Genomic DNA, 58,606 nt, shown 5'->3' on the forward strand with positions numbered 1-58,606 from the left:
GGGAGGTTAATGGAGTGAAGATGATGGCTATGGGGGTGAGCGGTTTAGGGAAGAAGGTAGGTGGGTGAGGGGATAGCGTCGGTCACATGAGCTGAGGGGGGAGTACGAGTTGGGAGCTGGTGTGCATGGGTTCAGCTGGTGGCCTCCGGGATGTCGCTAGAGAGAGAGAGAGAGGAAGCAAATTAGGGAAATCTTTTCTAACCCTTGAGGTGCTCACCACACCACATCATAGTGGCTATCCTATACTAGGTTACTTGCTCTCCAAACAACCATAAACTAGACTCAAATGACTAGACCAACTCAAATTCGACTTGATTCGACTAGACTAACCCGACCGCTCAGCTCTAGGCTAGTTCACAACATATATCTTTGGTAATATCTCATGTGCACTTAAAGATAACTATCCTATATCCAAACTACTCAAAAGCATTTGTACTCCAATTAGAAATTTTGGTTTCTTCCAAACAAATAAAATCAAGTTGTTCTTGAAGAATAAAATCACTAATGAACCTCCTCTTCTCAGCTTTATCCATACCCGTAAGATTCCAAAGGATGCCTTTCATTGAATATCATTTGACCCCACGCTGGCATTTCCATCTCCTAGGGAGCTCAAGAAGGCCAAAAGCCCTTTCTCTCTCCAAAGTCAATCCCCACAAATATCCATGATTTGCAGTAATTCACCAAGATAACTTATAGAAAAATTGAAGTTACATGAGGCTTTAAGTCAAATTTGGAGAAAGTTCATTTGCCACTTTAAATCACAAAAATTAAATATGGGTTTCATTTCAATTTCATTATTTTCAAGTAGTAAAAATTCGATTCAAATAACACCAACCGAAATTTATTCAAATGAAATAAAATAAAGTCCCATCTAGAATTGATTCCATACATAGTATTACAAATTTAAGAGCAGCACAAGTAGAATTTCTCGTGTCAATAATAGGAGATTGAACCTCTCTTCGGGCACATCACAGGTTCGAAGACCCAAATGACCAGTCACAACAAGAACTACCATGTAGCCAAGTATAAAAGCCAAACAAAGAAACCAAGGATTTTCAGCATATGAGAATCGTATATTCTGGAAGAATTATAAATTCTTTTGATGATTTTGAACCGAATGAGATGTCATTAGTGAATACAAGCACAAAATCTAGCTGAAAGCTATCATTTATACAACATCACATTCAATCTTGCACCTTGTACCTGCCCCAAAATTGCCCCAGAATCACCCTGGTAAGACAACACTTGTCATCGCTCTCCTGTACAGTATTTCTACCCTCCAGATTCATCGACAATGGACAAAGCAAGATCAGGAGATTCAGATACCCGGATGGCATCAGCAATCCTAAGAGCCATGACAGATTTGTATGTTGCCAACTCAGCATTCGCTAAGAGCATCTGAGCTCTACTCCGCAGTTTAATGGCCAACTCGACAGCTCGACTTGCCGCACTTTCTGCTTCTTGGACCCTCTGCAAAGGGTCCTCCTTTGCTCCAGCTGCACAAGCACAAGATCAAATGAGTTACATAGCCTCATAATAGGTGACATGAGGAAACTATTGAATGACCCTCCTTTAGCATAAGTGACGAATAAGCAGGTCATACAGTAGATCAAGCAAGAAACAAGCTTTACAATGTCTACATGAGTAAAAGCAATATAATCAATCCCATTATAAATAAAGAATATCAACCTTGAAATATTAATTGCTAAGTACTGATACTTCATTGACTTGTTATAAAACAGATGTTCAAAGGCTGCTTATAGGATTATAACAACAAAAGAAGTAGTGAATCAGGGTTTCATTTAAAAAGCAAATATTGAGATGCTACTAAATGATCAACACAAATGAAGAGTAAGTCTGATTGATACATACCATAGGTTCAAGACTAAAATTCAAACTTTTATTTGAGGCCGAACTCAAACAGAGCTCGAAATAGTTTACCAAATCCAGATACTTGGTTTTACGACAATTGACTCTTGCGAGGAAATGCCTCGTCATACTCATGACATAACTTGCTAAGCATATTAAACACATTAATAAAGGCATTGTTTAGATTAACAGGAGTTCCATAAATGAAATTTTATCATATGTAACTCATTATGTCAGACCTATTATATCCAACATAAGCTCAATATTTAATGGACTAATAAACAATAACGAGCTAAAATATTCTAGCCTGGCCCAAATCGAGTGATTGGTGGGTCGGGCCGTGAATAAAAAATTTAAGCCCGATCGGCCTGAAAAGCCCGGCCCAACCAGCCTAATGATCACCTCTAGACGTGTGCTTCTCTCTCACACTCTCACCACCTCAACTATTCCTTCTCTCTATAATATCACAGAAGATTAGATGTTATTTTTATTTTTATTTTTAAATGTATGTTTGCTAATTGCTATTTTGCTAAGAGACAGAGCTATTACTATTTGTGAATGATTATTTGTTTTCTGCAAGTATGTGATTAGTATTTATAAATTAATGTTTGTCATTATCATAAGCTAGTTATGAATGTTCACTATTACGCTGATTATTTTTTATAATTGTGATTACTATTTGTGAATTAGTTGCTATTCCACTAGAGAAATTATTGTTAATTTTATATATAGTATATATCTATATCATATATAATTACTTTTATTTTTTATATATGAAAAATGTTAGACTGCCTTGGAGCCCACATATAGGTGCTATGCATTGGGGGACGGCCTCCAAACCACGATTACTTTTAAAAGCATTGAAGATAATTATTCTAAGGTATAACGATAAATATGTTTTGAAAGGTGGCCACGGATTACGGGTGACCACCCCACCGCATAGCGCCTAAGCGAAAGACAAGCGTCAATGTAGATGCCAAGGCAATCTAGTATTTTGATATATAAAAAATTAATAATAATTATATGTATATATGATATATACTAATGTAGAGTATATATAAATTTTCTATGATGCACTACACCAAAATACCAAATATAATGATCACAATTTATAACCATAATAAGTTCACAACCATAATGTGTAACAATATGATAATATACTAATATGCTCATCAAGGATATTAGAACAATAGTACAAGATTATCAAAAAATAAATAAAGACAGGTAATGAGGTGAAATTGAACAATAGTACAGGGTGTAAAATAAAAATTGTCCTTTCAGAAGATAACTTGCCCACTTGCTTATGTTCTATTGTATCTCATCACATTTTTCTTTTCACTAGTGATAGAGAGAGATAACACCTCTTCTCCCCACCTACCCGGTTCTCCATACTTACTCCCTTTCTCCATGCTTAACACCCCTCTCGAATATCCATTTCTTTCAGTTCAGTGCTTTACTCCATTTCCCAACCTCTCGTACCTCTCTCTTTTCTTCAATTACATCAAATTTCTCACTTCCTCTCCTTTACTTCCCTATTCCTCTTTCATCCACCTCAACCTCTCCCGAAATCTTTAGTGGGCAGCTCATCTGCCATTTCCCAGCCATGTTTTAGGTTTGCAGGGTGGCCGCCAAGACAGCCATCTCCGACACTTTTCAAAACACTGACAATCACAACCTAAAAGACACTAGTAATTTAAAGACACTAAAATAAATAACTTATCCTAGGAGACCTGAGCGTGTGTTCTTCCAATTACTATAGATTTTTCTTTTTGATTATTTGGCAAATCATAGCTGCTATCAAAAGTAAATTTCATAATAGTTCTTATGATTTATTTTCTCAAATAACTTCCGTTAAAATACCTTGTTGCACTTTCGTAATTTTAGGATTATTCAAAATCCTGTATCAATAGTTTTTAATTCAATTTTTTAGAGAAGTGGGAGCATAATGATGTCCCAATTAAACTGTTGTTGTTAGGATTCGAACCCAAAAATACTCATACAATATAAACCCCTCTAAGGCTCTAACCATCTGAGCACAATTCCAGTAGCTACTTTGTAGTTCTATCTGATTTAATTATACATCTATTATCATTTCTTATTCAATGCCCAGAATCCTTATATGACAACAAAGTTTATGTGACATCTGTTACCATTTCCAAAAATAAAAATAAAAAGTCCAACACCTAATGGAGAGTAAAAATACCTTGAAAGAAAATCTCTGGTTTACCAATTCCAGCTTGGCTCCTTTGTCTCTTAAAAGACCTTTTTTTCCTTAGAAACGGCTTATGTATCAATTGCGCTCTCCTCAACGGTGCACCCTGCTTGAAAAATTAGAGATTAGCATATATATGACTATCAAGGAAATTATAACATCAAGCTTGTTCCACAATTAGGGGAACAAGAGGTAAGATTTATATCTGAGTGTATATGATCCAAATCTGAATCCAGAGAACAATCTAGTCTACTACCAGGACCTGAATCTGAAACTAACTAGATTATCGGGTTAGTTTTTGGTGCATGGCCTGTGTTGCATACAAAATCCAAATCTTGATTCAAATTCAAAGACTGACACATCTTGCTTTAAGGATTAAAACCTGATATTTCTACTCAGATGCAAATCAAGTTAGAACGTTTCACTCAACATTAGATATAAAATAGCTAAACAAGAAAGCAGTATTACTTATGTAGATTGTTCCTTAACTTGCATGTAACGCTACTTAGGGGGAAAAAAAACCTACTCCAATGATATGAATAATGGGCACATGACAACATTTTGTGCACAATGTATTAGTACATACAGAAATGCAGATATGAAGGATTCTATACTCGGCAAATATGGGGACTGCAGTATCATGCACAGATACCTACTTGCATTTTAAAGCACTCCCATAGACTCATGATAGAGGTAATATAAACACCATAAAACCAAAGTAGGTAACCAGCAAAATAACATTCAGTGACACAGATGTCATGCACACCAATTCATCAAAACAAATAGAGAATTTCAACTGTCATGTTTTTATTGCCACAAATGAATTGATGAACTGGCAAATGGCCTTAAAGCATCTTGACAATATATTCCTTGAAGTGAGGAAGTACTAGAAATGAAACTCGGTGCTTTATAACTATGAAGAGAAAAACCAGAAGCAGTCATTACCTGAAAAACCCTAACCAGGGCTGCACCTTTCTTGTTCCTTTTCCTTATCCAATACTCATGGAGCGCCATCAACATGTCCCGCATCCCTAAATCTCGATAATGTTCAAGCAAACTATCAACATCAGGCATTTCATCTGGATTACTATAAGATTCCTTCTCCAAGATGGAAATAATCTTCTCAAAAATATCAACTGAAATATAATTTAGGCCAGTATTTCCCAGATTAGAAGAACTAGAATTCAGTTGGCGAAGCCATTCCTCATCTTCTGAGTCCATATCATAAAAGGAATACTCCTTAGTTAGAGCTAGCTCAACCTCATCAATCATTCGGATATAGGCATCAGGACGCACAAACGAACATGTGGTATTTTCCATGTAATCAGGAACCTCTTTGACTCCTGGCACTGGAATAATCTTTACAGCAACATCCTGAGAGTTACGTAAAAGGCATTCCATGTGCAATTCCTTAAACAAAAGCCAATCCCATTTGTCAACAAACTCGAGCTTCCACCCTTGCTCCACTCCCCACATATAAGCATGAGTGAATCGGTTCACTACACAAGGCTTCAAATCTTGTGGTTTGTGCAATAACCTGGTCATACCTTGCACCTTCACAGCGAGACACCACTCATTTGAATCTGAATTCTCCAACATAACCTCAGCCCCCTCTTCTCTCCAACACCTATCAGAGCCAATAACCAAGATATTTGCACTGCAATGTGCCGAACCTATGTTCTGCTTCACCTCAGCCAAAGCCGATCTCTGTTCCTTGACCCGCTCAACAGGACTCTTCAAGGCAGACCTCTTCCGCTTCCCATGAGATGACATAGGAGTGGAAACATCACTATCATCTACATTGCTCAATGAGTCGTCACTAAAGCACACATCAAGTTCTTTCACATGGACAGCCTCAACAAGGGAACTGAGTGGGGCCAACACTCGAGCTTCAGAATGAATTCCTCCAGTGATCGGATTAGGGTGTATAGCACCTGTAGGGGATCTTGTAGAGGAAGGATGACGACTTCGGGAATGCCTCAAGGAACTCCTCTTCCTCTGGTGCTTCCGCAATAATCTTGAATCATGCAGGATAACTGCATCTTGTGTGACCGAAGTATTGTGCAATTCGTTCCGCTTCACCGCAGGAATAAGAGAAACCTCAACCTCAGCTCCCACAAATCCTGTCTCCGCAGGAACAGAAGAATCATTTTCTTCAACACCACCCGTCACACAAGGATGCGTGCGTAACCCAATTAAGTATCTCGTAATAACAACAGGTATAAATTGACGGCGAAGGAGAATACCAACGTGCAAGCTCATAAAGTAGGAGGGAAGAGCAGAGAAATTAACAGACAACAGTGGAGTAAACCACCTGGATCCATAAATCTTGCAGAGTCCACAAGAAGAAGGAGAGCTTCTGAGCACAACATTCTGAGAAGAAGATCAAATCAACTTGTAATAAATAAAACAAAGTTCATCATATAGAAATAGGAGATAAGGATATATATAGGAATAGTGGAAGCTCACATATTCCGAGTATCGAACTTGCAAGAAGTGAATGCCATGCCGCGAAAAAACACTGGCAATCAATTCTGACGAGAGGAATGCAGCCAATTCCCGAATTCTCATTCTATGGACCCTCATCCATCTCAACACAGAGATAAGAAGGCGTGAGAACCCACCGTTACCACGAGACGACTCTATCAGCACGGCAAGAAACACCCGATAACCCGAATTGGTTGCGAAATCAGCAAGTCCGAGCACCTTTTCTATTACCTCTGCTTCTCTAGCGTTCTCTCCGTGCCTCTCATCGACTACTTGTTCGAGGAAAGGTGTCACCTTTAGCTTCTTCCCGGGTTGCTTCCTCGCGAATACGATCCCATACTTCCTGTCCTCCTCCTTCGACCCCTGCGGCCTTGATCTCTTCCTACTGTACACGTTCCGAAACATCTTCCTCTCCGCGGGATCTGCTGCGGGGGGCCTCGCATCGCAACCCTGCGTCCGGGGCGCCGGCACGTGCCAGCCATGGGCAAGGAGGTGCAGCCACGGATCGCCGTCGGATGGCTTCCCCAGGGGCTTCGATAGGGCAAGGCGCTTACCGGACCGGAGAACCCTCCCGGCCGCCGCCTCCTCGGGATCTACGCCGGACCTGGTGACGGCGGATTTGGATTTGGGAAGGAAAACCCTAGTGGAGCGCCGAGTTCCGAGTGAAGGCATCAGGCTGGAGCTCAAGGGAGGTCTCGGATCTCGCATGCCGCCGCCTCATCACGCCTCATCGGCTTCCCGTCACCGGCCATCCCGCAAATCCCATCACCGCCCTGTGGGCTTACCCCTCGTTATCCACACTTCCCTTTGTCCGATCATCAAATTTTGAATTCAAATATGAATAAGAAAAATATCGTCTTCCTCGTTGTCTTCGTTTCGATGCGATGTGGAGAGAGAGAGAGAGAGAGACGGCGGTAGCACGAACGATCTAGGGTTTCTTTTTTGACGAGTGTTCGCACCGAGTTGTCTGGGCTGTACGATGGAGATCAGACGGTTGATATCAGGTTGCCCGGTTAGCTGATCGTATGCAGCCACAACTGTAGGATTTTTGTGCAATTTTCAAACCTGCAAGTCTACCACTGCCTTCCAACGGACGCATCTAAAAGCAATAAATGATTAAACATTTCTCGACCACGGATTTTGTGCCAAGTATTCAGATGCAGTAAATTCCTGCCTAAGCCTGTAGTCTGTAGAGAACCTTGTCGCTGGGATGGGCACTGATGGGCGTATCGAGACGCCATCCCAACGGTCGAGGGGATTGGTTTCGTCATCTTCTACGGGCTCCGTGTTGAGATTTAATTGGTGGAATTCGGAGAGAAAGAATAGTACTGCGGAGCAGCGGAAGCGAGGGGTTGGATAATAGATAGTAGGGGTCTAGATATTTCGGTTATTGACGAACATGTCCCTATCACGGATGCCACGGGGACCACGGGTCGACAGGGACGTGCAGAGAAGGTAACTGATCCGGTATCAGTATAATTCCAGCAGACAGCAAAATTATCCTGTGCAAAAATACGTGGCATTTTTATATAAAAAATATTATTATTATTGTAAGGGCAAAATTATATGAGAAGCATACAAACTTGCATACCACTGAATCACCCAAGTAAAGTAACTGTCCTATGTGAGTTAATTAGTATAATAGCAAGTAGAGTTGGTTAGTTTTTTTTTTTTTTTCGTCAAAAAGGTTATGGGTTCAAACTCTAAATAATATTATAGAGAAATTATTTGGTGATTTGATGCTTTGGCTCAATTCGGTTATGGCTCGACATTGCGGTTAGCTTTAAGGAACAGTTTGGCAGCACAACAGTTTAGAGCAGGTCTCGACAGGGTTTGGTTCAGAGCAATTATTTGACGACGCATATAGATTGAAACCTAGACTAGGCAGCTAAAAGCTTGGTGGAGCCTAAGTGTCTCTGTATTTAGAGAGGGTTGGCTTGTCTAACCCATATCTAGCATTCGGGCTCATGAATAATAATAAAAATTAGTAAAATAGCAAGAGGAAGAAACATAATTAAGAAAAAATTAACAAATAAAAAAATATATGGTGTGGCATATTTTAATAAGTTTGTATGAGTCAGACTCGACTCGGATGTTGAAAAGATTCTATTAACAAATCTTGAGCAGTGCATATTTTTACTGTCACAACAATAATGTGTAAGAGTTCAAGCACATCAGGGGAATAGGCACCTAAGAGAAATGCAATTATGTCTATAGACCACTGCCTTCCTTGAGTAGAGAATGCGAGGAGATTGAGGGACCCCAAGAGAGTGGCCAGGTATTATAACCGTTTTCTCGATAAAGATGACAATTTTGAACATGATATGTCGATTGGTAGTCATCTTTCTTTTTTTAAAACTTTGTTGTGACTCTCCCAAAGTTATCGCATCCTATAAGCATTTAAATGAGTTAGTATCCTTAGAGCTTGCTCCTTTCTTAATCAAATCACCATAGTCCCAGATGTCTTAAAGGAGAACATGATTCCTAAATATTAGCTCATAATATCCCATAAAGTTATAACCCTTTTGACACCCAAGGAGAAGGTGAATGATTGGTTCCACCTCTGCATGGCACATAGGGCAATTGGCATAGGAGAAAGAGAAAGAGCATAGAATCTGGTATTAGTAGGAAGCTGATCTCATCTAGCTTTCTAGACAAACAATTTAATCTTAGGAAAATTGACAATCTCTTTAGAATTGGTTACCCATTTCAAGAATAATTCAACACACCCTGAGACTCAATAAGAATTAAATGACCGAAGATACTAAGATAACACCGATAGGGTTGGGAGCTCAAACCCAAGCATCTTCGGAGATAAAGAGGGGAAGAGAAACTTGCGTATGAGCCTCCCAATGATAGGCCCAACATAGTCAAACACTCTACAATGGCTCTATCCATGATTCAACACAAGACAAAAAAAAACTTCTTAACTCGATTAGATAAAAATTAAAAAAAAAAAATTGCAAGGGATATTAAAGATCCAAGGATCATTCAAAATGAAAGAGGTGCAACCATTCCCAATAGATCAAATAATGCTTAATATGAAGGCAGAAAAAGAATGAAAAATGATAAACATGAACGATTATTGAGATGAATGCTAATAAGATGTCAAAAATTATAGTATTAAGAATGAAACACCCACACTCTAAATACACGTGTAAACTGCGTTGATAAATCCCCCACGCGGTACATCACATGACATGTCAGTAATAGAATTTCACAAGGCACAAAGCAGCATAAGTTTATACCATAAATAAACTCAACCATATGAGTCCGGATACAAGTTCCACAGGCCACAACAAGTTTTCAAGATACACATCCAAAATATAACTCTAAAGTCCAAAATACAACGTCAATCATAACACCCTCATAGGGGCTCAATATAACTAATAGACATAACTAAAATAAAAACGCAGCTACTCCTCGCTATTCGCATCTGTGTCCCCTATCTCTAAAATGATGTCATCAAGAGGTGGTGAGCACACAGCCTAGCGAGTAGGATTTATACAATCTATAATAATGAAATCACAGGTGTATATCCAATGCATGCCTATAGTTGTTAGCAATAACAGTATGCTTGTTTAAATAATTTACCGTGAGTTACTAAATCAATGCAATCAATAAAGACTACACGTCACTATCCTAGAACATGTCAACTCAATCATATCAGGATAAATCCACATAGATATAAAGGTTGATATAATTTTTTATTCATACAAATCTCAATTATAGTGTTCATATGTTATGCACAGTAATAAAAGAGTAGTTTAGTCATTCATGCTCATCAAGGCATTAATCATGGTTTATCATAGCTCACCGAGTCATTCACCACATAGGGTAGATATTCTCAAGAAAACCATCCAACACATAACCATCCATCATCTCATACATCAAGAAGGATATATACACATCTAGCGGTAATGTCACCCACACATGCATGGCGACACTACATGTAACCGGTTGTCTATGGCCATCAAACTAAGGACCCAGTCGTAAGCTCATATCTCACTCTTTCTAAATCATCACCGCCCTCAGCGAGAGAATTGGGAGCCCTCAGCTCATCAACAAATGCCCTAACCCTACGTCATCGGGTACCGCTAAAGATATATCCCCGCCTCACAATCATGTTCTTCTATCATCATAATCTAGTTCTAACTATGCAGTATAATTACATGAATGCCATATAGGCTCCCGACCTCATGTGTAGGCTGCTAATAATATAGTCATATAAAATACACTTTACTCTTAATCCCGGGCTGAGTGAGTAGGGGTACTGCCTAGTCAGAACCCGACTATTAATGATAGGTGGAAGTGGTGCACTGTCTGTGAGTGTATAAGACATATCATAGTCATCATGATCGTTACATTCTATATTCACAACAGATATTTATGCAAGAGTTTATCATACATGATATATGTAGAGCGTTGTTACACTAATGTATATGCTAACATTCTCATAATATTATGATGAGTAAACTATTAATAACTGCACATGTCAAGTAGTACACTAGATGCATTTACTAATACTAACATTCCTATAGTATCATGGAAGATATAATAACTATAACTATATTATTGTAGACTTGTCTAAACTCTACTCGTCTGGGAGGTCTCCATAGTACACTAAATTTCCCCGGCTCCTCCAGAATCTCAAAATCCTCCTAACGCAGTGTATAGCAAATTAATAGAATAAATTTTCTTATTAGAGAATTTATGTTTAGGCATATACATGAGTTAAGAGTAGTGAGTTCTATGTTATCCTAAATTTTATACTATTTAGATAATAATAAATTGTCCTTAGGGGAGTGGTTAGGCTAATAAATCGGGTGGAATAAAGAAATAGGGTTATAGGGTTCAAATGGCCCAAATGGGCTAGGTTAGGGGTTTGGGTTGGGCCCAAGCCCAACTCAATAGGCAAAAGAGGAAATAGCTCATGGGCTGCGATTCAAACTGCATGGGCTGTGGTTTGAACCACAGCTTGTTTAGCCCTATGGGCTACAGTTTAGACCGCAGCCCATAAGTCTCGTGGGTTCATGGGTTGCGGTCTAAATTGCAGCCCACAAGTCTCATGGGCTGCTGCAATCTAAGCCGCAGCCCAGCAAGGGTGTGGGTGGGGGTTAAACAACCCCCACCCTCGCACGCTCTTCCCTTCCAAGGGAAGGAGGCAGAGGGAGGGGAGAGAAGGGCTCGACACTATCAGTGGCCCACGCTGCCGGCACTATCGATGGCCCATGCGGGCGACTGGCCGAAGGGGAGGGAAAGGAAAAGAGGAAGGAAATCGAGGAGAGAGAGAGAGAGAGAGAGAGAGAGATGCGGCGACCATTGCAGTTGCCGGCGCCGGCGCCGCCGCCACACGGTCGAGAGGGGTGAATACAGGGAAGAAAGAGAAACAACGACAATAACAAAAGAAAAGGTTTACTAAGGGGTCGCACGGTTGGCTTCGTCAGCCGTCGGCTCCGGTGCTTCATCTCCGGCGTCGGCAACCCGAGAGAGAGGAGATGGAGAGAGAGATGGCGGGTTGGAGAAGAAAATGGGGGTTGGGATGGTCACAGTGAGGGGGAGAAGTAGAGGAGGCGCATCGATGGCGTGCACGGCAGGGGAAGAAGAAGAAGAAGAAGAAGAAGAAGAAGAAGAAGAAGAAGAAGAAGAAGAAGAAGAAGAAGAAGAAGAAAAGGAGAAGAGGACGAGGGGTGTTACAAAGAAGGTAAAAAAAAACTCTATATCTAGAGAGACCCATACTGTAAAACCCTCAAACTGTGGATATTCAAACCACCAAGCTTTAGGGAAAGGTAGCATTTCTCCCATTTAATAAGTGAAGCCTACAATAGGATTTACCATGACCCCACAATAAAGCCTATATATTTTTATCAATATGGTCAATGATAGTTAAATGAACAAAAGTAGTACTTAAAACTTAAGTGAAAAGAGCCAAAATAATAGAATTGATAAAAGTGATTTTAATATTTTGAGAGAGAGTAGAGAGCTTCCACCCTTCAAGCTTAGTTTTAATCCTAGACATAAGGAACTAACATGCCTCACACAAGGCAAGGCCACATATGCTACATGTTAATTGAATATGATACTTATATAAATAAATAAAAAAGGAGCATCACAATTATTCTAATCAGCTTTAGTGTCCATAAAGATATCATCCTCAAATATGATGACAAACTCTTATATCAACATAAATATTACAATTATTTAAGAAAATGGCTAGTATTCATCTCTTCTTTTAAGCATGTTAAATAAAATTGAGTACAAAGAACAAAGGGATAGAGGCATAAGATCCTTCTCTCTAAACCTACAAAAGTCCCTTATCTAAAGAAAAATAAGATTATTAATAAGAAATGTAAATGGGGAGAAATAATATACACACGAATCTAAGAAACCTAATTTATTGAAATAGTTATAACAATTAAAACATTAGTAACGATCTTCCTATTAAGCCAAGCAAGACTAGCATAGGTTTTCATGTCAAATTTAATAAGCACATAAGGGTCATCACGCTTGCCTTTTGTATAGAATGTACAATCTCTTAAGTGAAGATAGTATTGTCTAAAATAATTTTTTTCAACTACAAAAGTGGATTGCTTATGACCAATCAGACCCGACAAAACATGTGTCATATGGTTAATCGGGACCTCATCTAAGAGCTTATAAACGACATTGCATAGAGAAATAGGGTAAAAATCTTTAAACACAGCAAAATTGGAAAATGTAATGTCCTTATTCCCAATCTTAATTCTTTGGTAGGGCTTGGGGGATCTATTTTTAGGCTTATGCATGACACATTTTACAACTAACATGATCACCAAAGTCACAGCCTTGTTCAAAGAACCTAAGTGCTATCTTGGGATCCCCTTAAGTGTCTCCTCCTATTTATCCTACAAGATGTCGATAGAGACATCAACACATAAAGGAGAAAAGAGTGTAATAGAAGTAGCCTACACAATCGACGCTCTAGTAGCAAGATAATCATGTGCAGTGGCCTCCCTTTTTTAATGAACCCATTATATACAATTTTCTTTTCTTTTTTAAACAAAGTTCATAGATATTTTGTAACTTTACACAATCCATGAGAATTAAATCCTAGATCTCATAATTAATTACTTAATGAGTTAGGTGTCTTCCTATATACTCATGTATAATTACTTTTAGAAGAACTAGGGGTCAAACATCAATTAAGATACACATTATATTAGGCAATCTTTACTATCGTCCAAGAGTAAGAGTGAATTTCTTCTTTTCCTAGTCTTAGGGCATCCTCTGTGAGTAGATATAACAATTCGTATGCATACTATTTAGCTAATCTCACTATTCAAGATCAAATCTCATATAAATAGACTAATCCACCACCTCAGCCTATATTATGACATACATAGAGCTGAGTTTGATATTGTTTCACATTATATGTTATTTTTTGGCTATTTATGTATTTATCATATGTAAACACATAAATTTTCTTGGCTATGCAATTCTTCATACATTATAAGATAGTATTATTTGCTAAGCATTAGGCTCATCTATGTTCACATATGATGTATATTGACTAGGGTCGTGATGAAAGCTTTCTCAGTAGTCTATTTAGTATGGCATTAGACCTCTCTTATTTCTTTTATATTGTAGTTTTCTTATTAGCGGCATGATCCCCTTATTATATCTCAACTAGTATATACTTTTGTATTTGGGAACTCCATCTTCCTTTGCACTATTGATGGACTTGTTGTGCCCTACGAGCTTTACTATTATTTCTGCTAATTTTTTAGTCTTATTTGATGATGATGTATATGTTGTTATCTCTTCCAACTTACATGTGAGTCAATCATACGTGAGGAGCACGTGTCAAATTTAAGGTGATTTAAACTGCATGTAGAATTTATGATCAAAGGAAAGCAACCTTCGAAATGAAGAAGATGAAAATTAAGGTTGCAAACACTTACATGAACACAATGTAAATCAAACACATGTTGAAAATAAATGAAACTTGAGGTTTGATGAGGAAGGCTCCAGCGTGAGGCTTCTTATCTTTGAGATTAGTTGCAATTGGGAAGACACCCTAAACCCTAATACTATTTAAGACAGAGATGGATGGTTGTAATACTAATAAGGAATAGAAGAACTGACTTGATCCCTTATATGCTAGCCAAATCTCTCGATTCAACTATTGTTGATAATTTTATGTGAAGAGACATGTACTTTAGTAGTAGATGTCTCTCCTTCTATTCTATATTCTTTTTTAGTGAAACGTTTGTGAATCAAGATATGATTAGAGACATGTACTTTAATAGTAGATGTCTCTCCTTTTATACTATATCCTTTTTTAGTGAAACGCTAGTGAATCGAGATATGATCATTTCAGCCTCTCAAATATGTAGCTTGTCAGTTTTTATTCAAATAGGCGAAAAAATAATGCATTATCTTAGTCCAAATAAAAGGCAATTGGATTTACTTGCAAATAAAAAAAATTAGGTAAACATACAAAAACAAAACTATTTTAATTGTTTTCGTGGAAAAACTCTACCATATTGATATTTATCACAAATCTTATATTTTGTTTTTAATATCTCGAAAGCACCCTAAAATTAATGTCAATTACCATCTAAATAAGTTACATTAATAGGTTAATTGTAGTTACAACCCTGAGCTATACCTAATTTTCACGGGGACCTCCTAAATTTTTTTAGGTTATAGTATCCTCCCTAAACTTTGGATCTAAGTGAAAAGGCAAGCGGCAATGATGAAATATACATAATAACTATTATATTCCTAATTAATATATCACAATATTACTAATTTTTAAATTAAAATAATAAATTACATAATTACCCTCAAATAACTTAACCTCTCTTCTCTCCAATCTTCTATCTTCGTAGGCAATGGGCAACGACAGTGGCACGTGAGCGTGAAGGGACGGCAGTGGCGGCGACAGGTGAGTGGGATGGCCACCAAAGCACTAACGACATAAATGTCAACGAGATGGAGGCATCTTAGAAGATGACCAGAACCATCAATGCCATCTCTACCAATTCTTCTTCGAGGCTCACAACTCTCTTTCTCCTCTACAAAGAAGACAACTCCCTCTTATCCTTCCCACCACCACCACCACCACAACCGCAACCCCCAACTCACGTAGAAGAGATTACTTCGACGATGAGGAGGAGGGGAAGCAGAACAACAACCCCAACGATGTCTTTCTTCTCATGGATGCCTTTCGAGTCCCTATCGACGAAGAGCTCTACATCTCCCTCATCAAGGAGTGCACGCACTCTAAGGATGTCGCCGAAGGAGCCAAGATTTACGCCTACATAAAAGAATCTCATCGAAACCCTCCTAGTCTTCTCCTCACCAATCGCATGTTGCTTATGTAAGTTGTTTGCTGTGCATCCCAAGACGTGCGCCAACTGTTTGAGGAAATGCCTGGTAGAGATGAGATATTGTGGGCCACCGTGATTGCCATATGTTTCGCTTATTTTAGATTCAAATATATGATCCAGTCACATAGCTTATGAATGATCAGATCGTGCAAAGAAATCAAGAGGAAATAGGTAAAATTTAGATTCAATAATATGTCGAGGGCATTCGGGCAAGATCAAAGGCGTTCAAATGGTGGGAATGACACACTTAAGAAAAGTTAAATGATGTTTGGATGACACTTAAGGGAGTCGAGATGGCATGCACAGGACAAAGAAGGAAAGTCTAGATTCTAAATCAGACTTGAATTTGTTCTAGTATGAAATAATAATTTGTCCTTTGATAATCCTATCCCTCTGAATCTCTTCTATCCTATGTTTTCTCCTTCATTCTTAACTAGACGTGATCATCGAGCGGGCCGGGCCGAGTTCGGACCGGGCTTTTCGGGCCAATCGGGCTTAAATATTTGTTCACGGCCCGACCCACCAATTACTCGGGTCAGGCCGGGTTCAAGCCGGGCTAGAATATTCTAGCTCGTTACTGCCCACTAGCCCATTACATATTGGGCTTGGGTTGAGTATAATGGCTCTAACATAATGCGTTAAATATAAAAATTATTATATTTTATTAGGCCGAATTTAATGGGCTTATATGAAGATATTTTAGTTATCTTTCATGGAAACATATATATATATTGATATATAGTTCACTAAATATCCAATGTGGGACTAAAATAATTATATGAATATGTATACATTATGAGTTGGGCTATAAATGAGAGTAGTGGATCGGGCTTTCGGGCCGAGTCGGGCGGGCAAAGGCTTAGCCTATGCCGCCCACTACCATATCGGGCTCGGGTCAGGCCGGACCTAAATCGGGCTCGAGCTGGGCTTAGTCCAGTTAAAACCGGGCGGGTTCGAGTCGGGTTTGGACGGGTTGAGCCTAATGATCGTGTCTACTCTTAACTCAAATGGAGACTACCCATTCTTTCAACCCCAACGAACTCTTTTCTTCTCTTCTCCTTTCCCTACTCCAAAACTATATCTATTTCTATTCCCTATTCCTTCGTGCTACCGCCACCCTTCTCCTATGGGGAGAGAAGTGAACAACAAGAACTCAATGGGATAGGAGTAGAAGAGGTGATTTTTAGGGTAAAAGAAGGAAAGAGAGAACGGGAGAAAGGAAAGGAAGACGACCACTTGGCATAATTAGAGAAAACTTAGATCTATAAATAGTTTGAAAGTGCTACTATTTTTAGAATTTTATATTAAAATAATATTAAATTTAAGAAACAGTCTCAAATGAGGAGTATTTTAAGCACTTTAGTTTTTCATTTTAAAAGATAATGAAATTAATATTCTCCATTTGGTCAATTGATCTTAGAGTAATATTAACCCTAAGATACTTTCTAGGCATTTAAAGTAAAATGAAGGGGTTGAATAATAAATATCCATACAAGTGTGAATGATACATTTTTCTAAATTAAATTTAGTGAAATGAGAGTGTGTAAACCCAAAAGACATATTTTATAATGTAGACAATGAAATGAATAAATCCCTACTCTGATATGACGTTCAGTTTAACTCATGTTCGTAGAGTGACTGGAATAAGTGATTTTTGAGATAGGTTCCTCCAATATGTGAAGATGAAATTCTAGAACTTGTGTAGAATTTTGCTAGAAGCTTGGGAGACATACAAACTTTACTACAAAGGATTGAGCAATTTTATCAGCAAAAGCTATCAAAAACGTTCAGGAACTATCACACCAAGTTTGCCTATGGCGCAATTCAGCTAAACAATAATCTTACAAAGTTAAGCTTATTCTATTATCACCGCGAACATGATATATTTTTCTTAAGATAGGGTAAATGCAGAATTTGGAATAGTGATCCCTCAAAATGGCAAAACAGTTGTTGGAATAGTATCCTTCAGTTTATTCCTCAAGAGTAAAAAAGAAAATATAATGGTCGCAATTGTTCTAGTGATTATTACACTTATCCATGAACCAAATTGAGCACAGAAGAATTCAAGTGACAGAATATATATGTCTGGAAAATTATCTGCACACATGAATCAGAGCACATTATAGTACAGGAAACTTGAATGAGATGTTTCACAAAATTCATATCATACTGTGATATATTTCAGAATAGCTGACCGCACGTTCTCCATGAACACTGCAGCTTCTTTCTGCATCATAAAACTCCAGTTAAATAAGTGCAGTCATGGACCAAACTGTAATAAGACAGAAAAATTGCAGCACCTGATCATTGTTCAGAGCACTTGCTATATTTTCATCGAGAAGAGATAAAATGGATTTGTTCAGTTCATTTCTTTCCACCATTTCTAGCAACTGCTTGGAGGAAAAATCGCAATAGTTAGTCATTGAGAAGCCAACTCATGTGGGAAAGTATTGCAGATCTTACTGTTGATTTCCTGTCTTTTGATTGCAATATTCTCATGAGTCTTTCTTTAGCTGATACAAGGTCCACTTGCATCTTGTCATATGCATCTGGAAAAAGATATAGGAAGTTAACTAATTAGGATGAAATATTAGCAAATCGAACGCTTATTGGTTGATCTCTGCAAAGATAACAAACCAATTCCCTCTTCCAAAACTTTCTGCAATGCTTCCAACTCGATTAATCTGGCATCCATCTCCTGCAAACAGGTAAAAATCAGTTTGCAGCTCACCGACATATCTATGTTGCAACCAAATGTTGCTAAATTATAATCATCAACAGTCATTGTGGATTGAGATTAAACAAACCTCAGTTCTGGTTACTGCAAATCGCAGTTGTCCAAGTTCACGTTGGAGATGATCAAAGAATTCTTTACTTAATCTGCAGATTCAGATAGTATTATTACATAATAAGATAAAGGATCTCTTTATACAGATAGCAATCTTAATCTGGTGGAGCAGTTACTTCTTGCAAGAAACTTTAAGCATGTCCAACCAAATATGGTTCCAATTGCATAAACTATAATGAGATGAAAGCATAACAACACTAGACCGTTTTCTATAAATAGACCTTTTGTGCACCTGGTACACATTTGAATCCAAGAGGTTTCTTATCTTCATATCGATGCTCTAGCCCTCAAGAGTCTTTAATAGCAAGAAAGAGAGAACTGCAGCAAGTGGAACTTTTTCTAAGCTCTTCAACTCTAGCGACTACCTTTTTCATCTATTGAGCTGCACAGTTCTAGATTTTCCTTCTCATTACTTTATAGTTATTATTCTCTATGAAAAGATTTTTCAATGGTTCATGAGCAGTTCCAATTCCAGATTTATTTGAATGAAAAGAATGAAGTGAATATCATTGATAGATGTTGAGATGAATAGTGGCTATTAATACTATGAAAGTAACATCATGTAATTAACTTCTCCATTACTGGAATCTAAATATTCTGCAGATCTAAATGCAGGATTGCAGAATAAAATTTCAAAAATATGCCAAAGGAAAAGGAGTGTTGCCACTTCCTCTTTCTTATGAAGATACAAAGATGGTTCGCCACACTATGAAAAGAATTTTCCTTAAAAGTCAGTTTGATTGACATAGTCTTATCTTAACAATAGAGGAACAGTCAGTCACCCCCATTGGATCAATGAAAAGAGCCCCGTTGATAGGTAGTCCAAAGGGGGAAAAATCCTTGTTACATAACCTTTTTCCGTAAAGTATGACAAGTAGAGAGAGCATCAATTGGTGCAACAATAAGGCTTGACCCCTTGCATTCAAGAAGTCATAATTTAAGTCTTAGAAACAACCTCTACAGAAATGAGGGTAAAATTGTGTACACTTTGGGCTGCCAGGTTATAATTTTTTAGATATCAATTCGAAAAAACAAGGTAAATTAAGATCTACCAAAAAAGAAAGGGTTGAACTAGAAGTAACTGAGAAAGGATTTCCTCATGAAATTATCGTGATAAGGAGATAGAGCGACAAAAAGAGTTTACCTATGCTAGTAAAACTATTATTTAACGGTGCAACAAGACAGAGATCATCTTTAAGGTCCTGTCTCCATAGTTTCAGGTCAGATATATCCTTTGCCTAATACTTCCACAAGGAGTCATTTTTAATTGCATCAATGAACTTTCCACAAGAATAACACATTAACGATCCTGAGTGCATTTTCAGCTTTCAACAATTACTTTATATAATTGCCATCATAATGAACGAATTAACATATCAGACAATAGAATTGCAACCTCATGCTCTGCTCTACCGAACAATTACATTGAGTAGTAACTAAATAACTAATCATTTGTCAATTTATATGAGTGGCCCATTGTATTATTCGTTTCCTATCTATCAAGTTTAAGAGCCAAAGGTCAGGAGTTGCTATTTTCATTGTTAACTATAATTAGCATCACATTTTCTTGCGCAGCAGTTAAGAAAAATCAGAAAAGCAATCAATTGCAACAAACCAAACCACAAAAGAAGATCATTAGATCCACTCCCAAAGAATTATCCTTTTAATTTAATTCGCTAGCATTTCCTTATGAAACTAGATTCATGCACATAAAAATCGAACACTACACCAATAAATTTCCAAAAAGTAACCTAAGATAAAAAAAATAAAAAAAAAAACCACAACGCAGCTCACCGGGGCCTCAGCCGTGCGATCTCGATCTCAATCTCTCGTGCTTCCGTGTCCAAGAAGTACTCCACCAGGCCCTCCTCCGTCTCCGGCACCACCCTGGCCTACCCCATCGCCAAAGACGGATAAGCAAACAGAACCAACAACAGCGCTAGAAGCAAAAGGAGACCACCACATGTATGAGGAAATGCCGAAGAGACCTGGCGTCGAGCGCGGCGGCGCTCTTGCTCCTCCCTGACCTCGCGCTGGAAAGCCTCCCGGGCATCGGAGTCTTTCTCGAGGCGGCGCTTGAACTCGAGCCGGGCTATGTGTCCGCCCTTGGGTGCGCCCAGGATTCCTTCGGGGTCCTGGGAGTGACGAATTGAGAGAGCCCAAGAGGTTGTGAAAGTGGGGTGAAGCGAGAAAAAGGGAGGGGGAGAAGCGAAGGCTCTTTTTCCTACTTACCCATCCGACGCAAGAGATTCTGGTGGTTCTTGAAGAAGTGGAAGAGAGTGAGAGTGAGCGTGAGAGTGCGGAGGAAATAGCAGCATGCGTTGCGATGCCCAGGGCGGCCATTAGCCGATAACAGAGAGAGAGAGAGAGAGAGAGAGAGAGAGAGAGCTAATTTTGGAGCTCTGTCTTTGTGTTTGTTGAAATGGAGAACGCTATCCACCTATCTATCCGTTAGTAAACTGTGGATTCCAATCCTCTTTAAAAAAAAAGGAAGTTATCTCTTTTGTCTACTAAATTGTATGTATGCAATATATATATATATATATATTATGCATATTATTACGTGGACGAAGCTTTTAAATTTGACTCACTCATCTATGTATACTTATTTGGCCCCAAATGCTATTGAAGTTACTATAATTGTTTTATAGCTCATATTTTCGTATCGAGGTGATTGAAGAAGAAGAATATGAAAAATATCTAATAATATAAATGCATGTCACATATTACTTAAATATCCTTGGCAATATAATAAATAGAGGGGTGGCCTATGACTATGGGAGGTTCAAAAGGACATAGTCATTCATGAAAGATAAAGTCAAAATTGATTAATTAATTGTCAACTGGATGCAAATATGAAATTTTTTATATAAGGTCAGGTGATTTGATGCATGACTAACAAGGGGCCCTAAGGAATTACTCTATGGACTTGCATACGTTGGGACTAAAGGAAGAGACGACATTAAAGCCTTGCAAGCAAAGCCAAGTGATCTACTTCCATCGACTAAATTGTTTACAGCCAGATTTTAATAATTTCTTATATCAATTAATCTTGTACGTACGTGGTATATATATTCCAAATCCAAATGGCTTTCAAAGTTGAAAACTGAATCGATTCCAGTGAGCAATATATATATATATACGTTACTCTACTCCAATGGTAGGTCTCAGGTGCTGTACTTCAATTAGATTATGCCAGTTGTCTAAAACTATTGTTATCTAATCGGGAGAGTCACGATCTCACCAGAGTTGACTAAATGACCACACCAATTAATATCCAACGACAATCTTATATTGGTTCTTAGAAATATTTGACATTTTCTAGCAGCAGTATGCTCTTTATTCTGGTGTGCTGCAAATAAAGTCCTCTACCTCCTCAAGCTTGCATGGTTCTATGTTTATAAATAACAATGGGGTATGCCTTCCTTCTTGATCAAGTTGAAGAGAGAAAATACGAGATGTATTACATCGTAGGAGAGAAGCGGACGGCGATGGCGTTGGCCGTGGCGGTAATGCTGGCGGCCATCGCCGTGAGGGGAAGCATGGCGGCGTCGCCACCGCCGCCGTCGAGCCTGCCGTGCATGTCGCAGCTGACAGCATGTTCAAGCTTCTTTAGCTTCATAAGCCCGCCGGCGAGTTGCTGCGTGCCGTTGAGGGATGCATTCGTGGATGATCTCCAGTGTTTTTGCTACGTCTTCGACAACCCGGACGTGTTTGGTGCGTTTAAGATCGACGCCAACACGTTTATGTCGCTCTTCACGAATTGCAACATCACCGATGCCTCCACCAGCTGTACGTCTTCACCAGTAGCTTCTTCGTATATATCTCGTATATTATATATAGGTCATACGTACAAAAAAAAAACTAACTCTTTGCTACTATAAACACACTTAAGGTCACACAAAATTTTAACTAAGGGATAGTTTGGTTTGAGGATAAACCTCGAACTTTCTTTTAGGCTTGATTTTTTAAAAAGTAAACTTAATTAGATATGAAAAAGATAAAAAAATATTTAGTTACTAAACTAAATTAAAGATCTCTGAACTTAAACCAAACGGTCTTATTATACTAAAAAGCCTTTAGTCTAAAGTTTAAGTCGTTCTGATGATGTTTGGTCCAGTAATAGGTACTTGGTATCATTTGAATGGATGTTAAAAACTAGACAAATACTTTCATACCCCTTTAAAAATTATAATATTATTCTCACAACTATAATAAGTCAGTTTTCATATCCTTATAAAACTACATTACGTAAAAAATTACATGTGCCTAACTTTCAAATTACACATTCCTTTTTTTTTCATTAAGATTTCTCTCTTAGATATGATTATGTCTTAATTATAGAAGATATTAAGATATATATGTAAATAATAAAGAATAATCAAAGAGATAAAATTTAATTAAATTTTTATCAAGTTAATTATAAAAAAATATCAATATGATATATATATATATATATATATATATCTCAATTAAGGATATATTTGTCTTTTACTTAATAAAATATTAAGATAATATAATTGTTAAAAAATAATGTGCAAGGTAATATATTTAAAAAATAATAATTCCCTATTAAACTGGTAATATCTTTTAAATTTTTTATATTTCTATTATACTCTTAAAAATTTAACTGTTAAATTTTTATCAAATCGATTAATAAACAATTAATCCTACAGTAAGAAAGAAGCGCCCAACTAAAAACTAACTAGTTTGGTAACCAATCAGTTTACCACCCAAAGTTTTTGCTCTAATATTTAGCCTGCTTAAGGCTTTAATATTAGTTTTTTAATACAACTCATATATTAAATAGGTAACATGGGATGAATTATTTATTATATTTTAAGACTAAACAAATTAATCAAGTTCAGAGTCATTGCATTGCCAATTTGAGCCAAGCTCGAGCCAACTTATTATTTTTGATAAATGCCATCAGAATTGAGACTGCTGTAAAGGATTACTATTAATTCTCCTTCTGAGTAAGCAGAATAATCTTGGCATTCCATCAGAATTCACATTGAGTGATAATTGCCAGTAGTAAGGAGATGCTTATGAGGTTGATTTATCTAACTCCACTCCTTTTTTATAGGTCAATTTACTACAATTTACCCTCCTCCAGGTATGATTTCTACATCATGTTCTTTGTTTTCTTGGATAACTAGTATTTTTACATTATCCTTCTTTTTTAAAAGAAATTATATTATCTCACTATATGAAAATTGAATAAGTTACAAAAAAAGGTCCTTGAAACTTCCAGGAAAAAAAAAATTAAACTATTCCTCAAATTTTCTTTGAACTATTTTCATTTGTAATAAATCAAAGGCAATGTAATTTTTGTTTAATATTAAATTCTGATTTGCAGTTATTTGTACTTGAAAAGTCGAGAAAAAATGAAACTTTTTCGTTTTCTTTATGCAATTAATAAGTTCTCTATTTCATATATCCACCACCTCATTTTACCTAATATCATATTTATGGAAATCATATATCTTGCTATAAACTTTATTTTCTTTGACTGAAAATTTCAAGAGATATTTTAATCTGTTAAGTTGAATAATGTTGTTATATTTAAAAGGAAGCAAGAAATGTATCATAAAATTTTCTTCTTAAGTTATGCTATATTATGTGATCTCAAGTAGATGTAAATATCATTAACTGAATTAATTAATGCATAAGTATTGCTTCATGCTTTTACAAATAAATTAGGATTTGTTAACATTTTTGAGATTGTACCATCTCTTGTTTCAATGATGCTTGGCAGCTAATCCCAATGGTAGCAATGCCGGACATAAAACCATGTGGATTGGGACATCTGGCTTCATGTTCTTTCTCTTATTCTGGTGGTCCTTGGTGGCATAAGATTATCTTTATCCCTTAGTTTTCTGGGTGAAATTTTTTCAAAGGATTGTTCTTTTAATTTCTTCTTATTGATGGTGTAACTTTTGGGTTGTGTAAATATATATCTGTCAATTTGATTGCTAATTAATAAGGAGCATATATCTTGATGTACATCTTTTATTTGAGAGATAGTGCGTCCATATATATATATATATGAAGTATATAGGAGACATATCCATGCATATCTGTGGTCTTATTGTTATCTTTGTACATGGGTGGAGTATTTTTGAGCAAACAAAAGGGTATAGCTTTGAAGAAATCTTTATTTACATTGAACTTAATACATCCTACGAGGATGTTAATTTGGAGATTGAAAATAATAATAATAATAATAACATAACCATTACTTTGGCTCAAGATCGATAATGCGTTTTTCCTCGATCTTATACCTAGCATGATAACACACCACCTGACTAGAATAAAAGCTTAACGGTGACTTTATTTTTTTATACCCTAACTTTATGCTATATATGTTCATAAGAAATCTGAATTCATCTCTTCATCATGCAAAAAAAAGAAAATAATTGCAGAAAGATGTCGGCATCTCAAAAAAAAAAAACCATCCATTTATAGATTGAAGGTGAGAAATTAATTTCTGAAAGTATCATCTCCTCGGCTATGCATGCAATTTATTCTTCCTCCTCCCTCTCCAGTGATATGCACTTGTATCTCCCTGCAAACCAAATGTAGACTGCTAACTCCACTGCCGTCAAAGCCGCCATAAGGAAGAAGAACCTCTCCAAGTGGCCTTCATTTAGATTTGCCGGTATCCAGCCCGGTCTGCCGCCTTTCGTCGTAATCTCCATGACCACTGCGAGCACTAAGCTGCATAGATAACTCCCTATGGAGGTGGATGCCATGCAAAGGCCAATTCCTAGACTCTTCAATCCATGAGGTGCTTTCGATCCGAAGAAATCAAACTGGGCGACGTAAACAAAAGCCTCTGCGACGCCGAGTAGCACATACTGAGGTATTTGCCAGAGTAAACATAGTGAGCTCAGCTCATCTCCTCCATCCACCGCATTACTTCGCCTTTGTATCTCTACAAAACCAGCGGTAAGCATTGCTGCAATTGCTACTACTAGACCTAATCCCATCTTCTTTAGATCCGATGGGCTAGTAGGAAGTACCGTGTTGCTAATTAACTTGGTGTATAAAGGTAGGATAAGTTTGTCATAGAAGATGATGATGGAGCAGACGCTGACGATGTCGAAGATCGTCATGCTCGCAGGAGGGACGTGGAAATTGTTGATGACGGTGTTCATGGCAGCTCCTTGCTCGACGAAGAGCGACGCCGTCTGCACGAAGATCCCAGAAAAGGTGATGGTACAAAGCCAGACCGGGAGGAGCCTCAGGACGCATTTCACTTCTTCTATTTGCGTGATGGTGCAGAGACGCCATGGATTCTGGCTGCCTCCTTCAACTTTGTCGTCGGATGTGATGATCGCCGCATGATCTAGAAACCTGTTTCAAAATCGATTAAGTTATTATATCTTGATCAATTTTTCGTGCATGCATTTGCATGCCAGTCTAAACTTTTGTTCATTAAGTACATGCATATATGATGTACATATATATATATATATATAAATTAGAGTTGCATGCCTTAAGGTCAAATTATATACCTGAATCCTTTAGTATGGAGTATCTTCCTACCACCACCAAGAGAAGTGGCAGTCCTTCCATTTCCAAGAACCCCATGATATAGCTCACCGTCGCCGTGCGGTGGAATCTCGAGCGCCGATTTCCTCCACGCGGCGACCACCACCTGACAAAACCTAGAGATCGGATTTCCACAAGGCTTGAAGTTCTTATATCTCATGCTACCGGTGAAGAACACAAGGAGAGCAACCACTGCACTGGCAGTAGACACCCAAAACCCTAAGGCCCATGCACCCATGTTCTGTACGTAGGCGAGCACGGTTTCCGAGAAGAGCGAGCCGATGTTGGCGGCGACGTAGAAGTAGCTGTAGAATGATTGATTGGAAGAGTTTCCTTCGTCGAACTGATCGGATCCGAACGTAGCAAGGGATGGTTCGTATCCTCCATTGCCTAGGGCGATTATATAGATAGAGATGTAGAACATAGCCATTTCAAAGGGGGAGTGTGAGTTGCATACTAATCCTACTTTGCCACAGCCGTGTGGCTTGAGTAATAAAAAGGAAGTTGTCACTGATAGCATAATCAAACCCTGCAATTAGTAACAACGTATACTATATTATTACTATTATTATTATTATTATTATTTATATATATATATATATGGCAATTGGAATCTGCTAGAAAAAAAAAATGAAATCCATAAGAAAAGACCAACCAGGTCTAACTTTCTAGATAATATTCTTGTTGATGTAGGATCGATTTCATCGAGCCTTTCGAACAAGATTGTAGATAGAGACTGCTATTCAAATGTTGGTGGCCGGAATAAAGGGAAAGTTGATCAGGGGTTAGGTATAGATAGAGTATTTTGATCATCTTCAGCTAAATGAAATCATACAAATAAACATGTATAACTTTATCACACCCTTCCACCTATAAATAAGATTTAATTTCTATCTAACTTATCAGGTTGGTTTAGCCATAATATTTATAAGTGAGTGTTTGATTTCAAAACACATTAAAGATAATCTAGCTAATCCACGAATAAGAACCACTTAGTCATGAACCAAACGCGTATGCCTCTTCTCCATGAGTGCACTTGAGTTTAAATTTATATACTTACAATAGAAAAGGTGAGTTGGAATATGGCGCATGTCATGTATCTTCCCAAGTATGCATCGCTTAAGAATGCACCGAGGAGAGAGAAGAGATGGACCGTCCCCATCCACGTACTGAAGGTGTTGGCTGCCTCCGCGTTGCTTTGCTTCAACACTCGGGTTGCAAACACCACCATGTTTACCTCCACTCCAACGAACGCCAGGGTACCCATTCCTTGGCTCACTGTTAACAATATTTGCATATCATGTACCCCCTAAACTTTTACCAAATAGTTTACATAGATCATCCTAGCTAATTAATTAGGTTAGCACTACCTATTTGAACATTAGTAAATAGGCAAGGATTAGAAAGTAGATCATCTCATTACAGAGTAAGAGCAACGCCGGCGGCCATCCCCCTTTCTTATTCCTCGTTGAAAGACTTAGACTTTTGTCTGTTGAGCAATCTTTGGGACGAGCTTCCTTCTGTTCATTTGAGTTTTCCTACGCATAGAGTTAGAGCAAGATAGGTTAATTAACTTCCTTTCATTCATGGCATATATATATATATATAATACTTGAGAAAAATCAACATATAAACCTACTATAAGAATTAACTCACAAGTAGAAAAGGGAATTTGCTATGATATTAGAAGAGTATATTGGGTTTAATTTGGTGGTGAGCTCTCACCTTAACGGTGCTCTCCAGGACCATGCTTACTTGATCATAAGAGTGCTCTTCTAGGTTAGCCATGGCCCCCCTTTCAGATGTGGCTGCCAGAGAGAGAGAGAGAGAGAGAGAGAGAGAGAGAGACTCATCACTATATATGCAAGGTTTGGCAGTTAATGAACACTAAGCAAATAGACAGTAAACTTAGTCATGGTTAGGGTCTGAAATAATTACCAATGTCCTCTTTTATTCCCTATAGATGAACTATGTGCTGATTTTGATTACTATACAAGTTAGTTAATGAGCCTTTCAAGGGTAAGGAGTATATATTATGTAGAGCAAAGGTAGGTAGGTAGATTTTAACGAATGGATGAATGAATTTATAATTAGAGCCTATTTAGAGTTTATGAACAATTAACTTTGTGGAGTTCTTCTTGCCTAATTTGCTCCTACTTAATTCCCTCACGGATTACGAATGCAAGAAGAATGCACTGCGAGAGTTAATAAAATACCTCAAACCTTCACGTACCTCGTATTCTCGGTTGCATGCCCTCACATAAGACTCATATGATCAGCCAGAAAGGGGAACCACAACATTGGCATGATCGATAAGCGAGCTACATGAAAATATAGTTCATAATCTTTCAACCGTATAAAAAGAAATTTTATATTTTTAAATTAAACTAATATTAATAGAGAAAGTAAATCTTACAATCCTACCTCAGATCTGCTACTCCAAAATCGATCGACCTATGATTGTACTAATGAACAATGACCGAGATTATAAGAAAAATAAACGGGTGTCAAAAACGTATGTAAATTCATTGACAAACATATAAATGGCAATGAAATTGCATATCAAAGCATCATATCAGACTTGAAAAGAAAAAAGAGAGAATTATTCATAAAATATCATGGTAATTGTTTAAGTTGTTAATATTTTTAGTTGGCAAATTCGTGATTAAACAAAGTTAACTATGTTCGAATGAGGATTACATGTTTTTCAATAGAAACTAGATGGTTCCAAACATAAAATAAAGTGGTCAAGGCTAGAACGATTATTGCACAGAAAGTGAAGAGGATGGGTGTTTGAAGAAAGTTCTTATCACATCGAACGGCTCATTGGGCATTCGAACGGACTCTAGGATATTAATTAAGCACGCCGAGGAAAGTAAACTTATTTTTTAGTCCAATTTAGACAAAGTTTAAGGTTTTTAGCTTCCTTTTGGAATCTATAAAAAGGAAGGAACATCTATGGAGAAGGCTAAGACTCCAGTGAGTCATCATACACTTGTTAGATAAAATATGGAGCTTTTGATCTTAGTTGAGAACCAAGATGCTGATCACTAGGGGTTGTATCTATCAAAAGTAACATTAAATCGTTTTCATTGTTTCTCTAGCTCATTATAAAGATATGCCGACTAACCTCGAGGGTTCATGAGGTTATAAATCAAGCAATTATTGTTTGATTGTAGTGTTTACTTTGATCCTAAGAGAGGATCCAGAGGTTTTTTTTTTAACGCTTATTTGATAAGGAGTTCTCCCATGTAAATTAAAAATTCTTCTATTTTCGTTGTTACTTGCTTTTCTCACTTAATATGTTTTCCACATATTGTGAGTATTTCTCTTTGGGAAATTTATCTTCTAGAAGGGTTATAAAAAATTTCATAACTCCTCGTAACGTAATAAAGAGAGACTAACAACCAGAAAAAGAAGAATATGAATTGAAAATAGTTGCTCTTTCTAGTTTTTTCACGTTTCTATCTGAAGATTGCAAACTCTCATGATTAAGGTATATTAGATCGGCTAGGAGAGAGAGAGAGAGAGAGCTCGTGATGAGTTGATCATTAGAGGTAGTTTGCATTAGAAGGAGACTAAAGATAAAATGAATTAATAATCCTGAGTCAGGCTAGAACGCAATCGTGAGGAGGCCAAATCCAACATGAAGTGAACATGATTGATTAGTAATAAACCAAGATATATGGTTACCAACAAATTTCACTACCTCTAACAATTTGCAATCTCTTCCTTTTTATGTATTTCAGATCTAGAACATCTCTCCTTTTTATGTATTTTAGATCATTTTATATGAGCATGGCACGAGGAAAACAAAGAACTCATAAATGGCACAAACGACACATCACTATTTTAGGGCTGGCATAACATATCGTTCAAACAACCTATGGATTTAAAGTTTCCACGCTATAAGAAATCGTACCTTTTATGACACATTATTTTACGATGGATTTTAAATCCGCTGCAATACATATTATTTGCGACATATTTTTTATTTGGACACAACTACGTATATATTTGTTACGGTTAACAAAAAGAACATAAAAGATAAATTTGTTTGCATCACTTTTTGTTAGGTTAACGCATAAAAGATCTTAATTATGACGATTATATAATATGTGTCACAACTATTTTAATTTTCACGACGAGATATAAAAGCTGACATAAATAATAGTTTTCAGTGACAATATAAAATAAGTGCCACAACAAGTATTACTTGAGTGACTATTTCATAATATTGTCACTGATAATTATGTAAAAGTATAAATTTTTGTGTAAATATTCGTAAAGCAGACACAAATATAAAATCAAATAAAAATAATTCAATTAAGATGGACACATATATAACTTACTCTATAAAAGACCCAATGACAACTAATAAGGAATACAAAACTTAAATTATTAAGTCCAACTTGAATTCCAATACCTATTTGATTACAAATAATATTTTCATGCATCACTATTATATACATAAACTAGGAAAAATAACAATAGAGTATTAAAAAAAATAGAAAAAGTATAATTTTTAAATTTTGAAATATAGATTTGTTATTTATCTTTATCTATTCATGATGATGTAGATTTGTCTACATCATAAAAGAAAAAGATCATATCGTTAACAAGTTGAATACTAGTGGGTCCCGCAACTTATATAAATTAATACGTATTTATTCACTAGTAAATATAAAATATTTTAATAATTTTGTATAAATTAATACGGCCCCACAACTTAAAAATTTTAGAATGACTATCTCTTTGCGACGCGCATGATCAAATCTCACCCGCGATTTGATTTTCCTTAATCCCTAATTATTTTCCTAAGTAGTTTAAGTATTTCATCTTTAGCCGTCTTTTTTATTCCTACTTTCGACTCTCTTTCTATCTTATTTCACACAAAGAAATACAATAGCAAATTAAATCAATCTTGACATCTCCGGTTGCAAGGTATTCTTTATGTTTACTTCTCATATTGCTACCATGAATTTTATTTTATATTTTCTCATCTTTTTTTACCTATCTCTGTTCACATACATAAAAAAAACAGCTAGATTTAGTTATTTTAAATAATTAGTGTATGTTCTCGGGTATTTTTTTTTTTACTATCGAACAGTTTTAGCCTATTTTAAGATTGAATGATTAGCATCAACTTTACTCTATTGAATTAGCCATGAAATAAACAATCAATGAATCATGGGGCATATACAACTACTAGTGTTGCATTTTTTTTAATTTTAAACAGTGCTTTGCCTTTGTAAATCGTGCAATTACTGCTACGTTCTGATTTTTAACTAAGAATTACACGGAAATTTTGAAGAGTAATCTAGCTTGTGACTTGATAGCATAATTTATTTTCTTTTATTGATACTGTAATATGTATATCATTAATTGTAATTATTTTTTGTTGCCTAGATTGCAAATGGATCAAATAGATAAAAGATGGATAGAAAATAAAGATAGATTACAATGAGTACAAAGGAGTTCAGATATTTTTAGATTTTGCCTTTCAACACAGTACACATGAAGATCAAATATTATGTCCATGTTGGAAATGTAATAATGCTAGTATGAGGACTCGAAAAGAAGTCTACGATCATTTAATTATACATGGAATTTTATGAACATACGCCCATTGGATAGCACATGGAGAGGACATTATTGAACTTAATAATATAGAAGAAATTGACGATGATGACGACGAAGATGAGCATGATAATTTAGAGGAAATGATACATGACTTAAATTGTGGAACAAGTGTAAATCTAGAGGAAGAACCAAATGAAGGGGCTGCAAGATTTTACAGATTGTTGGAAGATGCTCAAAGACCTCTTTATCCCGGGTACGAAAAATTCTCCAAGCTATCATTCCTTGTGAAGTTATTTCATATAATTGGAGTGACAAGGGATTTAATATGATTATTAAGCTATTGAGAAACGTAGTAAAACTTTGCCAAACAGTTGGTACAAATCAAAACAAATAATTAAATATCTGAGTTTAAACTATGAGAAGATAGATGCATGCATGTGTGAATGATTGCATGTTGTACTGGAAAGATTTTAAATACGTAGATTCATGTCATATATTTGGAACCTCTAGGTATAAACTGAATAGAAATTTGGAAAAAGATGCAGATGTTGATCATTGTTCTACTACAGTTAGTAAGATACCAAACAAGATTTTACGTTATTTCCCACTTGCAAGTAGACCTCAGCGATTATTTATGTCACCAATAACAGCTAAAGATATGATATGGCCACAGTGTAGATCGTTCCACTTCACTTGATAGAGTTATGGCACATCCAACCGACTCCCAAGCTTGGAAGACATTTGATGTAATGCACCCAACTTTTGCATCCGACAATTGAAATGTAAGGCTTGGTTTAGCTACTGATGGTTTTAATCCTTTTGGATCAATGAGCATTTCCTATAGCACATGGCCCATTGTTCTTATTGCTTATAATCTACCTCCATGGTTATGCATGAAGCAACCTTATATAATGCTCACTTTACTTATTCCTGGACCTAAGGCTCCTAGGAATGACATTGATATCTATCTACAACCTTTGGTAGAGGAGCTAAAACAATTATGGGACCATTGTGTGGATACATATGATGCCTTTAAAAAGCAAAATTTTCAAATGCGTGTGCTGCTGCACTACTCTGGACAATTAATGACTTTCCAACATATGCTAACTTATCTAGGTGGAGCACTGAAGGCAGTTCAGCATGTCCTACATGTAATGTGGATACATGGTCATGTAGGCTTAAACATAGTGCCAAGTTTTCATATATGGGTCACTGACGATTCTCGCCAATGAGCCATAAATGCATAGCAAATAAAAAGTCATTTGATAATTCTAAAGAATCACATCCTCCTCCAAAGCGAAGAGCTGGTGATGATGTTTTGAAACAATTAGAGGATTTTAGAGAGAATAAATTTAAAAAAACGATTAGGAAAAGTGAGTTAAAGAGACGCTCAGATAATTGGAAGAAGAAAAGTATTTTCTTTCTCTTACCATATTGGAGAGATAAATTTAGATGTTATGCATATTAAGAAGAATGTTTGTGACAATATTCTGAAAACATTATTGAACATTGAAGAGAAGATTAAAGATCACTTGAAAGCTCGTCTTGATTTGCAAGAGATGAATATAAGTAAAGATCTGCATCTAGGACCACATGGTGATAAGTATAAACTGCCAAATGCACTTTACACATTGAATGCAAACCAAAAGACTATATAGTATGCAAATTTTTAAAAGACATAAAGGTTCCAGATGGATTTTCATCAAACATATCTCGTCGTGTGAATTTGGAAGATCGTCGAAAATCTGGATTGAAGAGTCATGATTGTCGTGTAATGATGCAACATTTTCTTGCCTTAGCAATTCGTGAAGTCTTACCCAAACAAGTAGCAGATCCTCTGATTGAGTTGAGTATATACTTTGGAGATTTGTGTTTCAAGGTCCTAAAGGTAGATGTCTTGGAAAGGATGGAATCACAAATTGCTATAACATTATGCAAGTTAGAAATGATATTTCCACCATCATTTTTTGATGTTATGGTCCATTTACTTATCCATTTTTTGATGTTATGGTCCATTGAGTATATGCTTTTACTTTAGGAATATATTAAATATTAACTTATAATGATGATTATAGGGATCTAAGGAGGTTAAAAAATTATGTCTGAAACAAAAGTCGAGTTAAGGGATCAATAGCAGAAGGATATCTTGCCGAGGAGTCTTTAACATTCTGCTCACGGTATCTTCTCGGTATAGATACAAGATTTAATCAAACTGAAAGAAACTATGATGGTGGTCCTTCTGATTATAATGGTACATTCTGGATTTTTCAAAAAAATGGACGACCAACATCCAAGAAAGGAAAAATACGACGGCTTAGTGAATATGAGTTGGATCAAGTGCAGTGGTAATACTTGGACCATTTTAAATGTTAGTTAGATTTAACACACTGAATGCTATTTTTGAAATAGCTTAATTTTTTAACCATTTTAAACTATTTATACAAGAGTAAAATACTTTTCACATAATCTAAGTTTAGTTTAAACTAGGAATCTTTATATCTATATGGCGTAATGATATTTTTAAAAAGTCAAATAATTTCAATGGCAACTATGATATTATAAAAAGTGCACTAGCTAATATTTGAAAAGCTTCAATGATATAAGTCTTATACATAGTCATAATAACATATTCAGAAGAATCGAATGTTTTCAGTGGATATGACAATATATGACTCTGTTTAAGAAAATATAAAGTCAATTATGATTTAAAAGATTTTCTATGATAACTATATAAAATGACTATCAATTAAAAATAATAATTTTAACGTGTCATGAAATGAGAAGGGAAAGAAAGAAGAGAAGAAGAAGATAATGAGAAGGGAAAAAAGAAAGGAAAAAAGATGAGAAGAAGAATGAGTTTCTGATAAGGGTAGATAGTTAATTTTATATTATAAGCTAGTAAATCTTAATAGTTTTCTCTATTAATAGAGGAATAGAAAGATAATTTTAAAGCATATGTTAACGGCGTCTAAGGGATTATAACTTTTTAAAAAGTCTAAGAAGATATTTGTACACAATCTACTTAGTAGCCTAAAGATATTGTACACAGTTATTTGTTCTTATTTTATTCTCTAGTAAGTTATGAATAAACTAACATCAATATTCAATAAATTATTTTATTGAAATATATGCAGGTTGAGGTGGTCTTAATTTCCGTGTCGGTTATTGTCGGCTGTGGCTAACGTTTGTTAGTCAGCTTTTCCTTTTAAGATTTTTACATAATTGCCACTGAAATTTTTTTAAAATATCATAATTATCACTACATTCTTTAAAATATTAAAATCGCAGCTAATTTTTTTTTTGTTAGTATTTCGCTAATAAGATATATTTGTTGTACTGTAATATTAGGTATAACGTTGGGTAGTTTTTAAATTATTTTTAATAATTTATATAATGACAAAATAGTCTTTTTCTATATCTAAATTATGTTAATCATGATTAGAGAGCTCAATGTTTTCTATAGCAATTATGATATTTTAAAAATTTTAAATTACAATTATATAAAATCTATTTTCTTAAAATTTTATTAAAAACACCATATATTGTTTTGTGTTTATTGTTTTCATACCTTATTATATGATATTTATCATTCCATCGTTACATTTTGTTTAAAATGTCTCAAAATTCTGTCATTAGTTTTCTTAACAATCTATAACCATATTGATGACTTAACTATAGATGCAAAATAACCTTCATATGTTTGGGTAAGTATTAGGTTAAGATAAAAACAAATGGAAAGGTATATTCTTAAATCAAATGATGGGTAAATTTAAATATTTTAATTTTAATTTTATAGGTAATGAAGTATTTTCTATTACACTAGCTATTATTTGGGTAAAATTAGCTTTTGGATAGTAAAAGAGAAAGAAATTTTATAAATTACACCCTACATTTTATCTATTTTGTGATTTATACCTCGCACTTGAGAATTTTATAACTAGATCCCTAATTTATCCCTATAATTTTAATTAAATAATAATATTATTTTAATTAACTGATATTAACTAAACTATTAAAATACTATCTCCTCTCTACCCTTCCATTATCCTCCTCAATTTTTCCAACAGCCATTACCTTCCCTCCTCTTCCTTTTCTTCGTGCTCCTCCTCTTCTACTAATCCCATGGGAAAAATAAGAGAAAATAAGAGGAGGAATAAAACCGTACATGTTAACCCAGTGCATTAAGTAAAATTTATCAAAAAAATAAAGAGTTGGATTATAAAATCCTCAAAATGAGTGTGAATCACAAAATATGTAAAATATAGGGTGTGATATGTAAAATTTCTTAGTCGAATTGTAAATATCTATATTGTAGAGATCCGATAATAATAAAAGCAAACTGATAAAAGATTTTTAACTTAGATTATGTAGACTAAGTGGGAACTATACAACTTTTTAGATATAAAATTCAAACGATTTACTTTATTAGTGACATGTTCAACTGATGTACACATATTTTGAAATTAATCGAATCGGTCATGAACGTATCGTTAGATGCACGTCAATATGTGATTGATGCGTATCAAACAGTTATAATCAATTCAAAATTAAATCCGAATGTCTGCATAAAAATAAAGAGACGTATATCTAATAACGCACACAGATTAGTATAGATAGGGTCGGCCGACATCAAATATGTGTATATCATACTAAATTGATGGTGGTAAGGATATATGGTGTTATCGTCTCTCCCTTCAATATACGTACGTGGAGATTTTAAAACCATAATATCTTTTTATCAAAGTGAAGGTATTGTTGCCATTTTTTATACATAAATCTCCACATATTGAATGCTACTGTGTTATGTTATCAAGACCTATATAATCTGGAGATGGAGATGGGTTCGATGCTATGATTTTAGGTCAAGGATAGTACCAAATCTGACTCATATTTAACATGAACTTTGACAGATCCAACTCACCAAACTTCTAGCAATAGTATGTGTGTATATATATATATATATTTAATTAAGTGAATGGAAAGGGTGAGTTTTTTTTCTCTTGTCTCAAAAGAAAAAGAAAAGGTGACTACTATGCTTATTAAATATAATTAGGTTTATATTCTCGAGGAATTCTTGAATCACACTAAGCAAAAACCTCATGACTAAAAGATTCGAGTTTCTTAATTGATTCTAATTTTATATAACTCCATAATATAAGTTCTTAATTATCAAGAAACCACTTCTTAGCATGTTAAGATGCACAAACACTGAATCAAAACAACTATAGCTGATCTAATATATTACCGAGTTGGAACACAATTATGTGCTTCTTTCATTAATTTGAACTAGTTTGGCAATTTAATTTTGGAAATCAAAGTGTTTCTCATGGAAAAAACAATCAAATTAATTAATATACTTTACAAAACAAGTACTTCAACAAAATATTAATTACTCCACATAACTCAGTCGCGAACTTTGTACAAAGTCCTCTCAAAGAAGCTAGAAAAAAGCAGTCAAGAAAAGTAGTAAGCTAATCACAAATTAATCTTGGATCACTTGTTAATTATAAATAAATTCCAATCCCCACTTAGAAAAAAAATCCTCTCCTCCTCTTGCTGCTCCTACCATTCAAATTGTTCCAACTACCCCACTTCACCTGCTTCTTCCCTTCCTGGGCCCCACCCGCCGCAGTAACCACCGGCGGCGCGACGCATCGGATCAGCGCCCAGTCAATCCCGGCGAATAAGGGGTGGCGCTTAATCTCCGCCGCGCCTAGCTTGGCGCCCATCCTCCTCCTCGGATCCCGCTCCAGCAGCCGGCTAATCAGGTCCCTCGCCTTCGCCAAGTCGGCGCCGCCGTCCCCGCCGAGGTGGGGGAACCTGACCTCCTTGTCCGGGTTCAATACGTTCCTCAAGGTCGCCTCCTTGGAGGGGCCTTTGAAAGGCGTCCGGCCATAGAGGAGCTCGTAGAGGAAGATCCCGAACGCCCACCAGTCAACTCCGTTACCGTGTCCGTTGCCGCTGACTACCTCCGGCGCTAAGTACTCGTGCGTCCCCACGCAGTCCTTTGAGCTCGCCGCCTCCGGCTCAGCCACGAACTCCACCTCCTCGTAGTCGTCATCCTCCTCCTCGGGAACTCCTCCCACATGACCGCCGAGGCAGCTGCACGTGCTGCCGCGGTCCGACTTCTTACGGCGGTGGCGGCGGTGGAGCGAGGGGGAGACAGGGGAGTGGAAGGCAAGGTCGAAGTCGGAGAGCATGACGTGACCGTCGGCACGGAGGAGGACGTTCTCCGGCTTGAGGTCGCGGTACACGAACCCCAAGGCGTGTAGGTACTCGAGGGCGAGGAGCACCTCGGCGGCGTAGAACCTCGCCGCCGCAACCGGCAGCCTCCCCCCCGGGCGCCGCCGGAGCAGCGCGTGGAGGTCGCCACCGGAGCAATAGTCGATAAGGAAACAAGCGTAGTGGGAGGCGTCGAGGCGGGCGTATAAGGTCGGGAGGAAGGGGTGATCAAGAGCAGCCAACGCACGCGCCTCGGCGCGCACGTGCGCCAGTGCGTCGTCTTGGGAGCGGAGGTCGACGACCTTGAGGGCGAAGTCGGCGTCGGCGGAGCCCTTGAGGCGGCATTGGAAGACCCTGGCGAGGTGGCCTGTGCCGAGGTGGCGGAGGAGGTGGAGGTGTCGGAGGTGGAGTTGGCCGTCGGGGGAGATGGAGCGAGCGGTGTTGATGGCGGACCAAGGCGAAGGAGCAGAAGAGCGAGAGTGAGGATGAGGTTCTACGGGGGAAGACGAGGAGAAGGAAGGGAGGGATATAGAGAGGCTGCTCCGCGCGCTGAAGGTGGCGGAGGTGGCGAAGGAGGAGGAGGAGGTGGTTGAGCTGGTGAAGCTGCTGTCCAGGTCGGGGATCATGTCGTTCATGGAGAGGAACTCTTCCTCCATTATTGATAGATAGTATCTATTATTTAATTCTCTTTATGCTTTAGAGAGACACAGAGAGAGAGAGAGAGAGAGAGGAAGACGAAGGAGGAGGAGAAGAAGAGAGTTTGAGGGAGATGGGAATGGGGGAATTAGGGGATTTAATAAGAAGTGTGGGAAGTTATGGGGAAATGTGAGGGGAAGGTGGGAGGCATGTACGAGGAGTAATGGTGGTTTAATTTAATTTTTAGAACTTCACATATTTATATATATATATATATATTTTTTTTTTTACTACTTACTACGTCAGGGTTGTTTTGGTAATTTCAACCAGAAGATTCTATCTCTGTCAGTTATTGTAAAGTTATAGTTCTAAACTATTCTATTTATATACCTGAACACAGAAATATATAAAGAAAAAATGTTAAGCTGATCCATACTTGTGTATAGTATAGTCTAGTGGTTCAAATCCTATCCACCGGCTTTTGATGATAAAAGGTTTTGAATTAATTTTTTTTCCACGTATACAATGGAGTTATAACTCAATAAATTTCTCACTCTAGCATTATATCTGATCAAATCTTCCACCTTAATTACCTAATAGGTTTAATTTATGAACGAATTACGAGATCCCTTATTCCAATAAACTCGATCGATATTGGATCCATCGAGTTGGAAAGATTCTTTGGCTAGATCGCACTTGATCACCCCCAGAAGTGTTCTTCAGGCAACCTGGAAGTAGATACGATGATCACATGCTTCATCATGTGGTCATGGAGGGCACATGCATGCATGGCCATCCCTAGCTAATTAGTTTTTAACATGCATGCATGTACATGTATCATGGCGTTTTCCTATGTATTAATTAAACGAGCTAAGTAAGAGCATCATAATAAGCCAATTGAAGGGGACCCATTTGAGCCTATGTTTAGTATTTGTCACTCCTTATTTGCCAATCATTATGGTACTTACATGTCATGCTTTGATGCTTTAGTCTCGTGCCATCCAACTTTTAGATCTCGTTAGGGTGATAGAGATTAATTATAATTAAGATATCACATTGTATACTAATTGATTCTTTAAGACCAAGTTATATATAAAAAGTGCTTCAAAAATACACGAGTCAAGTTATAAGGTTTGTGTCATATCTTCTTTCACTTAGATTAAGACTTCCTCTAGTGATTACTGAGACACACTTAGTCTGCTTTGCAATTGTAGAATGCTTTAATAAAATGACCATCTTTCTTCTTGTTTTTAGAGTTGTTACTATTTCTCGTGTCAATCAATTGTGTAGTTTTTTCTGTCTTTTTGAAAAAACCTTAGACTACTCCTGAGCTAGATGAAAGTCTGTTTTGGAAATACTTGATGATGAGAAAATAAGCAACGCAATACACTAGATTTACATGCAAAACCCTAGATCTGGATAAAAATCATGGATTCTTTTCACTATTATAAAATAAACTATTAAAATAATATATCAATTATAAGAATCACCTACAAACCACTCATTGAATCTAATAATTATATCTAAAGATCTCTTACTCGCATGATCTCACAATAGATTGCTTCCTATGAATGATGGATCGATTTTAGTGACCCTCGAGATACGAAAATTATAGCAATGATCAATTGTAGCAATGACCAAGAAATCTTACTAGAAGCTCAAAACTTTAGTCTTCTCTTATCACCAAAGAATCATAAAAAAAAACTCTCCACTAAAGTTTCAATATAAGTTCTCCGATCAATAGCTAGAAAATCAATGTCAGTTATGTACAAGTCATCTCCGACTCAGGCATTCGAATGCTGGTGAAACTTTTTTCTATACTTTTATAAAAATTGTTCAAACGCCTGCCATAGTGGTCATTCAAACACCATTAAAAATATGGTGGCTTTTTATATTTTAAAATCCCATTATCATGCTCTTTACAAAATATTCTAGTAACATTCATTTTTTAAGATTTTTATTCCATAATTAATCTAACAATTTTTTTTATCATATATTCATTAAAAGGCTGCACTTACAAAACAAAACGACTAATTTAACTTTATATTTTAAAAGTTAGGCATCACAAATTATTTTAAATTTTATCCGTCCAAAGATAACTAATGGTAATTAATTAGTTCTATACTCATTGTCGGTGTTTATAACTATAATTAAGCATCATTTAATTAAGTCACTTAGGAACAATGATATTAAGTTAACCAATGACAGGGTTATAGTTTATTCTTAGAAATGTGAACCCTAGCAAAAGAAGAATTTTTTAGCAGTGGGTTACTTGGAATCGAGCATCAAAGCAGCCTCACATAAATAAATAGAGGAGAGGTAGAATTTGTTAGTGATGATAGCAGTGTGTCATACTCGTTTAATCCCAACAACGCGACCACGGACCGTTGATCTGTAATCCGACGGTCAGGAGAGCGGCATCAAGGAGTACCTCCTACGAGGAAGGTAAGTCGGCAACCGATGCGCCAGCGCCTATATTAATTCGACGACTTCTGTACAAAATTAACAAGGTGGCATTGCGTTGCTTATTGCTGGCTAGCTCTTACCCCCAAAACTTTATCATAAACATTGAAACAGATGTGATCTAATAATATCCTGGCAGGGGTAAATATGTAATTATGCATAAAATTGAAAGTAATAGAGAGATTAGTATTATATTTTAGGAAATTTAATTAGCTTTTTTCTTTCATATTTAAGTTTAAATAGTCGCCACGTTGCAAATTTAACACCCACTAGCCTGGACGATCACATCTACTGTGGAAGACTTCAGATGACTTCTATCTTATATCCCTTACACCTCTATAAAATAAATATATCGGCAAGCTAACAAAGCAGCAGACTAGCTAGTTTTATTCGGTGGACATATTGGATGCATCTGGCAAGAGACTTTCCCTACCCCTTTGGGGCGAATCATGCTCGCTGACTGCAGCGAAGCTCTATATAATCAAGCTTACTACTTTAATATAAATTTCACCTTTCATCAAAAAAAATTTTTATCATATTTTTATATTCAACTTATTTATAAGGACACGACAAATATCATATTATGTACATAATCAATACTCATTAAAAGATAAAATATATTAGGATATTTTTATAAATTCCCTAGTATTAGTCATATATTTTTTAACAGTCCTAAAATTAGTCATATGCCCTGACATTGCCTTCCATTTATTTCTCAAAATAATAATAATAATCCAAAATCCAAATAACTCTTACATAATTCTACTACAATGGTCAAAGGATGCGATATAGTTTAATTAATTCCCATGGTGGCGTACATATGCAAGTTGTTTACAGTGAGATTGGCTCTAATTCCAATTTACTTTGATTGTTCCCATGCTAATTGTTTATATGGATCTCGACTAGGTTATTTAACTGGATGTCTATCTTGATGCATATCTGACAAGAATATGGAATTGGATTTATTATATTACGATTACCTTTAATAGTAGTAATAATAATAATAATAATTGTATTTAATTGGAAATAAAAGATTATAATGGAAGAATTTATTTTATATTTAAAGAGGGGGAAATTAGTGCTAGTTATTGTAATAAATAGAATTTACAAAATTGTTTATCTCATTGTAATACAATAATTTTCTATTGATTTTTTTATTATAGAGTGGTATAGATAGTTTTCAGATAGACTCGTACAGACCACAGGTGTTTGAAATGCATCTTATAAACTGCTACATCTGATTAATGATTGTTTCTTGATCCGAATTTAGATTTATAATTTTTTTATAAAAAATTATAAATTCACTTTTGCTTTTATATATATATATATATATATATATATATATTATTATTCAGCATTAATATTTTTTTTAAAAATAAGCAAGACATTAGGGAATCGTGCCTTTTTTTAAGATTTTCCTATTTAAAAAATCCAAAATATAAAAATGAGAAAAGTTGAAATGAGAGAAGCATGAGCTAAAAGGATTTTCAAAAAAAAAAAGTTAGTTTGTAATTGTTTGCTTAACAAAAAAAAAGTGTTTTAATTTTTATATTAAAACTAGGCAAAAAAATATATAATTTACACCTTTATATTTAGGCTAAAATTTAAAATATTCTTGTGAATATTAATTTGTCATTTAGTTGCTTGTGGTTCAAATTGTATGTTTGTTTAGATTATAAAAAGACTCATAAAATTATTGGAGAAAAAGAAAATGAGAAAAAATAGAAGGGGAGAAATTTGCATAAAAACGCGTGTCTTTTAGTGAAATTATAATTTATATTCTATATTTTTATTTTTTACAAATAGAATTCTATAATTTAATAAATATACGTAGAAAATACTTTACTATCAGATTTATTAGTTAAACTTAACTATGAGTTAAGTTAACTATATTAAAAGAATTATAAAAATACCATCAACTAAGTCATAATATAGATATTTTAGTCATTTTAAAATAAATTATTTTAAAATATTCTTATAGTGTTAGTTTAAACGTAACTCGGAATATTTTCTAGAGATATTCTGTAAATTATAAGGTACGATTTATAAATAATAAAAGTATAGGATGTATACGGTAATTTTGTTAAAAAGAGTAGGGTGTAAGATGTAAATTTACGAGAGAGAAGAAGAAGAAGGAAGGAATTGGTGGGCCCATCTGAATGGGCTAAATCAGCTTCGAGAAAGTCACACTTCCCCGGTCGTTAGGAAGTGAGCGAGAGTGACGTCACAGCGTCAGGGGTCCCATGTGAGGACCCAATCCGGTAACGTGGTCAGCTTCAAACGGGACCCACTCATGCGCGGACCGAAGCACGATGCTGTCGGCCACGTGGGAAACACGCAGCCCTTCGTCCATCACTCCGAGACTTACTTTAATATCAATTATTACTCCACTTCCCCTCTCTTCTTTTCTTTTTTATTTTCTTCTTCTTTTTAGGTCTCCTATCTTCTTCTTCCCATTCTATACTTCCTCTTTCTAAAACACCCTCAGTTGAAATTTTTTTTATATAAAACACCTCACCTTTAATCTTTATTATCCCTCACATACTATAAAAAAGACATCCCAACATAAATATCCATATAGTTGAGTATAAACGATTTATTAAAAAAATAACTAAAGTACATTTTCTCTAAATTAAAAAAAAAATTACTATTCAGGTGAGTTAAAATAAGTATAGTTGTCAGGAGCTGTAGGTCTACATCTGGGTGTTGTTGGATATAGAATAGTGGAGTAGTGATATCAAATTCCAAGAGAGAAGAATCCAATTATCCATTGGATATATAACATATTATATATATCTATATATAGAGAAAGAGAGAGAGTTGTGTTATGTTGTGTAAAAATAAGTAAATAATAGAATATTCTAACTGTCTCCATCAATCATCTCAACAACTAGAGAGAAGAAGAAAAGCTCTCTCTCTCCAGTCCTAAAATCCTAATACTACCTACTCCATTATTAGATCAGCTTAAAAAACTGAAAACAAAAAGAGCAGATCCAGCATTGCATTGGGTATCTCAAATGTACCTTCAGTCAATAAAATCAAGCATGTACAAAAAGTCTCTCTAAATGAGTTAGTTATAAACTTTTTCTGAGCACACAGATATTTAGATTTCACCAGCTTAGCTTACTCTAAATTTTAAGTTGTGTGTAGTTGAATTATTACTCAGAGCTAAATGCTAATAAGATATATTAGTTAAAATCGTGGCATTGTTGAATTACATCATTAGGATATTAATTAAATAATTGAGCTAATTATTAAATAATTTTCTCTATAATAATTATTTAGGGTTAGAGTCAATTCTACGCCAAGTAATTTTTTCCACAATAATTATTTATAGTTGGAGTCGATTTTACGACTAAGATCATAAGAAATAGTACTTATTCACTTCAAAGTCACCTATTATACTTTGTCGGCAATGTAATTAACATAAGTCGTCGACGAAATAAGTGATTTTGAGTATTTATAAGCTAAAAAGTTTATTAAGATTAAATTATTATTCTATTCAGTAATTAATTTGTTAGAGATACCTAAAACTGTTGACCGCATGAATGAGTAACTTTTATGATGGTAAATTATTAACTTTTTTATGAGTATATATGGTCATCTCTAGCCCATATGATATCAACATCAATTAAAAGTCACCTAATTAAATAAATAAATTTAAATCTCAACTATTTTGGTACATTGTTAGAATATAGGGACTTTTATGATAGAAAATTACTTGGGTTAATAAGTTTAAGCCTCATCTATTTTGATATATTCCTTTGGTATATAAGCTTAGAAGAGTAAAATATAATAAAATCTTGTTGACTAGACTTTATGTGCAAAATTAATTAATTTTTAAAATTTACTAAATAATTAGATGAATTTTTAGACTTCTATATAAAAAAAAAGGTTTCATTGCTTTCCATAAAAATAATTTGATCCCAAAGTCAGTAATTTATTTGTACAGTTGTAACTTAAGAAACAATATAAAACAAATATACAAGCGAGGAATCTCTAATTTCTTTCTAATGTCAAATCACTTTCACTGAATTATAAAATAGTTAGAAGCTCATTAATTTATCCTAAATTACCACTTACCTGCTCTGCTAAATAATTTTGAAACTCACTTATTATTCTAATTAGTTTTATAAACAAACCTATTTTACAAAAAAAGTTTCCTACTTGGTCGAGAAAAGCTTGGGGTGGACTTAAGTATATTTACTTTTGTATCCCTCCAAGTAAAACCCAATGATTCAATTTAAGATATATTAGAGTTTTGACATAATTAGCACTCTTAAATATTTATTTTAGAGTACATTTTAAAGTTTAAAATACGAGACTAAGTATATAGAAACATGGTTGCCTCGGTTGGTGTGACTTTCAAAATAAAAGTCGCTAATTAGATCAACAATTTGTATGAAATTTTTTAATTCTCTAAAAAAAATTATTAATTATGAAGTAGAACTTTCTATATAAGTCATTTGATGATCAGTGACATATATTTCTCCTGAATCGTTGACATTAAAATCAACTAAACGATAAAAAATTAGGGGCAAGACTTAAAATAGCGAAAAGCTCTGATTATCACACAATTCACTAATATCTATAAAGTTCTTCATATTTTTCTTTTCTTTTCCTTTTTTTTAAAAAAAAACCTTATTCAAATAAGTGTAATAATACTGTGCCTATGCGCATGGACAACTTTGAACTTTAGTATCAACTGAGCCAGTTCACAGTTCACTCCTTTTGTTGATAACAAACACTTCTACTCTCATTCCACTGCTTTATATGTTTGAAGTCATATCACTTTTCGTCAAACATAAACTTAAAAAGTGGTCTCATTCATTCATCTCTTTCTTTCCCTGACTATACTCTCAAGTAACTAACTAAAATGGCATATGGATTATTGCACCTACTTTAACTGTGTAAGCTTTATTGAATCTATAACCCTGATATTGTGAATGATCATAAGATATCCTACATTCTATAGAAAAGTGAGAGTAATAATGAAATAAAATAAATTGTGACTCATAAGAAGGTAGCTAAGTGACAAGACTTAACGATCGGTAAAATTAAGTTAACATGGTATCAGAGGGAGAAGAAAAATCTAAAAAGTATTAATATAACTAAAACAAAGTAGGTTTTCTTGAATTACATTTGTTCGTCAGTTATTCACTAGTATGTGAAAAAAGTTTAATTATTCATATAAGAGTATGTATCTAATTTTAGAATGATTAAGATAGTTTAGTCATTTAGTAACTTATTAAAAATGACTGAATAATTATTAGCATCAATGAACTACATTGATTTCCAAACACATGATGATGTACCAAAAAATTCATGATCTAAGATGGAGACCATTCAATGGAAAAAGATAGGTCCACATATTTAAGCTAGCTGCTACCTTTTGACTGCCAATTGAAACAAAAGATATTAATCTTCTTCACTTTTCCACACTTCCATGAAATGCATTGCATTGCATCCATCCATCCATCTCCTACTTGTTTCTTTCTTATTCTCTCTTAAATAATTTTTTTTTAAAAAAAAAAAAACCTCTTGCTTGTTGTTCCCTAAACTGGTGCTCTTAACCAACCCATGATGGATGCCATGAACCACCTCTTCCCATTTGATTCCTTTGGCTGCCCTTTGAGCATTACTCCATTTCCAACATTCCCACATTGTCTCACATGCTTATCCCTACTAATTTATTCATCACATAGTCCCACAATCACAAGATAAAAAGATACGAACTCCCAATCATATGAACTTCCCTAACATATCCCAATGGTGCATGGTAGAGAGATGCATATGTTTTGTTCTATTTCATTAATGGCATATCATTCAATTCACACCTAAGATGCCTTCCTACTCTTCTTTGAGGTGGGTGATGAATAATGCAACTGTCTGCTGACCCACAGAGAGGACTTCTAAATAGAGGCCACCGAGAGAAAGAGATGGACGGGAGAGGATGCCACAACGTGCCCATGTCGGAATCTGGATAATTCTATTGACCAAACTTTGTATTATACTCAGCCATTAATAAGTGGGTTCATCAACTCACCTAATGCTAAGCTAAACACTGTAACGATAGCCTTCAAAACATTGCAGTGGTCGAGTCCTACTTAGCCTATCACAGAGATCATTGTAGTTTATTTCTTAGGAGCTAGGATTAATGTTCAAGTATCCTATGTTTTCAAGCTGCATATATTTTATTTTACCCTTGCAACCTGCAGTGGCAGAGCTTTGGGATGCATTAAATTATCATGTTGAAGAGAAGACTCAGAAGAGAATACTATGATCCATGGAGAAAATACATTTAGATCTGTGGAAGAGATAAGCTTGAACATGAGAGAAACAAAGCACACATGGGACAAAGCCCCAGGTATGTGGGTTGTTTTGGCATGGAGAGATTCCTCTAACTGACTAAACTACTAATCATATACTCCAACTTGCAGTTAGTTATCTCAGATTGGCATTAATAATGGACATAAATTATGAGCTTAGGTTTGATTACTCTTAAACTTCAAAAGACTACCAGATTGTGAAAATTATGCCCCCATTGTTTGTTTCATAATTTTTCTACTTGAAGTCTCAAAAGTGTTGGTTGGAGGTTTGCATCTACCAAACAGTTTTGTTCATTTGTCAGATAGAATATGTAATGATTTTGTCAAGAGATAAAAGACCGATGGAATATATCTTTGCTGGATTAGCCAAAGTTGCTATGAGTATAATAATATCATGGATGGGTTTGCCAACTAATACCATCAAAAAGAAATGATTCAGAAGATGTTAACTGTAATTTGCACCTGATGAAATTATAGGTAATAATATTATTTTGCTAAAAACCAACTATGATCTAACATAATAATAATAATAAAGAGTTGGCATAAAAATCTTGGTACTTGCTTTTATTGATCACAAATGAATTAGTACATATACTTAAATAACCTTTAATACAAATGGTACACTGGAGTTTCCTGTCATAAATACAAGAGTTGTTCATACTGAAAATATTAATGAAATTGCTTAAAAGAACAGTGGCATTGCCAAGAAAATTATCTTGTTCGCTAATGGGATAGTACTCAGAAGGTTTAAAGAGCTCATGTTGTATGAGTGCTCTCAGATTTGAATTCCGGCAATATTGATTTAATCCGGACACCATTAGCTTTGAAAGAAGAAAAGGATTTGATGCTTCTTTTTCCTAGGAAGAGGTCTAAGAAATTCCTCCTCTTGTAAATGCATATGAAGTGCAAATTGATCTTTCTAGCCTTAATAGAGAGAAAGAGAGACATAATTATAGTTCTCTCTATTATTCTAACTATATAATCATTGTCAACTAAACTCATATAAATAACTATCCTCCAGTGGAAGGACATAATAGTTTCTATCAGCCCAAGAAGACGTATGACCTAATAGTTTCTTTAACCAGATTCTTCTTTTAACAAAATTGATACCAAAAAACTTAGCATTAATAAAAGAATACGTATAGCTTCATAGGTATTGCATCTACTTCAAGATCCAACAATTTCATTATATCACTATCTGATTTGTGTACTTTAGGAACTTATAGATTGTAACAACATGAATCATCTTGCTCAGATCTCCTCCCCTTCAATAGGTAAGTATCGCCATCAGTGGAAGAGCCAGGATTTTTATTCAATCAGAAACAAGATATCAACAGTACATTTGTATGTTTTATTAATAAATACTACTGATAGTCAAAATCATAATGAGATAACTGGACTGATGATTGCATCCAGCATGTCTTCTAACGGCATTTACAATATGACGAGAGAATTTTAAAAGGAGAGCAACTTGAGTAGGTAGTTCTACATTTTAGGTGTTAATGGACACTGAAGAACATGACTCAGAGAAGAATCATTGGTCTTTTGTTGCTAAATCTCCAAAATCTTTTCATTCATTGCTTGCCAGTTGCTGACGAAGGTTGGGCATAATTTTATACAAGTTGTTCAAAAAACTAATTCCAAAACAATGAAATTTTTTTATGCTCCATGAGTAAAAAAAGAAGAAAGATACAGGAATAGCAAGGAAAAGAGTTAAAGAGGCTCTTAAAAAGGTGTTGAAAAAACAGAAGACTGAGATTAATTCGTAGAACCCAAAATGATCATATCTGAATGTACGAAAAAAAAATAATGGCCACTTCCTAAAGCACTAGAAAGACTACAAAATTGCATCAATGAGGAGCAACAATGTGAAGGCCGGAGGATGCATATAGAAGGTATAGCTTGCATTAAAATTTTCTAAAAATTATGATGTGCGACAGAGAAGCGTGCTAACCTTTGCTAACCCTTTTTCTGGTTGCGAACATATCAAGGACTTAAATTTAAGTAAGCCAGCTTTGTATCTTACTTTCCTGTTTACCCATTTGCTCCACAACAGCACAATCATCAATTACTGCAGCTATAATAAAACTTCTTTAGATGCATTTCTCAAGGATGGAACCATATTCTCATAATAATGGAAGGAAGACAAGTAGATCTCTAAAATGTACATATCAGATCAAAATGGTGAAACTTGGACTGTTAGAAAGAGTTTACACAACATTCTTCACTAAGCACATGACTATCCATGTATCGGCCCAGCCACAGGGCTCTCGATTTGAGGCTCTTCTGTGACCTTCTGCACTTGGCCATCTTCCTTGGGAATGATCAGTCCATATCCTCCCTCTTTTCTCTTGTACAAAATATTGATCTCACCTACAGAAAAAAATTGGTTTCTTTATTAGCAAAATTTCTGATATCTAAGTACAAAAATCTAAAGAAAAGACACTTGTACCAGTTTCAACATTCCTAAATCCATAGAAATGGTGATCAACATTCTTCAATTGCTCTTGTGCCTCTTCAACTGTCAAAGGTGGCATTTCAAAATATTTTGTCCGCACAACCTGAGATACATAGTTCAAAGCATTGAGTGAATAAGATAACTATGTCAGAACAACATTTGTTACTGATGCCACAAAGCCACCATAATGGTTTCAAAACTTGCTACATGCAAGTAAATCACTAGACTGGATAGAATATCTACTAGCAGATCATTCCAATCTAGAGATACAAATAAATTACTGATGGCACCAAGTCACTATAATGGTTATTTTGCATATATATCCTTCAAAATTTTCTTATTTGCTTGTATGCTCCTCTAAAAGTGATATTTACATGTATATCTTTTAAGACACTGACTTTTTGTGTGAATACCTACCATTAAAATTTAAGCAATTTAAATGCAAAAAGACAAATTTTTGTATTCTAGTTTTCAAGTATTTCTATTAGTTAGCAATTTTATCTTTTTTTCAACTAAATTATTTGGACTTAATTAGAAAAGTAACTAGGAGGGTATCTACACAACTTATATATTTTGAGAGGTGTACATGAAAATATCAACTTTAGAAGGACACAAGTAAACAAGAGATAAGGGTATAGATACAAAACACCTTAGTTTCTAAATTTCTTCTTCATATTTCTTAGTTCTTACTTAGTATTCAATCTTGTCTTAGATTCATCAATTAAGACAATGCCACCAACAATTAACAAACTACCCATAAACCTCATATTAATTAAATATCTATAATTAATGCAAACAAAAATTTAGTAATGAAACCTGGTATAGAACTCTATTTATAGGAAAACCAAGATTTCAAGTATCGGAAGAAGGATTAGGATTGGTTGTAAAAAAAAAACGATATGTATCAGCCGTATTGATGGTATTAGCTATCCGTATCGGTTTATATTGTAAAATACAAAATTATAATAATAAGATATAAATATAAATTATTCATATATAAATCTAAAAATAAAAAAATAAATATTACTTTCTTAATTTTTGTCTCTCTTTCTACCACTCACTCTCTCTCCCTCATATAAATAAAAAATTCTTACTCTTTCCCTCACTAACTGTCTCTCATTCTCTCTCTTTATTATTAATTTTCTCTCCCTCCCATTAACTCTCTCTCTTATTAACTCTCCCACTACCACTCCCTCCCCCTCACCGACTCCCTTCTCTCTCATTAACTCTCTTTCTCTCTCTTCTCTTCTTCTCCCTCACCGACTCCCTCCTCAATCTCCTTCTCCGATTTTGTCTCCTCTCTCTCTTTCTCTCCCTCACTAACTTTCGCTCTCCCTCACTGACTCCCTTCTCTCTCGGTCTTTCCCTCTCCGATTATTCTCCAGCGATGCTTTTCCGACAAGCTTTGATGAGGTATTTTCTCTTTTTCTCTTTTTCTCTTACTCCCTCTGACGAGCTCTCTTTATCTCTCTCTCTCCTCTCTTTTTCTATTTTTTCCTTACTCTCCTCCCTTTTTTTCTCCCTTTCTCTCTCCCGATTTCGGTTAGTTTCGGTCAATGGCCGTGTCCAGAGTTTCCCAAAAAAAAGAAGGAAAAAAGAAAATCGGACACTGTAGGGCACGGGCGGGGACACGGGCGGTATTTTAGATATTGTTTAACGAGTCAGGTCGGGTCGGGTTCGGTCAAATGTTATTAACCCGGATCCAAACCCGATAATAAAACCTAAAACCCTATTGTTTCCTCACCTTCACTGTTGAGCGACGAAATCGTTCGATCGAAGCCCTAAAACCTTCAAGCAGCTGCTGAGCGAGCGCAACGGCCGATGGAGCGAGCGCGACGAGCTGAGCACGGCGAGGACGCAGGTTCTTCTCTCTCTCTCTCTCTTCCTCCCTCCCTCTCTCCTTGCCTTCCTTGTCTTTGTCTCTCTCTCCCTGTATCTTCCTCCCTCTCTCTCATTCTCTGTCTCTTCCTCCCTGTCTCTGTCTCTCTCTCCCTATATCTTCCTCCCTCCCTCCCTCTCTCTCATTCTCTGTCTCTTCCTCCCTCCCTCTCTCTCTCTCTCGCTGTCTCACTCTCCGGCTGTCTCTCTCTCTCTATCTCTTCCTCCCTCCCTCCCTTTCTCATTATCTCTCTCTCTCTCTCTCTCTCTCTCTCTCTCTCTCTCTATCTCTCTGTCTCTGTCTCTGTCTCTGTCTCTATCTCTTCCTCCCTCTCTTTCTCTCATTCTCACTTTGTCTCTGTCTCTCTGTCTCTTCCTCTCTCTCTCTCCCTATCTCTATCTCTCTGTCTCTTCCTCTCTTTCCCTTTCTCTCATTCTCTCTCTCTCTCGCTGTCTCACTCTCTCACTGTCTCTCTCTCTCCTTTCCTCCCTCCCTCCCTCCCTCCCTCCCTCTCATTATCTCTCTCTGTCTCCATCTCTTCCTCCCTCTCTTTCTCTCTCTCTCTCGCTATCTCTCTCTGTCTCACTGTCTCTCTCTCTCATTCTCTCTCTTTGTCTCACTATCTCTCTGTTAAATTATTTTAATTTATGTTAGTTATTTTAATCTTTGTTATTAAATTGTTAAATGATATTACATATTTGTTATCTGTTAAATTGTTAAATTGTTAAATGGTGGTGCTTCTCTAATCTCTATCTGTTAAATTGTTAATCTACTAATACATATCTCATAAATTATTAATCTGCTAACAATTTTACTTTAGATGTATCAATAATATATATATATATATATATTATTTCGCTGTGTCCTATGCCGTGTCCGTGTCCTATATTTTCAAAATTTGCCGTGTCGCCGTGTCCGTGTCCCGTGTCCGTGCTTTATAGGTTTCGGTCGATACGGCCAATCCCGACCCGAGACAGATTGAGTATCGGCTGATACCGAGGCCGAAAGTAGTCATTAATTGAAATTGGTCGAAACTTGGAACCATGAGGAAAACTATTCCTCTCCTTCAATTACCCTCACCTTAATTATAGTTTTATTATACATAAATTCGGTAGCACAGATATCTTGACTAGATGTACTCATTTATTCTCTAGAACCCACCACATCAATTTTCTGGGAAGTCGATCATAAATTTTTTATAAAATAAAAAATACCATATGGAAAATAAATCTTTTTCTTGCAATTCCCATCAATTGTCTTACTAAGTATTAATTAGATACTAGATAGCTTTTATAACCGCTTTATCTAGTGTAAAAAAAAACCAATCATTTTACATACATCAATTTGTTGTCTTAACTGTTGTTCAGTTATTTTCTCCCAAAGATCCATAGTGTGAACCATAAGAAGAAGATCATGGTGATAAAATAATACAAAATGCATGTTCTAATCATCTCTTGCATGCAAACTTTACTTTGTCAATCTCGACCAAGATAATACCATTACAAATGAAAATAGTTTGGATAAACTCCGATCCAACCCGCTTTCCGACCCGATTCGAATCGAATTTGAGTAAAACATTCCTATCCAATCCGAATATGGATTCAAATACAGGTCAGATATAATTTTATGGATATGGATATTAGATATCCATTTACCCGCATATTTTTTGAATGATTTATAATCTTTAGTTTGCTTATTTAAATGGAGAATATTGATATTGTTACTAATAATATGTTCCATATTGTTTGAAGAGATTAATTTTGTTAACTTTATATGCAATAATTTTTTTTGAAACTCTTAATATTTTGTGTTTATTGTCTCCAAAATTAAATGTCATAATTTGTTTAAAATTTGATCGACATCCGATTAAGATCCAAACCTATATCCAAAAATTATCTAATCTATATCCGAAGATTATCCGTATTTGTTTAGTTAATATATGGTTTTAAATTTTGTTATTCATTCAATATCCATATCCAGATCCATATTCGAATAAAAAATATGGATCTGGATATGAATTGAGCACTATCTAATCCAATTTCACCCCTAAATACTATAGTATGAGAAATAATCCTGTGTGCACATTCAGACCACACATCGCATGCTAATTTTTCATTTAACTTCTCTAGAGTATGAAGATACAAAAACAATTCTAAGTAATATTGAAATGGGAGATAAGTTCCAATGGCCTAAAACCGATTAAAGAAACAACCAACCATAACATCAAAACCTGAACTATGAACCACTAGCATTGACAGCAAGATCTGATGAAAACAAAAAATGAGGAGAATATGATATATGCAGCAATGTGATTTAAGTTTTACATAATCAGCTTATGCTTTTTTTTGTAAGAATCTTTAAGTATTCACATGTCATAAAATATGTGCAACAGAGCCCTTTTCCTTTTCTCTGTAATGTTTATTAAATTGAAAACAAAATAAAAGGAAGTACAAAGGGCTTGAAATTGAACAACAATAAGTACCACAACAGCTTAGAAGTTATGAGAACTAGCGTTGAAAATATAATAAAAGAGGAATGTAACCATGATGTGCATGAAGTTTCTTCAAAAGAGATCATGATAAAGCAAAGAATATACTCTCCATATAATGATCAAAAGAACAGCAAACCTTGTCCAGGACATCATCTTCCCCTTCCAATGTGTCCAACTCGGTCAAAACCTCATCTTCCTCTTCTTCCTCAACTCTCTGTGCCTCTGGTTCCCTAACATTATGGCGGCTAAACCCTTTCATGTGCCGTCCATGATCAGAATCTTTCTCCTTAATCTTCCTCAGCTTCCTCTGTATAATCGACGCAGCCAAGTCTATGCTCCCATAGCTCGACTCTGTGTCCTCCTCTGCACGAATCACCCCATGCTTCTTGCTAAACAGGGTAACCTGCATTTACCTCAAACACTGCCATCATACTTTCAAACATTACATGAATATTGAGAATGCCAATACAGGGCATGATAAAAGAATTTCTCACCTCACATCTGCAAAGCTTGGGACCTTTGCTGAACTCTCCACCACGGACAGACAGCCGGACGTCGACCTCCCGGACGAGATGGCTATGTTTCTGAACTGCCTTGCCGACCTTGTCCTCTATATGCTTCTTCAGCTTATCAGTCAACTGTTGCATCACCAAAACCGAATTTGAATAATGGGTTTGTTTACTTTAAAAAACAAAAACACACAAGTCTTGGAAATGTAAAGCAAACGGAGAAAAAAAAAATCATATTCGCCAGTGATTACCAACTATCGGTAACCAAAACACGACATGCTTACTTTGAACAAACACTAAGCAGGAAAAATAAAGAAAAAACGAAGCAAAACAGACCAAGTTGCCTCCTCCATTTACTACCAAACTACCGGTGGCAAAAACGCGAAATGGGTGGTACTTTCCACAAACACTTAACAGGCAAGAAAAAAAATCCAAAACAAAACAACGGGTAAACTCCGACTTACGTCGAGGTTCTTGCCCTGGACTATCAAGCGTACGGAAGAGAGAGACCCGTCCCACGACATGCGGACGGCGGCGAGTCTCTTCTTGTTGGCGGCGACGATCTCCTTCGGCTTGGCGAGCAATGCATGGCCGAGGAAGTCGGAGTGAAGAGAGAGGGCTGGGATCGAGGTCGTGTTCCTGGTTGTACGAGCGAGATAAGGGGGAGATTGGGGGTGGACGTTGGTGTGGCCCGTGACCCAAGCGACCGTAGCCATTGGCGTAGAGCAAGAATTGCGAAGGAGACCAAGAATGGCGAAGGAGGAGGGAATTAGATTTTAGAGGGGGGATATGGGAGGATGGCTTTGATGGGAGAAATGGGGTGAATCTTTGGATGAGAGCGGGGGATTTTTTTTGGAAGTCCACGTGGAGACTAATCCATTTGAGCATGTATCAATAAAAGCTGGCTGGATAGAAGAGGAGGATGACGACGTTGACAGGATAAAATCTTGGACGTAGCAAAATGTTGACATCCTCACAAAGTATTAGTATTGGGCCTACAAAGCCCAAGGCCCAAGCCCAAGGCCCATGTTTGATTCAATTCTAATTGGACTCAAGCTTGATTCATGATTTTTTAGAAACATAATGGTTATCATGTAGCAAAGAAATAGGATAGCCACTGATCAAGAGATCAGAGATGTAGAAGTGAGAGGATAAGGAAGACAAAGTTTGAAACTTGCTATTTGAATTTGTTGGGATTTACTTAACTAAGTTGGTTTGGGCTAGCCCCATGAGATATCTTACTTGGCTAATAAGTGTTTGAGTTAGACTTTTTGTTTATGAGAGTTTTTGCTTATACACTTATACACTTGTGAAAATAAAAGAAAAAGAAGACAAGAGAGAAAAAGAGATTTCTCTAGGGATCAAGGCACAATGATTTTCTTCTTCACATCTATAAGAGTGTTCTTGCATCAAAAATATTTCGGTTTCTCTATTGGAGGTGTCTCTAAACCTTAAAATTTGAAGTTAGGGTTATTAGTTTTATTGTGAATAGCATTCTTGTGATCTTGTAATTTTCAAAGGGAAAAATCATAGGACATGAAACCCTCCAATTACTTGCGAAGAAAGCATTCATTTTTAATGCTAAAGGTATGTCATTAAATTGATGTTCTCATTGTATTATTGGAAAACAAAGTAGAATTTTATTTTCACATACTTCTAGTAGAAAATATGATTTATTAGAATTTGTGCATTCCAATGTATGTGGGCCTATAAGAAAATAATCCGTGAGTTGTGCATTTTACTTTGTCACTTTTGTAGATGATGCTTCTAAAAAGGTGTGAGCATATATAATGAAGCACAAGAATAGAGTACTTAATATTTTTAAGCACTTTTATGCAAAAGTTAAAAGGAAAATCGAAAAGCTTTTGAAATGTATTCGGACAAATAATGGTGGAGAATATAGAGGTCCATTTGAAATCTATTGCAATGAGCATGGTATCCGATGTGAGAAGACAGAAAGTGACACTTCTCAACATAATAGTTTGGTGGAGCAGATCAATCCCACTATTTTGTAAAAAAATGAGGTGTATATTGTCACATGCCAAATTGTCAAGATCATTTTGGGAAGAGACAATGCGAACCACACGTAATTTGGTAAACCAGTCTCCTTCAAAGCCTTTGGATAGTAATTATCTAAAGAAGGTGTGGACTAGTAAAGATACCTCTTTCATATTCTAAAGAGTCAAAAAAGTAAACTTGATGACAAGTCAAGGCCATGTATGTTCTTAGTTATGGAGGTGAGGAGTTTGGTTATCGACTTTAGGATTCAAAAACTAAGAAGTTAGTTAGAAGTCGAAATGTTGTGTTCTTTGAAGACCAAACTATTGAAGATGTTGACAAGGTTGAGAAGCCACAAGTTAATGAAAGTGAACTTGTTGATTTGAGGCATATTTCTCCTTCGGTGATTCATGATGAAGGGGAAGATGTTTAAGAAGAAGAAAATAAAATATTTGGTAAAAATCCTCTTGAAGATTCTAGCCAATAAGAAAGATAATCTACACATGATCAACCTTCTCAAGATCAACCACCATCGATATCGCAAGTTAGAAAATCTATAAGGGTCTCACAACCATAAAAAAAAATACTCTTAACTTGTCCACCGGCTAGACTGTTATGCCGGCATTCGTCTCCCTCTGATGGGCAGTCCAACGCGATTTTTTTTTGCATGGTGAACCATAGCCCGAAAATGGTGTCCGGATCAGAAGCCTACTAACCAACTTGTTCAGCTTCTCCTCCTTCACCATTCTGCTTTGCCGGTCCACATTGTACTTCCTTCGATTATTATGTTGCCCTCATCCTGCATTGCTCCGCTTTGTGTCCTAGCCACCCGCACGTAAAGCAGTATAGACACCCGCACGTAAAGCAGTATAAGGGAACATTTTCATACATGACTATTTGCTCCACGTCCTCTTTTGGCCCAAGCCAGACAACTATTTTCAAAGGCTTTCTTAGATCCACTTCGACATAGATACACACAAAACGACTACGCATATGATCTAGCATTGTCTCATCCACTCGCAGCGGTTTACCGAAGTACGCAGCGACTAGGAGGAGGGCCTCAAGCTCCTAGTACTCCTTGGGGAGGTTGTATAATTGGATCCAAATTAGGGCCATTGTGAATGCATATTCGTCAAGCCTAAAGTTGTTCCTCCATGGTATCAAGTTCAGAACCAGTCCTTGCACCATCCATGGGTCGTTAATGAGGACATAGGATGGATCCTCCTCTCTTTTGAACCCGAACACATAGAAATCTTCCTCCATATCAGAGACAGAGAACCCATCAATTCCATTTCATAGTCTCGCTAACAGGAACTTTAGTCTTGCCAGCGATATACCTTTTCCCATGAATTGTCCAAAAAGCATGAGTCTCCATTATCTTCCCCGGTAGGTTTGCAGTACCTCCGGATCAAGGATGATGCAGTCATCTGTCTGGGACTTGATTTTCTCTAGTATTTCCTCCGGGATGCGCCCGTGTGTGTCGAGCACACCATGGTGATCAAATGCCACTTTTGCTCACAACCTCCTCTCAGATTGTTTATCCTTGGTGGGTTTGGATGATGAAGCTTGTCGTTGTGCCACATCCTTTCCACCTCCAAGGGTCGATGGGACTCTTCCTTCCTCCCCAACTTTGCGGCTAGGTGTCCTCATCTGTCATTTTATTTTTGGGGTTTGCATGGAGATGGTTGAGT

At 36.0% G+C, this 58,606-nt stretch overlaps 6 protein-coding genes and 1 pseudogene across 6 annotated transcripts; 2 read left to right on the forward strand and 5 right to left on the reverse strand.

Annotated features, from left to right (window-relative positions):
• Positions 1-1,076: 1,076 nt before the first annotated feature.
• LOC140798873 (uncharacterized) lies at positions 1,077-7,484 on the reverse strand. Its single transcript, XM_073152960.1, has 4 exons — positions 6,551-7,484; positions 5,027-6,454; positions 4,073-4,187; positions 1,077-1,496 (listed from the first exon to the last, which is right to left on the reverse strand). Exons 1-4 carry the CDS (start codon positions 7,274-7,276, stop codon positions 1,273-1,275), a joined length of 2,493 nt encoding a protein of 830 aa, XP_073009061.1. The 5' UTR covers positions 7,277-7,484; the 3' UTR covers positions 1,077-1,272.
• A 10,405-nt stretch (positions 7,485-17,889) lies between these two features.
• LOC140798979 (uncharacterized) lies at positions 17,890-21,302 on the reverse strand. The gene is made up of 8 exons (XM_073153071.1): positions 21,023-21,302; positions 20,779-20,925; positions 20,585-20,682; positions 18,750-18,822; positions 18,580-18,640; positions 18,406-18,491; positions 18,243-18,332; positions 17,890-18,169 (listed from the first exon to the last, which is right to left on the reverse strand). Exons 1-8 carry the CDS (start codon positions 21,131-21,133, stop codon positions 18,107-18,109), a joined length of 729 nt encoding a protein of 242 aa, XP_073009172.1. The 5' UTR covers positions 21,134-21,302; the 3' UTR covers positions 17,890-18,106.
• An 898-nt stretch (positions 21,303-22,200) lies between these two features.
• LOC140798889 (non-specific lipid transfer protein GPI-anchored 3-like) lies at positions 22,201-24,646 on the forward strand. Its single transcript, XM_073152974.1, has 2 exons — positions 22,201-22,582; positions 24,549-24,646. Exons 1-2 carry the CDS (start codon positions 22,201-22,203, stop codon positions 24,644-24,646), a joined length of 480 nt encoding a protein of 159 aa, XP_073009075.1.
• Positions 24,647-25,314: 668 nt separating this feature from the next.
• LOC140798892 (protein NRT1/ PTR FAMILY 7.3-like) lies at positions 25,315-26,777 on the reverse strand. Its single transcript, XM_073152975.1, has 2 exons — positions 26,311-26,777; positions 25,315-26,149 (listed from the first exon to the last, which is right to left on the reverse strand). The coding sequence occupies exons 1-2, from the start codon at positions 26,775-26,777 to the stop codon at positions 25,315-25,317; spliced, it is 1,302 nt and encodes a 433-aa protein (XP_073009076.1).
• Positions 26,778-32,357: 5,580 nt separating this feature from the next.
• On the forward strand, positions 32,358-34,279 carry LOC140798893 (uncharacterized; annotated as a pseudogene).
• Positions 34,280-37,250: 2,971 nt separating this feature from the next.
• LOC140798495 (serine/threonine-protein kinase WAG2-like) lies at positions 37,251-38,942 on the reverse strand. The gene has a single exon (XM_073152342.1). It carries the CDS (start codon positions 38,806-38,808, stop codon positions 37,459-37,461), a length of 1,350 nt encoding a protein of 449 aa, XP_073008443.1. The 5' UTR covers positions 38,809-38,942; the 3' UTR covers positions 37,251-37,458.
• A 10,716-nt stretch (positions 38,943-49,658) lies between these two features.
• LOC140798383 (ribosome-binding factor PSRP1, chloroplastic) lies at positions 49,659-55,830 on the reverse strand. The gene is made up of 5 exons (XM_073152188.1): positions 55,382-55,830; positions 54,903-55,046; positions 54,545-54,811; positions 50,033-50,141; positions 49,659-49,953 (listed from the first exon to the last, which is right to left on the reverse strand). Exons 1-5 carry the CDS (start codon positions 55,631-55,633, stop codon positions 49,820-49,822), a joined length of 906 nt encoding a protein of 301 aa, XP_073008289.1. The 5' UTR covers positions 55,634-55,830; the 3' UTR covers positions 49,659-49,819.
• Between the last annotated feature and the right edge of the window lie 2,776 nt (positions 55,831-58,606).

This window comes from Typha latifolia, chromosome 12 (genome assembly GCF_019914945.1).
Source record: "Typha latifolia isolate L0001 chromosome 12, TyphaL0001v2, whole genome shotgun sequence".
Classification (NCBI taxonomy): domain Eukaryota; kingdom Viridiplantae; phylum Streptophyta; class Magnoliopsida; order Poales; family Typhaceae; genus Typha; species Typha latifolia.

Bases quoted from the DNA above. Each gene is read 5' to 3' on its own strand.
- LOC140798873 (XM_073152960.1), bottom strand. From the start codon at position 7,276: ATGCGAGATCCGAGACCTCCCTTGAGCTCCAGCCTGATGCCTTCACTC. The intron at 4,188-5,026 runs GTAATGACTGCT...TTTTTCAAGCAG, and splicing joins CCCTGGTTAGGGTTTTTCAG to GGTGCACCGTTGAGGAGAGC. The intron at 1,497-4,072 runs GTATTTTTACTC...GTGCTTGTGCAG, and splicing joins ACCAGAGATTTTCTTTCAAG to CTGGAGCAAAGGAGGACCCT.
- LOC140798979 (XM_073153071.1), bottom strand. From the start codon at position 21,133: ATGGCCGCCCTGGGCATCGCAACGCATGCTGCTATTTCCTCCGCACTC. The intron at 20,926-21,022 runs GTAAGTAGGAAA...CGTCACTCCCAG, and splicing joins GAATCTCTTGCGTCGGATGG to GACCCCGAAGGAATCCTGGG. The intron at 18,641-18,749 runs GTTTGTTTAATC...ACCTGTTTGCAG, and splicing joins TTGCAGTAACCAGAACTGAG to GAGATGGATGCCAGATTAAT.
- LOC140798889 (XM_073152974.1), top strand. From the start codon at position 22,201: ATGGGGTATGCCTTCCTTCTTGATCAAGTTGAAGAGAGAAAATACGAG. The intron at 22,583-24,548 runs GTACGTCTTCAC...GATGCTTGGCAG, and splicing joins CACCGATGCCTCCACCAGCT to CTAATCCCAATGGTAGCAAT.
- LOC140798892 (XM_073152975.1), bottom strand. From the start codon at position 26,777: ATGGCTATGTTCTACATCTCTATCTATATAATCGCCCTAGGCAATGGA. The intron at 26,150-26,310 runs GTATATAATTTG...ATTTTGAAACAG, and splicing joins CTCCATACTAAAGGATTCAG to GTTTCTAGATCATGCGGCGA.
- LOC140798495 (XM_073152342.1), bottom strand. From the start codon at position 38,808: ATGGAGGAAGAGTTCCTCTCCATGAACGACATGATCCCCGACCTGGAC.
- LOC140798383 (XM_073152188.1), bottom strand. From the start codon at position 55,633: ATGGCTACGGTCGCTTGGGTCACGGGCCACACCAACGTCCACCCCCAA. The intron at 55,047-55,381 runs GTAAGTCGGAGT...GTGATGCAACAG, and splicing joins TCCAGGGCAAGAACCTCGAC to TTGACTGATAAGCTGAAGAA. The intron at 54,812-54,902 runs GTGAGAAATTCT...AGGTAAATGCAG, and splicing joins CCAAGCTTTGCAGATGTGAG to GTTACCCTGTTTAGCAAGAA.